Here is a 72,089-nt window from a genome sequence, read left to right as displayed (position 1 = left end):
AAGATGTTTTCCTCATGGGGACCAAAAATGTCCCCACAAGGACAAGGATTTTGGATATTGCCATCTTTGTGGGGACATTTTGTCCCCATAACGTAGGGATTACCAGCCCACACACACACACAAACACTCACCTAAAGGATTATTAGGAACACCATACTAATACTGTGTTTAACCCCCTTTCGCCTTCAGAACTGCCTTAATTCTATGTGGCATTGATTTAACAAGGTGCTGAAAGCATTCTTTAGAAATGTTGGCCCATATTTATAGGATAGCATCTTGCAGTTGATGGAGATTTGTGGGATGCACATCCAGGGTGCGAAGCTCCCGTTCCACCACATCCCAAAGAATGGGTTGAGATCTGGTGACTGTGGGGGCCATTTTAGTACAGTGAACTCATTGTCATGTTCAAGAAACTAATTTGAAATGATTCGAGCTTTGTGACATGGTGCATTATCCTGCTGGAAGTAGCCATCAGAGGATGGGTCCATGGTGGTCTTAAAGGGATGGACATGGTCAGAAACAATGCTCAAGTAGGCCATGGCATTTAAACGATGCCCAATTGGCACTAAGGGCCCTAAAGTGTGCCAAGAAAACATCCCCCACACCATTACACCACCACCACTCATTCTGTTTACGCCAAATTCTGACTCTACCATCTGAATGTCTCAACAGAAATCGAGACTCATAAGACCAGGCAACATTTTTCCAGTCTTCAACTGTCCAATTTTGGTGAGCTTGTGCAAATTGTAGCCTCTTTTTCCTTTTTGTAGTAGAGATGAGTGGTACCCGGTGGGGTCTTCTGCTGTTGTAGCCCATCCACCTCAGGGTTGTGCATGTTGCAGCTTCACAAATGCTTTGCTGCATACCTCGGTTGTAACGACTGGTTATTTCAGTCAAAGTTGCTCTTTTATCAGCTTGAATCAGTCGGCCCATTCTCCTCTGACCTCTATCATCAACAAGACATTTTCGCCCACAGGACTGCCACAAACTGTATGTTTTTTCCTTTTCACGCCATTCTTTGTAAACCCAAGAAATGGTTGTACGTGAAAATCCCAGTAACTGAGCAGATTGTGAAATACTCAGACCGGCCCGTCTGGCACCAACAACCATGCCACGCTCAAAATAGCTTAAATCACCTTTCTTTCCCATTCAGACATTCAGTTTGGAGTGCAGTGTATTGTCTTGACCAGGACCACACCCCTAAATGCATTGAAGCAACTGCCATGTATATATATATATATATATATATATTTATATATATATATATATATATATATATATATATATATATATATATATATATATATATATATATATATATATATATATATATAATTATAACGAGTACACACACATATATTATGTAAAAACAAACTTTTACTTTGGATGCAATTAATCACAATAAATTCTGTCCCCAGCCCTAATATATATGTATATTATATTATACATGAATGTCTGACAGCATTCATGTCATGTAGAGCAATAACAGATATACAAAAGTAACACAGGAAAGGAACTGCTGACTGTTGAAAGAATTTTATGTCAAGAGAGATAGTTTTGCAAACACTCAGGAGCAGGGAATATGCTCAATGTAAATTAGCAAGGAGGCGGAGTACAGAAAAACTTTAAGTATGAAGCGATTTGATTGCCCCGGGTCCCTTTGGCTGGTGGAGCTCCTGTTCACTGTCTCTCTTTCTCCATTAATCTCAGTCAGTCAGTTCTCAAACCTGATGGAAGGAGCCTAATACAACAGAAGCAGATCCAAACACAGGTAAGATGGAATGTATTGCACATTATTGTACTGAAATAATTGTATTACTATAATAATTGTATTAATTGTATGTATATATATGCTTGTATATATATATGCTTGATGCACTACCATTCAAAAGTTTGCATTCAGTAAGATTTGTTTTTTTTAAAGAAATTAATACTTTTATTAATCAAGGAAGTATTAAATTGATGAAAAGTGACACATTTATAATGTACAAGAATTGTATTTCAAAAACATTCTGTTCTTTTGAGCTTCCTATTCATCAAATAAAAATGTATCACCGTTTCTCCAAAAATACTAAGCAGCACAATTGTTTTCAACATTGATAATAATAAGAAATATTTCTTGAACAGCTAATCAGCATATAAAAATGATTTCTGAAGGATCATGTGACACTAAGACTGAAGTAATGATGCTGACAATTCTGCTTTGCCATCACAGCAATAAATTACATTTAATATTGCTGTTTTCACTGTATTTTTGATCAAACATTTGCAGCCTTGGTAAGCATAAGAGGTCTTTGCACCAACCATTGAATGGTAATGTAGATTTATTAACAATAAATTAGTAATTAGTGTAAGTGTATCGTTGAACTCAAATATAAAGTTTTATCATATTTTGATTTCTGAACAGAAGCTTTTTGTAAGATTTATCATAACTTAATATTTATATGAATTTTTTGGATGCTTCTGTGGTGAGTGTGTAAATAAGATAAAAAAAAAAATTTTTAACTGCCAGTTTTCAGTTGGCTAAGATTACGTTCGAGTTTAGTCAAAGACATACAGTCCCTGTGAGAGGAGGACAGTGTGGCTCTGTTGCTGCAGAACAGTCCCTCTGCTGATAGGGGTTTGAGGGCTTTTTCCAAAAATGTAGTCTTGAGCTCAACCAGGCTGCTGGCACATGTTAGCCTGAAATATATTTGAAGGCATGCAATTTATATTTACACATATTTGACCAGTAAATTAATAAAAGTGTGAATAAACATGAAACAGCATGCCAAGCAAACTAAAGGCACATTTTCTCTTTTTCAGGGAACACATCTATCATATTCCTAATGCTTGTAAGATAACTGAGGAAAATAAATATAAAAACATTGCAATTTTAATTTAGGCTTTATATGATCAGTCCTAATTTGTATGAAAGGGTGGCACCTTATTTAATTTAAGCATAAAATGTTAATCTCAATAGTTTTTCTCCTCATCCTAAGTCCTGTGTCTTCTCTTCAAGGCTCACATAGCGAGAGAAAAAATGACACAAGCAAATCAATCGGCCACACTATTAGCCATAATGTCCCAAAGCTAGTAACTACATCAACCACCAAAGTGAAAAACCCGACTCATGCTGCTTCTTCAAAAATTAGTAGTGCCAATCAGACTCTTCTATCCTCCCCGAAGCCTGTTGTTAATGGTCTCCAGAAACCTGTGCCTTCTCTTCAAGACACACTTACCGAGAAGAAAAATTCTACTACTAAAACAAAAGTGAACACTATTAATCTTAATGTTCAGAAACCAGTAACCACATTTTCAAACACCAAAATGAAAAACCAAACTCGATCTACTTCCTCAAAAACTAGCAGCATCAGTCAGACTCTTCCATCCACCACAAAGCCTGCTGTAGACGGTGTCCAGAAACCTGAGCCTGCTCTTCCAGGCAAACTTAACGAGAAGAAAGACACCAGTGGTCTTAATGTTCCAAAGCTAGTGACTACAGTATTGAAGACCAAAAGGAAAAACCAGACTCATCCTACTCCCAGTCATACTCCTCCATCTAATAAGATTAGTGTGGATGAAAGCTTGCTTAGCGAGAAGAAAAATTCCACTTTGAAGTCAACAGACCAAACTATTAATGTTAATGTGTCAAAGACAGTGACTATATTATTGAACACCAAAACAAAAAACCAGACTCAATCTACACCCTCAAAAATTAGCAATGTCAGTCAGCCTCAAGACATTCTACAGAAACATATACCTTCTCTTCAAGACCCACTTAGTGAGAATAAAAATTTTACTGTAAAGTCAATAACCCAAACAAAAAAACCAAAAGTTGTGACTATATTATCAAACACCAAAATATCCTCAACATCTAGTGAAGTGAATCAGACTATCCCATCCTTTAAAAAGCCTGATGTGGACACCATCCAGAAACCTGTGCAAAGTGTAGAGTCAACAGTCAACAATACAAAACTAAATGCTCAGAAACCAGAAACTACATTTTTAAAGACAAAAAAGAAAGACCAAACTCAACTTACTTCCACATCAACTAGTAGAGTGGATCAGACTCTCTCATCCTCTTCAAAGCATGATGTGGATGCCATCCAGAAACCCGTGCAGAGTGTACAGTCAACTGTTAACACTACAAAACTAAATGCTCAGAAACCAGGAACTGCATTATTAAAGACCAAAAAGAAAGACACAACTCAATCTACGTCCTCGCCAACTAGTAGAGTACATCCGACTCACTCATCCTCTTCAAAGCATAATGTGGATGCCGTCCAGAAACCTGTGCAAAGTGAAGACTCAACAGTCAACACTACAAAACTAAATGCTCAGAAACCAGGAACTACATTATTAAAGACCAAAATAAAAGACCAAACTCAATCTGCGTCCTCAGCAACTAGTAGAGTGAATCAGACTCTCTCATCCTCTTCAAAGCATGATGTGGACACCGTCCAGAAACCTGTCCAACACACAATTGGTGAGAAGAAAAATGTAACTACTAAATCAACCGTCAACACTATTAATCATAAAGCTCAGAAACAAGTAACTACAGTACTAAAGACCAAAGTGAAAAACACAATTCACTCCACTTCTGCAAAAAACAGTAGCATTGACCAGACTCTTACATCCTCTTCGAAGTCTGCTGTAGATGTTGCTGAGAAACCAGCTACATTTGGAGAGAAGAAAAATACTACTACCAAGTCAGTAACCCACACCAGTAATGTTAATGCTTTAAAGCCAGTATCCACCAAAATTACAAACCAAACTATTTCCACTTCCTCAAAGCTTAGTAGCATCAATAAAACTATCTCTTCCACACCAATGTCTGCTGTAGATGTCCAGAAATCTGGGCCTTCTCTTCAAGGCACACTTAACAAGAAGAAAAATTCCACTTCCAAGTCTACGGACCAAACTATTAGTCGTAATGTTCCCAAGCTAACTTCATTTTTACAAAATCAGACTCATACTTCTTCAAAACTCAACAGCGTCAATCAGACTAAGTCAATTTCCCAAACTATTAAAGTTAATTCATCAAAGCCAATAACTACATCATTAGACACCAAAACGAAAAACCAAACTCAAACTTCTTCTTCAAAAATTAGAAACGTCAGTCAGACTGTTACATTTACCGCCACGCCTGTAGTGGACGGTGTCCAGAAACCAACTAAAGACAAACCCGCAGAGAGTTCACCAGTTAAAGTAGTCATCACTGAGAGTTGCGTTCAACAGGGGTCTCAGACAGATACAGGTAACATAACCAAAGTACGTGAAACAGAGCTCATCTTGAATCTGGGATCTCCTCTGGTTATGACTCATCGCATCAACCTGGTACAAGGAGCCTGCATGGGAAGTTGTGAGACGCAGATGACCGCACTGAGGGACAGGGTTGAGTTTCTTGAGAAGGAGATGTCAGCGATTAAAAAAACGTGTAAGTGAAATGCTGTACTAACAAAAATCCTAACATTTTTAGTTAACCATTGCTATTCATTGAAACTAGATGAGCTGGATGAACACTCTACCATTTATCTTCAGGTGTAAAGTGCTCAGGAGAACAGTGCCCTAAAAACTGTAGTGGCCAGGGCAAGTGTGAAGGAGGAAAGTGTGTTTGTTTCCAGGGCTTCAGTGGCCCTGACTGCAGTGGAAAAACGTGCCCCTCTAACTGCAACAAAAATGGGAAGTGTGTGAAGGGAAAATGTATGTGCCAGACTGGTTATACAGGCCCAGACTGCAGTAAGGGTAAGTAAAGCATAAGAGTCATTTTAAACAGTACTGTTTAATGGAAACGTTCATTACAAAAATTATAGCTGGTCGTCATTTACTCATGCTCATGTCATTCCAATCCTGTACGTTTTTCTTTCATCCATATAGAACATAAAAGAAAAAAATTGCAGAATGTTTATTCTGCTTTCCAAACAATAAAAGTGAATGGTTACCAGTGTCACAGATATGTTTAGTATATCATTGTCTTTTAGTTTGGTCCTGTTCCTATTTGCCTGTGTTCCCTTTGCTTTTCATGTTTCTCACCCTGTGCATTTAAGCCCTTAGTTTCCTTTGGCCTCGGTCTTATTTGAGCATATGTGTTTGTTGTTATATTTCCTGTGTATTGTGTTTAACTGTTCTTGCTGATATTTCTATTATATCAACCACCAATATGTTACAACCAGGGGCTATCAAACTCCAAAAATACAAAGAGCACCAGAAATGTTAATGCGAGGAAAAGATAGAAATCTGCATGTAAGATGAAATACAAAGTTCTGTCATGCAACTGATGATGCAGGCTAATAGGTCCTTAACTCAACATGCTTGCAATCACATCATTCTCTATAGGGCACCGCTAATTGGTTCCTGCTGTAGCAGTAGCCAATGAGCTTGCATGCTCAACCTTCAAAAACTTTTTGAAGTATTTGCCTTAGCAGTGCAGTGTGCCTCCTGAAACCCTCCACCTTCCCCAGCTCCACCTGTATAGATCTGCTAGGGGTCATTCATGTATGAAATATTGTTGAGCAGCAGCAAGTCTTACTTGCTCAAAGCAGCATGCTGTGTATGTATTGACAGTAAAAAGTCCCGTACTTGCTCTGCAGCAGCAATAACAACGTAACAGTTATTTTAACATAAGCATTTTAACCACTTAGCCATTGGTAAAATTCGCCTGTTTTAGCCGGCTAGCTGTGTCTCACACTGAAGTCCCGTTGGAACACCGTTGTAGCAAGAAAAATAGTCTAGTGTAGCAGATCTATTCTGCCAAGACCAAATATATCAACATTGTCATACCATTACCATACCAAAAACACTCTGAGGGTTATTAATATTACAGAACTACTTTTATAAATGGTGCTTTTTATATCATTTTAGAGCTCAAATCATTTTAATTGTGGAGAAAAAACATGAACATGAACATGAACACAAAAACAAAAAAATCATACCTTGATATACTTGAGAGTGAGACATGATGATAGAATTTGAATTTAATTTTGGATATTTAAGAATGAATCTAGTCTCACTCTGAATGACTTTTGCTTTTCCTAGCTGTTGACAAAAATATCACAGTAACTGTTGAAACTGTGACTATGAAGATGCCCACTGCCAAGCCAGATGGAACATCTGTGAAGACAAAGCCTGACAAGACCATATTTGTAAAAAACCCAAAGAAAGACACCCCAGCCAACCCAACAGTGTCCCCAGATAAAGTCCAGTCCAATACCACAAAAATAGACAAGCATATTATTAAGACTGTTGGCCAGGTTCTGCTAAAGCATAAAGGTAAAAAACTTCATGAGCAAACAAAGGGTAAAACACCTGTCATACACTTGGATTCAGTCAAACAATCCCAAATGGACAAGAAAAATAATCCTAAAGATGAGCCTGTCTATCAGAATGTGACTCAAACATCAGTGAAGAAGGGTAATGAAACCTCCAAATATCTAGAGAACTTGATTAAAGGCACCAAAGGATCATCTAATGTAACTACACCCAGGACAAAGGTTACTACGAGAACTGCAGGGGATCAACCAGAAAGCAAGGCGAATGTTACACTGACTGAAAAAGACAAGAAGCTCTTTCATGGCAATGTAACAACAATGCTCCAAGCAGAGAGGAATTCTAATAAGCATGTGAATGGGTTAAGTATTGATTCCAAAATCCATATAAAGCATTTTAACAAAACTAGCAGCAGATTATCAGTCATTGGATCAGTGGAGGTTCATAATATCACTTCAACTGGGTTCATTTTATCTTGGGAAACTCCTCGAGACATGTTCAAGAACTTCACCGTAACAAGAAGGGAAATCAGAGCAGAAAATGAAGATTCAGCGAAAATTCAGGATGGAGCAGCAGCTGAAAATGTAACAGATGTCCAAAGGGCCAGTTCAAACAGAACTTCAGCTAAAGACCACAGTAACAAACTTGAGGGAAGGACTGTGAAAAAGTTCTCACAAGTTCTCGCTGGTACGGCACGGTCGTATCTTTTCAAAGGCCTTCAACCTCAAACGCGGTACTCGGTTTCCTTGTTTGGCTCTGGTCCTGGTGTACGATCCAAAATTCATCGCCTTACATTATCCACAGGTAGGTTTCCCATATTTCCTGCTTTGGTTCACTGCAATGAAGAGCATTTACTCTTCTGCGGTGTGCTGGTAGCACTTCCATGATACAGTAACTTTTAAATATTGACTTTGGCAAGACCCACTTAAACTATTTTAGTCATAAATATCAGGCATACGTTCAGTGACATCAGGAGTACAAAACAGCCTTAGATTTCTTTTGGCTGTCAACTTGACATAGAATTTCCTGTGCTAAAATTAATGATGTGTACTGTATTGGTGAATGGTGAAGAGTGAATGCTCCAATTGATTACTTGGATAATATGGCACATTTATGTAAGGATATAAATGTTTCAGAACTCTTACATTTGTGCTGACATTTGCAATGCATTACCTGAACTGCACTAACATTTGTGATTTTTGTGTTTTGTTTTTTTGACTGGGCTATATGAAATTTCACCCCTTTACCATCTTTTTTCCAGGCCCTGAGCCACCCACTGACCTGATGTTCAGCAATATAACCGAAACTTCAGTTTCAGTATCCTGGGGAAAACCTAAAAGCATAGTAGCAGAATTTAAAGTCACGTACACCAACATAGTGACTGGTACTGTAAAAGTTTTTGAGTTATCCTACTTTTCAGTTTCAACTATTAAGTGCTGTGTCCATCCTTATAGATATGCCACAATAAACTGAGATGTGATTTTACAATGCTTTTATGCTGCAGGCGAGAGTGTCTCCATGTCTGTTGACTCCCAACTGTCCCATGTTCTCCTGTCTAAACTCTCTGCTGGCTCCACTTATGATATTACTTTGAGCTCAGTCCTGGAGACCCTCGAGAGCGAGCCAATCACAGCCTCCGTCACTACAGGTGAGTACAAAGCTTATTTTTTTCTTTTTCTTTTAAGTTATGGTTAAACAATACTTATTTGAATATGTTCTTTGCATAGCATTAAGTGTAAATAATATTAGTTCAATTATATTTACACTTAGTGGTAGATACTATTTGCACCTCAGTGTATTGTAGTACATTATAAAACATTATGCAATCATAACATATTGAGTGTAAATGATTATATTTACTAAAATCATAAATGTATGCCATCTTACTTGTCCCTATCCCTAAAGCCTACCCACACACCTACTCCTAAACCCTGCCCGTTAAACACCTCATCCCCACTATTTTATACATTAGGCTCTTTATTTCCACTTTTTAAAATATTTTCTTGATTTATATTTTATATAAATGCTTCTCCGATCTGATATGTGATGGGAAAAGGGTAAAGAAAAAGTTTGGAAAAAGGCAGATTCAAACGTGGGTCAGTTGTCTCAAAAGTTAAAGCCATCTACCTTATGCTTCAAATTAATAAAATAGTTATTCTTAACATTCACAGCGCCTAAAATCCTAATTTATCATTTGTATCAACTGATGAGTGGAAAGGTGAATAGTTCCCACGCAACTATTACTAACACATTGTTCCACTTCATAGCTTATGATATACATTTTTATGCTAAGTAAATTGTAAAAAGTTTCTAATATAAGGATTACCCTCTTGATAAAACATCAGTAGCGATTCAAGAACAATCTTCTCATCTCTACTTGATTTTGCAGTCATTGATGACTTTATTAAATTTCTCTAAATCCCCAGTGCCAGACTCTCCTACTGAACTAAAGGTGGTGAACATCACAGACACTAAAGCTCTGCTAGTATGGAAACCTTCCCAAGCTAAAGTGGACAGCTATATCCTCAGTTATGGCACTACAAAATGTAAGTGCAGTCAAACTTATTAAATGGCTGGTTCCCTTCTCAACCATCATGACTTACTCAAGTTGTTTTGCTTTCTAGCTCCTAATGTGACGATTACAGTGACATTATCTGGCAGTACGGTGGAGCATCAGCTCAGAGGACTCCATAGATCTTCTTTATACATGGTGAAAATCACAAGTCAAGTCAACCGGCTCCAGAGTAGCCCCGTCTCCACAACCTTCACAACGGGAAGTGGTGCGTAAACGGTCATTATTCTGTTTTGACCAAATGACACAAAATCACTATTGAAGTAACATAACTGTAATTTTAAAAAAAAATTCTTGTTGTGGCAGATAATTACTGAATATATTTAATAACATATTGTATAAATACATTTTTAATGTAAAAAAAAAAAAAACATTCAAACAATTGTTTTAGGTGCTACAAGCAAATTTAGGTATCGCAATGATATAATGTACAGTATTAAAATTGGATTTTTATTTTAATATTTAACAGTGTTATTTAGGTGTGGGAGCTTTTAAAGATTATCTTTGGTGTCACCTAAAGCTCATTTAACTGAAATGTATTAAAAATAGCATGGACCAATATAAGTCATAGCCTAATCATGAAATAAATAAAAAAAATCTGTAATATCAAATGATATCGTTAATGTTCTTTTCTGCCAGTACATTATCATGGAATTTCATGGAAATTTCCATTGACCCTTAAAGGACAACTCCTTAGCTTTATTAAACATAGCAATACAAACAAAGAGTTGTTCAGAGCAAGTAGCATGGTCAACAAAAAGACACAGGGTCAATAAAGGTTAGGGTTGCCACCCGTCCCGTGAAATACGGAATCGTCCCGTATTTTCAGGAAAAATGACTTGTCCCGTATTTTACATAGGTCCACCCGCATTGTGTGAAGACACGTCCTATTCTGCCCCTAATTGGGTCGCTGCCATCGTTGGTTTGTTTGATTGGTTTGTTTCATGTTCACGGGCCGTGAATCACGGCCAATCAGAGTCAGAAGAGGAGGGGACCCCGCCTCGCAGGTTCTTTTCTATATGGGCAGAATCCATTTGAAACGATGGCGGAGGCAGGTCCAAATACCCTATATCAAAATAATTTTTTGATTGATAACGCTAGATTTCATATGCTGCCTATTAAGAAATGATGTTAATAATGTAGGCTACATTAATAAGAAGATGTAGGCTACATTAATAAGAAGAATTACTTTAATAAGAGATAAGATATATTTAATACATATTTAATCAAAATAGGACCTTTTAGGAATAAAATAAACAACTGTTTGTTATGCTTAACAAATTTAAATAATTGCATCGTCCAATAGGCTACTATAGCATTAACAATAGACTATATAAAAAAGGAATAATACATAAATATATTTACTTAACATACCAAAATTAAAAATGTTGTTAAGTGTTTAATTAAAATAAGAAATGATTGTAGATATTATATCATTTACAGTTATTTAGGTGTGGTTTCACTGTTTGGATGGTGTTACTGCAAACAATGATAAATATTTTAGTCAAAATCTTTGTTCACAACACTATAAAATTACTCGAGTTAACTTGCAATTTCTTCTCCTACTCCCCTCTAGGTTACAGCGGCTGAGTTTGTTTTTCATTGTCATAGCTCATACTGAGTGCATCTGTTCACACTGATTTCAATAGCAGATATCCTATTATAATGTCCATTGGTATCAATCTTAATATATATACAAATTATGAAAACACGTTTTAAGTTATGATATCCGACCACTGCACTGGCACACCATCGGGACTGGGGTCACGTGGCCCCGAGGGGTGTGGCCACCGCTGCGGCAGGTGTCCCTTATTTTTCTGTATTGAAGGTGGCAACCCTAATAAAGGTAGCGGCAGTCCTGATAGCAAACAATTCCAAATTCGTCATCCAAAAGTCGTGGTCAAAAACAGGCAGAGAAACATACACGTGAATAATAAAACGGTAGTGAAAACGCATGGTAGACTTCGCAACATGATCTACAAACAACAATCTTGTAATAGGTAGAAACAGGAAATGATGCGAGAGGAAACGGCAGTACTCGGTATTCAGGAGATGGCTCCCTCTGGCGGATGGAGGAATGAATGGCAGATGCAGATGTTGTACAGTTTTTTAAATGTATACTTTTAAGACACTACAAGTGCACATTCAATACAATTAAGCACATTTACATCTATGTAAAAAAAAATGCACAATTACAATATTAATATATTAAATATCAGCCAATTTTTTAAATCTGTAAATTTGCCTGATATCCTATAGTTTTACTCATTATACAGTCACAGTTAGATTGACAAACCTGTATAGACTAAAACATAACTGTGATTATGTATCAATAAACATCCTCCTGTCCACCACAGTAGCTAAAATTCCTCTACAGGATCTGCAATTTCTAGCTTTTATCCTCTTTTTCCATGCCTATATGATTTCCAGGGGTGAAGCTTCAGGTAGTGACTCCCGATGAGGTGACCTTTCACTCAGCTGTGATTTCATGGAGGGCTCCCCGTGTGGCTTTCAAAAGTTATAGGCTCACATACAAACTGAACGAGGAAGTCAAGGTGAATATATTCATAGCTCAATAGCACCTGAGGCAAATTTAGCAGCCTTTCCACAATGTCCACGGACCCTTGCTTTTGTATTAACAGGAGCTGATTTTAAATCCATCTGTGACACGCTATGAGCTGACTGGACTGGCAGCCTTCTCAAATTATACTGTGAAAATAGAGGGCGAAAGAGACGGACAGTACATCAGTTTTGTCTCCGCTGAGTTTCCCACCGGTGCGAAATTATGTTTCATAAGTAACTGCCTTACTTTCACCCTTGGTTGCGTTCTATCTTTTTAAATTTGATTTCCTTTCTTCTTCCCCTGTAGCCATGCTTCCGCACCCATACCCCACAGAATGCTCGGAGGTACAGATCAACGGGATGAAGGAGTCAGGAGAGGCTGAGATCTACCCTGAAGGGAAGGACGGAGAGCCAGTCTGGGTCTACTGCGACATGGAAACTGATGGAGGAGGCTGGACAGTAAGAAACAAATGCCTGGATTGATACTTCGAATACACTTACAGCTCTCTCCATGAAACTTTTTACTGAATGTAACATATTAAATATTTAGATCCATTTAAAAATAGCCAATAGATTTAGTTTAAGTCACAGCTCTGTAGTGCAGGTTTATGCGTGACCTGTCTGATTTCATGGACACAAACATTTTGTGACATGATATGCTGGTATACCTTTTTTGTGTTTTGGAAGTTCCATTTAATTTTGTGGATTTCATAATGGTGAATGCACTTTTCATTCACATTTTTATTATGATCGAGACAGCCCCTTTTATGAACAAAATATGTAACATATTCGTAGAATAAATATTTGATGAATGAATTTCATCCATGAAAGGTTTTTTCTTATCCAGAAAATTAAAGGGATAGCTCAAAAAAATGTGATTCTATCAACTCACCCTCCTGTCATTCCAAAACGATATGACTTCCTTTCATCCATGAAACAAAAGAAGATATTCGAAGAAATGTCTCAGTGTTTGATGGATGTCAATGTGCTCCAGTGTTATTTGGTTACCAACATTCTTCAAAATTCAATTTTCACTTTTGTATGGACTATCCCTTTAAAAGTTCATGGTCTAGCATAAACAGTAGATTACCTCAAAGTTCACATACAACACTAAAATTAGTTTGGAATTAATGAGTTAAAGACTTACACTTTTTTGAATGTAGTGTCATGTTATATTGCTTTATTCTGCTCATCTTGCTTTTCGCCATTATGTTTTATTTAACAATATGTTTTTTTAAATTTGAATAAGACTTTGTTTTGCAAATGCAGGTATTCCAGAGGAGGATTGATGGATCTACTGACTTCTTCAGGAGCTGGAGAGATTACAGCAAAGGCTTTGGTCTCCTGAGCGGGGAATTCTGGCTGGGTGAGATTGTATTATTTTTTCACAAATAATTATTTTCAATTTAAACAATACCTGAGGTATACCCCTAAAAAATATCAGTTAAGAATATTATTATTATTTTTTATTTGTACTTTGTATTTTTTTTTCCGTAAATTGTATTTCTTTTTTTTTAATTAAATTCCCATCTCTCCATAGGAAATGACATCCTTTACACTCTCACCAGTCTGTCACCAATGAGCTTGCGCATTGACCTGCGTTCAGGAAATGACACGGCCTTTGCTCATTATGCCAACTTCAGCGTTAACTCAGAGACGAATCACTATGCAATCGAGCTGTCTGGATACTCTGGTACTGCAGGTAAGAGAAAAGATCATGCTTTATATGTAAAAAAGGCTGATTTTGTAAGACTATATTCTGTATATGATAGCTATTCTCCCTCTTTGCAGGTGATTCCATGAAATATCACAACGGCCGTCCATTTTCAACAAAAGACAAAGACCCAGACACCCTGAGTATCCATTGTGCTAAGGCCTACATGGGAGGCTGGTGGTATAAAAACTGCTACAAGGCAAATCTCAACGGCATCTATGCCTCCTACTCAGACAACAAGGTATTGTACCAGCAAATGGTAAAATGTATGTATTCCTAAAGGATGATTTATACTTCTGCGTCGAACCTATGTTACACTGCAGGTCAGATGCTGAAGCACTGTATAAATCAGCCTTTTTTATAGGTTTAAAGTACAATGTTAAAGGGGTACTTCAGCGCTGGGAAGATGAATCTGTATTTAAACTGGGTCATCAATGCAGTAGAAATGTGAACTTATTTTTGAATTTGGTGTCTTCTAGACTGAGAAAAGACAGAAAATGTATTTTTGTCCCATGGGGATGAAAGACTACAATTCCCAGAATGCTTCGCTGCCCTGTGAGGCCATTCCCAACACCACCAACTTCATTAGTGACTGAGTTAGAGAAGACACTACAATTAAAAACTGAACGTGTCTGTTCAATATAATGAGTGTCACCGCGCGAGTATCACAGCCCTGAGCACTAACTGCACGAGTGATGAGAGCTGAGGTAATCGCGACTACATTCGCGGCATACATTCACACAGGAGTTCAGTCTGGCACGCGTTTCAGTTCATGCCTTTGCAAGCTTAACTTTCATAGAAATGAATTTGAGAAGTTAAAAGACTTACATTGCTCACAATAGCTCCGTTTAAATTATCCTGTCTGCAAGCTGAGCTCTCCCTGCCAGCTGAGTGTGATCTCCATCCCCCATGCGCAGATTCAAAACATGCGGAAATAGCTCCCTCTGCTGGCTGTAGTCTTTAGCCTCTGGGCAAACATTCCTCCTATGATGCAAAAATCGTCATTTTGCATCATAGGAGGAATTTTTCCAGAAATAAAATGCATAAATCTCTTGTCTCAGGGGGATATGAGGGGGGAAAGCACAATAATTTGTATATTCTCCAGGGTTTCTACTGATACAAAGCCATATGCTAATCGCTGAAGTAACCCTTTAAGAGTACCACACTATAATCAATTAAGGATACCGATTGGACTTGAGTCTGAAATTTTCTCTCATTGGTACAGGTTTCTGAGTCTTTTCTTCTTCTTTTCTTAGGGTGTGGTATGGATAGACTGGAAGGGCAAGGATGCATCCCTACCATTTACTGAGATGAAGCTTCGACCCTCCCATTTCAGTCAAACGATCCCAACAACCCCAACAACCCAAGGTTAAATGTGCAGAGGGAATAGTGAACATAGCGCAAATACACTGTACAAACTTCTACACACTGCTACTTCAAAATTGTATATAGGTTAACAAGATACACAAAACTGTAAAGAAATCTGATGGTAGCTCTGCATAGAAAATATCACAACCCCAAGCCAATCACAAAAACTTTTGTAAGTTACTATAAAGTTTTTCAAAATGTTGTGTAGACTTACAGTATGCATGTGTTGATGTACTTGTGTTAATGGAGGACCATTGTTGATATTATCATTTCCGCTATTGGAATAACTGCACTGTCTTGCTCTATTGGTACTTTAAAAAAAACATTGTTTTTATCTTTTTACGGTTTTGAATTCTCCTCTATGTATTTGTTTGACTTTTTATGTGCAACATATGTAGACAAAATCAATAAAACAGATTGTTAATGAGTCCTGGAGTTTTTTTTTTTTTGTATATTATTCTTAATATTTTGTTACATATTTATTCATTTTTATTATACTCAATAAATCTGCATATAATATAATATAATATAATATAATATAATATAATATAATATAATATAATATAATATAATATAATATAATATAATCCTTTTGATAAATTCTAAATACATTAATGCAGAATCAAAGCCAAATAACTTTATGGCAGTATTTGCATGTGAACATAAAGACTTTATGTTCATATCTGTATAATGCTTATATGCATAAGTGCACATGGACCCATCAGTGAATTATTATCTTTACAGGCATATCCTTTTCCAAATGTCAATGTTCTGCTAAACTGCCGGTTGAAGCAGACTGGTTTAACAGTCATTCCTGTGCAGGGCTGAAGGTTTAGATTGTGGTTTGGCTATAGACTTGATTCCGCCATACCTGACACTATACTTCTTTGATTGGTTTTTCAGGGTGGTTACTTTATTTCACTATATATTCCTGAGCTTATGCTGAATCACTGCTTTATTTGCAATGAATGGGGCCTTTCCATCCAATGCCTTGCGGCAATATATCACCATGGAGCTCGGCAGTAAAGTTTATACAATAGCAGGCACAGTAACATAGTGTTAGAGTCCATATATATATATATACTTCCTTTTTTTGACTAAATAGAAACTTTGTTGGTCATAAAACCAATGGGCACTTGGTATCCCGTTATACCATTCATCAAATCGTAATGTGGACGTTCATTCAACTTGCTTTGAGAGTAACACTGAGATGAAGGTCAAGAAAATATTTGCCTATCCTTGATGAGAGGATACATTGAGACACAACACTCAATCATGTGGATTGGAGCAGGGTTGGTGGAGGAAGATAATAAAAGGGGGGGAGTAAAAGAAAAGCTTTCAGAAAGTTTTCAGACTCAATAAAGAATCAACAGCATGTGTATCTCAGCGGTGAGTGTGGCGCTGTTGCTGTTCATTCTGTGGATGCTTGTGGTCCAACTCTGTAGACAGACTGACAGGCAAAGAGACGGAGACGCCAAAGCAAGCAACAAACCACAAGGTAGGAGGTTTGATTCAAATCAGAGCTGTGGAGGTGTAAGAATATTTCCAATGATAACCTGAATACCATCGAGCAGATTATGGGTGGGTGATATAAGCCAAATCTTATATCACGATATGAGTAATTCTATTTCACGATAATGATATATATCACAGTATTGCTACTTTTGCATTAAATAAGGTTTTTATGACATCAAAAAGAAAAAAATATATTACCATTGAAATTTATGTAATTCATAATTTTCAGTGGTAAATTTAATAATTCTTGTCACCATTTTTTATACCACAAAAGATGTACAGTATGCTAGCCTGAGTAAAAATAAATACAATTATTGAAGAAGCGATAAAGAAAGAACCAAGACACGAATTACAAGCATACAGGGAAAAAATACAAAAGAACAAAGACACAATTGAAATAGACCTACCTGAAACACTTAAAATGTATACATTTTATTCTGATTAAAGTTACAGAAGTGATTCATTCAAGAGCAATGAGAGATTTTTTTCTTTATTGTTGTTTGATTAACATTAACAATGACAGCAGGTAAATTTGAATGCTGTCACTTTAAGACCGACTGCACAGATCCATTATACTTGTGTTTACTTTCTCAATTGTTACGTTAACTTAAAACATATTTACCATGTTTATTTGCAAAGACGTAGTCAATGACACACAAGTATGTGTATTTAAAGGACAACTCCGGCGAATTTTTAAGTTTATCTTGATCGTTATATTTTTGTGAGTACAGTCTATAGGAAAAAAAAAAAAAACAGATTGGTCCTTGCAACACGTTAATGCCTAGAGCCCCCACTCAGCTAAAATGGCAGTTATGGGGGCATAAAAGTAAAGGGTGTCTTTGTGCCTCAGTCTTAACAGACACAAAATGCAATTAAAATGTCTGTCCAACATGAACAGGTCACTTACATGACAACAAGATGAGTTTAGCCACTTAGCCATTGTTTAAATTCATCTGTTTTAGCCGGCTAGCTGTGTCTCGCGCTGAAGTCCCATGGGAGCGATAAACTAATGTCTTGAATTATATGTTGTAACTCCAACCGTTCACTGAACTGAGACATGTTTTGCTGAGAGAACTGATGAGCTCACGAGCTGCTGATACTGAGCAACAAATGCCATGAAGGCAAACTCCTTCGAGTCGTGGAAAAATTATGCCATTGTGTTTAGAACTGTGACAAAGAGCACTTACCAGGATCCACTAAATGCTGGATTTTCAAAAGCATTTAGAAATCGCAGCTCCGTTGTTGCAGTAAAATTGCACAACATTCTTGAATGAATAATTAACTAAACATGAAACTGTGATTGGTTGCATTACATGCCAGTCAGATGGCCTTTGGGCAGACCTTAGCCAATGAAAGCTCCGATAGAGTCCAGACCATCTGAAGTGCTGCCTACGCGGGATTACCCCTGACCTGATGCATGACTTATGCCGCATTCAGGAAGGTCCTTCTGAAGTCGTGATTAGGAGCTCATCCCATTGCGCTCATGTGCAATTTTTACCTAAGAAACTCGCATTTACGATAACTCCGAGAGCACATGAATGCAGCATTATTGACGAACGTGGAAGCACAGAGGACAGAGCAAAACAAAACACTGGTCACGAATTAGAAGTCTGAAAAATAATTTTTAAAGAGAAATGTCAGAAGATTTCGATATAAGAGGAGGAGTTGAGTTCGTTTGTTCGCGAGAGGTGTCAAAGCTTACGCTACTCCTAAAGTAAAGTCAGTGCAGTGGTTATATGTACAGGTCCTTCTCAAAAAATTAGCATATGTGATAAAAGTTCATTATTAACTAATTAACTCTAAACACCTGCAAAAGATTCCTGAGGCTTTTAAAAACTCCCAGCCTGGTTCATTACTCAAAACCTCAATCATGGGTAAGACTGCCGACCTGACTGCTGTCCAGAAGGCCATCATTGACACCCTCAAGCGAGAGGGTAAGACACAGAAAGAAATTTCTGAACGAATAGGCTGTTCCCAGAGTGCTGTATCAAGGCACCTCAGTGGGAAGTCTGTGGGAAGGCAAAAGTGTGGCAAAAAAATGCTGCACAATAAGAAGAGGTGACCGGACCCTGAGGAAGATTGTGGAGAAGGACCGATTCTAGACCTTGGGGGACCTGCGGAGGCAGTGGACTGAGTCTGGAGTAGAAACATCCAGAGCCACCGTGCACAGGCGTGTGCAGGAAATGGGCTACAGGTGCCACATTCCCCAGGTCAAGCCACTTTTGGGCTACAGAGAAGCAGCAGTGGACTGTTGCTCAGTGGTCCAAAGTACTTTTTTCGGATGAAAGCAAATTTTGCATGTAATTCGGAAATTAAGGTGCCAGAGTCTGGAAGAAGACTGGGGAGAAGGAAATGCCAAAATGCCTGAAGTCCAGTGTCAAGTACCCACAGTCAGTGATGGTCTGGGTGCCATGTCAGCTGCCTTTATAACATCATAGGCTGTCGCCGGTCAATTGGATTGCAAAGGACTGTTAGCATGCACTCCCCTCGGCATGGAGGCGTGGGTATATCGTTCCCCGTAGCGTCAAGCTGACGCAGCGCGAGTTCCCTTTCGAAAGATTTTGGCACACAACTCATGAAAACCCAAAATTCCTATCTAAAAAAAATAGCATATTTCATCCGACCAATAAAAAAAAAACGTCTCCGGTTACGTCTGTAACCTTAGTTCCCTGAGAACAGGAAACGAGATGCTGCGTCGCTTTGCCATGCCTCGGGAACTGCCTGCTAACAGTCCTTTTAGACGAAGAGGCTGGTGTCATGTTTACAAGGCGCCCTTATATACTTCCTGGTCGCACCTTGATGACATCATAGGCTGTCGCCGGTCCGATAGTAGCTCAGACACCTGTCACGCTGGAGGCCTTCCCCGTAGTGTGAAGCTGACGCAGCGTCTCATTCCCTGTTCTCAGGGAACTAAGGTTACAGTCGTAACCGGAGACGTTTTTTTTTATTGGTCGGATGAAATATGCAAATTTTTTTAGATTTAATTTTTTTAAAACAATAAAAGACCTGAAATATTTCAGTTGGTGTGCAATGAATCTAAAATATATGAAAGTTTAATTTTTATCCTTACATTATGGAAAATAATGAACTTTTATCACATATGATAATTTTTGAGAAGGACCTGTATACATTTTTGGTATAAGTTGACTTAAAGGGTTAGTTCACCCAAAAATGAAAATTGTTTAATTAATTACTCACCTTCATGTCATTGGACACCCGTAAGACCTTCGTTCATCTTCAGAACACAAATGGAGTTATTTTTGTTGAAAGCTGATGGCTGAGAAAGGCTTCAAAAAGGCCTCCATTTGCATTCAGTATATTTCCACTCACAAGACCCATAAAGGCACTAAAAATATCGATACAAAGTCCATCTCACTACAATGGCAGTACAATAATGTTACAATGCGACGAAAATAGTTATTGTGCACAAAAAAAAAAAATATATATATATATATATATATATATATATAAAGTATAAATATATATATATTGATTTTTAGGGGTGTGCATTGGCACTGCCTTCACGATTCGATTCGATTACGATTCACCAGGTAACGATTCGATTCAATTCGATTCTACGATGCATTGTGATGCATCAAAATTCTACTGCACACAAAGCAAATTTTTCATCAGTCATGAGGCAATACAAGCAGATATTAAACAACAGATTGTATTGGCTGCTATGTGTCTCCTGTATCTTTGACATAAAAGTTATTAAATAAAATAAAATGTAATTAAATAAAATGCAATTAACCCTTAAATGCATGACTGTTTCACCAAACATTCTTACATATTCAGGTCGTTAGCGACCCAGATCTATATTTAACATGGATAGACCTCTACCTGTCGTGATAATATATAAAACTCCTGATTTTAGAGTAACAGCTACAGAAGAATAAAATAAAACCTATTTCGTTACCTTTTGGAGCTTGGAAGGATTCAGTTTGAGCAGATGTTTAATACCATCATCATATGACCTCGTCAGAGTTTACCATTAGATTCAGCATCTGCGTCATATTCGCGATCTCGAGCATATTCTCCAAACTCATTTTCAACGTCTTCAAAATCAATATTTTGATCACTGACAGCTTCTTGACCACATCCATCATCAAGAGACAGTGACACTAACATATGATTGTGTTTAGTACTTGCTCTCTGAAGTAAATCACTAACCCATTTCAAGTTTTGCAGATTATAATTATTGTTTCGTTTTCTGTCAGAGGTAACTATGAGTGAAACGTCACTTCATCATTGGGTATCAGACATTGCCACCTTGTGGAATAAAGGGGAATTGCACATAATCGATTATGGCACTTTGCCGCATCGATGCTGAATCGTTCATGCCCCGCATCGCGATGCATCGCCGAATCGATTATTGTTGACACCCCTATTGATTTTATCCACAAAGTTCTTGTCTTCCGTGTAGGTCTTGGACGTGAACTCACACGATAGCGGGACTCCTCCTCACTTCCGGGTCATGTGTCTGCATCATATTCTCGCGCATGCGTCGAGCTCACGTCAATAACTTGGTGGATAAAGTTGTTGATGTTTTTTTTTGTGTGCACAATAACTATTTTCGTCGCATTGTAACATTATTGTACCGCCACTAGTGAGATGGACTTTGTATCAATGTTTTTAGTGCCTTTATGAGTCTTGTGGAGGCCTTTCTGAAGCCTTTCTACGCCATCAGCTTTCAACAACAATATCTTCATTTGTGTTCTGAAGATGATTGAAGGTCTTACGGGTGTCCAACGACATGAGGGTTAGTAGTTAATGAAATAATTTTCATTTTTGGATGAACTAACCCTTTAAGTCGTAAGTCATAGGCCATCTGCCGGAAGCTATTAGTTTTTAAAGCTTTAAATGTGGATATTTTTCACACACAAACACATCGCTTCGCTTCAAAAGGCCAGAGCTCTGTCTGTGGAGATCTATGATGGACGGATGCACTTTTTTAGGCTTCAGGATATCATCCTCTATTCACTGTCATTATAAAGCTTGGAATATATTATTTAATATACCTCCGATTGTATTCGTCTGAAAGAAGAAAGTCATATACACCTGATGGCTTGAGAGTGAGTAAATCATATGGTAATTTTCATTATTCATATTTTGTCACATTTTCAATTTCCACCATCGCTTTGAAACAAACGATAAGCTTGCGTAGCACAGCAACGTCAAGGGAGTGTAACCATAGAGACAAATTTCTATCGGTTAATCATTTCTGTTGCCCACCCCTAAAGGAGATTGTGAAATTCGACAGATCTGCTCCATTTTAATATATATGTGTCTTTTCACTGACCTAGCTGCTGTGTCCAAACTCCTGCATTCCCTCTCTAAGCGCTTCCTTAGCCCACGTTCTCCCACTCTTCCTGGTCCATTCTCTCTCCCATTGCTGGGCAACATGCTGGATCTCGCTCAGGATCATCTGCCCATCCACTTGACTGCACTGGCACATCGTTATGGAAATATCTATCGGCTCAACTGTGGCAGCACAAGTAATCCATCTTTTTATTTTAGCTTGCTAGCAAAACTCATGAACTATGAACCACAACTCATGCAAATGTAGAATTACATAAATTTCTTCATTTCTTCACATCAAAATACATTTTTATTTTTCCATTTTTATTAATGGATGTAGCATATTTTCTTAATCATCTTTTTTAAAACTTTTTATCACTGATTTTTCAGGAAAATATTTTACATAGTATAAAAAGATTTTTAAAAAAAGAAGTATTAAAAGTATAACAAAAGAAAAATAGTATAAAAAAGGAAAATAACAAACAAACACAGAACAATTGATATGCATTTGAGGTAAGGTTTACAAATTCATAATTATTGATTATTGTTTATGTTTACATAACAATATTTAATTCATTTCTCCCAGTATGTTAGGAATAGATATTGGGATATATTACATTTTAAGGCAAAAAGAAAAGTAAATTCTCCAGTCTAATTTATTTATTTATTTATTTATTTATTTGTTTGTTTGTTTATTTATTTATTTATTTAATATATAGTTGTTAGATTAAAAAAACAATTATATGATGATGGTATATTTTAACCAAACTTTTCAAGAGAAGGGTTTTCACATTTTTATTGTTTTATGATGCCTTTTTAAAATTATTAAATTATATAATAGCCAAAACTGATATTTTTCAAAACTGATTATTTTATTTTATTTTATTATTTTATTTAATTTATTTTTTTTGCTGTTCCATAATAATCTTATAATTCTTTCTCCGTTTAATTATTTTTTTCTGATCAATAATGCCTGAGAAATATTCAGTTGAGTAAAAAATGTGTGGCAACTACAGTATGTCTCCCTTATGTTCTTAAAAATCTCTTCATGTCTTTTATTGTTTTTTGCAGCCATGGTGATATTAAACAATGCTGAGATCATCCGCGAGGCTCTCATTAAGAAATGGTCTGACTTTGCTGGGAGGCCTCATTCATATACAGGTAACTTAGTTGAATCAAATAGCCCAGCTGTAATGATTATCTTTTCAAAAAGACTGCCTATATATCATATCTCATGTTTGTTCTTGTGCCTCACTCTTAGCTAACATAGTGTCAGATGGAGGGCGGACCATTTCTTTAGGTGATTTCAGTGAGGAATGGAAGGCTCATAGGCGTGTGGCACATAGTGCCCTGCAGCGCTGCACCACTGATTCCCTGCACTCGGTCATAGAAAAGCAAGCAAACCATCTCTGTCAGGTATAGGGCAGATAGATACATACACTGCATATACACACACTGATACATACACACACTGCGTTTATGTTAATGTTTTATGCCCTTCCTTCACTAACTTCCCTCCGTCTTGTTCACTATTCGTTGCATCATGCATGAGTGCCCACTACAGGCGGAAAACTTGTGTAAATGGAACGCCCTGAGCTGGAATCAGCAATGGAGCTGATTTTGTTATTTTCAGTTTTTTCTTCTTATGAATGTATTTTACTCACTATTCTATAGGCCTCTATATGCTTGGGCTGTTGGAGAAAATATTTTAAAAAATTACACATATGGAAAGTAAAACAATACAATAACCCTGATAAGTGTCCGGAATGACGTCATCAGTTATATACTTTAGTTTTAAATGTCTGTGGAGGAGCTCTGAGCTCATATGTCATACCATCTGAAAGCTTAGAATGTCTACTTTATAGATATGCATCCCTTTGGCATTTGTTTTACACAAAGTAAATTATTTACACTAAATTATTCTGGGACCATTTTGGGGGATTTCCAGCCTACCCAAATTGAAAAGCTTCCCATAGCCACATACAATGGTCTAAATACACAATTTTGGTGTCATTTTGCAGGAAGCCGAAGTTACATAAAACACTGCTAAAAGGGATAAACATTTAAGTATATGTTGTCTGAGCTGTAACCCCCCCCCCAAAAAGAGGTCCATTTTTGAAAGTGTATAACAGTGGGAACCAATGTGCTAGAGCACACAGGACCTGATATATAATTTATATATATATATATATATATATATATATATATATATATATATATATATATATATATATATATATATATATATATATATATATATATATATCCATGAACAGGTCCATGAATTTATATATATATAAATTATATATCAGGTCCATTAATATATATATATATATATATATATATATATATATATATATATATATATATATATATATATATATTTCACGAGTTCCCACTTACATCAAATTAAATAGAGTAAAGATTATGCGTATTTGGCGTGCTGTCCAGGGGAGGGCTCCGGGCTCGGATTTTTGCCCGGACCCAGAGTATCCCCCCCCCCGTGGTAAAGATACTCTATAACTAGACTGTAATGTTTTATGGATTGTGATGGCATCTAATGAGGGTTTATTAAATTGAAGTGAGGAGATGGGGTGGTGGAGGGATGCCAAAATAAAAATGGTCAACGAGAGGAGGTAAATCTGTAGTATAAGTACACCTCCTATCGTTGATCAGATTGATTAGCTTACCATGCTCCACCTGTGTTTAATTAGGTTTAATTATCTGACGTGCTCCCCTTGTTAATTAGGTTTGATTAGCTGACGGCTCCGTTGTTTAATTATCTGTTAGTGCTCCTCCCGAAATTAGTTAATAAAACTTCACATAAAATCATTTATAACAAAAAAAATCCAGTTTCCAGGTCACATGTCAAGTATATCACTTTAATAATAGATAGCTTAAAATCAAGCAACTTTATCATTTTAAACATGAAAAACAGTCGGTGTCTAAGATAAACACATGTAATTTTGTAACGTTAGAATTTGAAAACATTTTTTTTACATGTTAAATAATTATAAAAACCACTTAGACTAATCCTTCCCCTTAAAGAAATCATTTTGTCTTTCTGAAACAGGTGTTGCGGGACTACAAAGGAAAAGCAGTGGATTTATCGGAAGATTTTACTGTGGCTGCGAGTAATGTCATCACAACACTAACCTTTGGCAAAACTGTAAATAATGTTTAAAAGTTATTCCGCACAATATACAATTTATGTCTGCAATTTCATGGTCTCACTCACAATGAAACCTCCTGCTGTCTCTCATTGTGACAGTATGATAAGAGTTCAGAAGAGCTGCAGAAGCTGCAGGACTGTCTGAATAAGATTGTGTCTCTTTGGGGTTCACCCTGGATCTCAGCACTGGACTCCTTCCCTCTGCTCAGGGTAACACATTAGCTGCTGGCAGAGCCGGCCCTAGACCTTTGGGGGCCCTAAGCAAAATTTGGTTGGAGGCCCTTGACCGTTTTAAGTAAGGCCTAAAGAAAAGCAATGACTACCTTATAACTATACTGTACATATATCTACTATGTTACTTTAAAATTTTGTAGTCTATTAAATTATGTTTTAATTATTCTATGTAGCCTACTGTGTGATAATTATCTTTTTTTTACGCTGCTGGTCCTGAGTACGTATTTCGTTCTTATGTGGTAACATGTACAGAACGTCAATAAAAGACCTTGAGTTCTTGAGTTAAGTTCCATGTTTGATGTCTAACAGGAAAATTATGATACCACTGAGCTGAATGGCAGTGCAGTGCAATGAACACACACGGATGAACTTGCTGAATAAAAAGACTGATAAAGTGATTTTCACTGACCATCAAAGAAACATTTTTAATTGACACCAGAGTTTAAAAGGCAAAAACAGCACACGATAACAAATTTTGCTGGACAAGAAATTGGTCAAGAAATTATTGCGATAAATGATAAGATTTTTCGTTCTAAACCCATTTTCATCTAAAATAATGATAATGGCATAATAATGCAGGTACACCTTTTTTAAAGATCAATAAACTTGTATCTCTAAAGACTCTGATACGGAAAACATTTTAAATATCCACAATAAATTAACAAAACAACCAAAAAACAAGAAAAGCAATGGACTCTCAGTCTGTTAACAAAAAAATACACTTGAATAAATACCAAAAGCAATAAATAAAATTGATGAAAACTGCTTTAGGTACACATTAGGGGTGGCACGGTTCACAAAAGCCACGGTTCGGTTCGTATCACGGCTTTAGGGTCACGGTTTTTAAGTTCTGTACGGTTGTTGTTGTTGTTTTTGCTTTTACTTGTTAACACTCCAGAAATTTACTTCAGCATAATATGATATATAGCTTACTTATCCACAATTCAGGATACCGTATTAACACAATTGTTATATCATGTAATCATGCACAAACTGAACTTGACTATCTCTGAGGAAAGCTAGGTGAGATTTTGATACAGCAAGAGAAAGACATTGATGACATGCTTTCATTTATTTGGCAAAAAAAGAGGAGAATGTGTATTGCTATCTCTACAGGAACTTATGTGCCTTTTTTAGACACAAATATTGAACTGAAGAATTAACTTGCATTTATCAAACGGCCAACTTCAGTGTAGCTTTAAGCCTTGTTTATACTTGACGCGTCCGCACGAGCGCGGCAAAAATTGCGTCAACGAGGAGTGCGCGAGACCCAATTTCGCTTGGCGGTGTGCACGTCAAATTTTGTAACTTTGCGTGCGGCTCCGCAACCGAAGAAGCTCGAGGCGAATCTGGCCGAGCATGACGTCTCATCACGCCTGCACCCAGTCTGCGCTTCGAGTATAATAAACACCTCCCCAAACAGATGAGGCGAGGTGCGTGCGCTCTCTAGGGGGCCCTCTGCAGGCCACGGGGCCCTTTGCAATTGCAAGGGTCGCTTAGTGGCTGGGCCGGCTCTGGCTGCTGGATTTAAGAACTGTTTTGACCCAAGATACATTTCATTTCCTTTTTGACATTATTTTCCTCCTAGAAATTTCCCAACCCCCCATTCTCTCGTCTCATGAAGGAGGTAGCCAGACGCGATGAACTGATAGGGAAACACATTGAGGAGTTTAAGGTAATAATGAAAGTTCAAATGATGAATGTTATGATCAAACGTTAACTAAAAAAATTCAGAATACTAATCGAGTGGTGTGTGTGTGTGCAGAGAAGCGACCATAAAAAAGACGACACGCTGACTTCTTCACTTCTGCAGTGCCTTGAACCACCACAAGGGGCAGCCAATCAAATTGTGAGCAATGGAACATTCCTGAACCAAAGTTTCCCAAACTGAAGACCTCAAAATATTGAAAAAATAATTTGTATATTTTGCTATTGAATAAAAACAGGGAAAATAAATTATTATATATTATTATAAATATATATATTATTATTTAATCTATAAAAGAGAAACTTAGTTGTTATAGTTGTAGTGATGTATAGCTTCTTTCGTTCTTATAATATGTTGAAAAGAATAAAGGAAACAATTTTTAATCTGTAAAGTGAATGAAATATCTTTTATTTAATCTATTCAACACACTACAGTAAAATATACAGTATTTTTCAAGCTGTTCCAACTATTGCACATTTAAATGTAAACAAACAGATAATTGGAGTTTGATCAGGAGTTTGGCATGAGGCGAAAAAGTTCACTATGAAGAATTCAATATTGTTATCCTATGAATCAATGCAAAATATTTGTTTTATCTATACATAGACTCTGACAGACACTCATGTGCACATGACCACGGTGGATCTGCTAATAGGAGGGACAGAAACTACTGCTGCCTTGCTCAACTGGACTGTGGCCTTCCTTTTACACAGGCCTGAGGTACCTATTGTTTTCTGTATTTAAATGTATTATATCTACAAGCAACCCTGGTCCTGGAGGGCCAATGTCCTGAAAGGGATAGTTCACCCAAAAATTTAAATGAACCATCCTTGGTGACATTCTTATTTTAGACGAATACATTATATTACAGTTATAGAAAAACATGTCCTGTCTAATCCAAGCTATATAATGGCAGTAAATGGGATCCCCAACATTTGAAGCCCCCCAAAAAAGGGCATCCATTCATTATAAAAGTAATCCACACACCTTGGTATATTAATAAAGGCCTTTTGAAGCAAAGCGATGCTTTTGTGTAAGAAATATATCCATTTCTTATGGATATATTTATATTGGATATATACCACTCTTATGGCCTACGTCTGTTACACTAACATACCTACTACCTGGGAGTTTCTAGTTATCCTGATGACCTTGATTATCTTGGTTCATGTGTATTTAACTTGGGTTGTAGCTAAACTCTGAACAGGACAGTGGTCATCCAGGAGCAGGATTGAAAAAAACCAGGGGCCACTTGGATAAGGGATTAAGCCAGGATATTTTAGTGATCCTGGCTTAATTTATCCACTAATATACATTTATCTTTCGTTATCCTTATCATTCTTGGTGTGAGTGTGCCTGCTGCACGATTATGACAAAAATCATAATGGTCGATTATTTCCCTGAAATTGTAATTGTGATTTATAAATTACGATTAGTTTTATGCCATTGTTTGAAGCGACTGCATGCCATATTGTTATATCAGAATAAACAAGATGACATTTTTTTTATTGATTTTTCTACTGCATGTATGCCTTAAAAGTCAAATATACTGTACAGTGGTTTGGTTTCTTTAAATAAAAAAAAGTAAAATGTGCATGGTATTATAAATGTTATACTAAAAATAAAAATAAAACAATGGAGGAAAAAACTAAAGATAAACTGTAGAAAAAACAAACAAACATATTAAGCACAGAATAATATATGAATAATATATGTAGAGTTTTTTGTGTAATTGCGATGACATTTTATTAAACGATTACATTATTGAGGCATCCGTAATTGTAATCACGATTACAAATTTGATGAATTGTGCAGGCCTACTTCAGAGTACATTTACACGACAGCGGTGTACCAAAGGCCCCTGATCTACAAGTCCATAAACAAACATTCAGCACAAAGTATTTATTCTCTCACTGTCTAGGTTCAGAATAAAGTGTACGAGGAGCTGTGCGGGGTGCTGGATGTGCGGTACCCTCAGTACAGCGACCGACACAGACTGCCGTATTTGTGCGCACTGATCAATGAGATGTTGAGACTGCGACCTGTAGCTCCCCTCGCCGTGCCTCACAGAGCCATACGGAACAGCAGGTGAGCATCGAGTGAAATCAGAGCAATATCTACCTACTGAAGAGAGAATGTGACAGTCTTTGTTTAAGTTTGTCAACTTATTGCACAATAATCATGCATGCCTACTTGAATTATGGAAGGAAGTATGGTGTATAATGCTCTACGCTATGCACCTAAAATATAACAACATAAACTGAATGCAGCTTATTTGTCCTCAGTTTAAAAGCAGCAGAATAGTTTAAAATCATTCATAGATAATAAAGAAAAACAAATGAAGGCACAATGAATGTGCAGTAAGCTTATCAGGTGAGAGGTAGGATGTTCAGCAGGAACACAGTGACATTTATTTTTCTCTTCTTTATTAAGATCACAATAACGCTACTTAAAAATGTTAAAAGAAATTTGCATTTATGTTCAACAGCAAATATTTTATCAAAATGTTTTAGTCTAAAGAAATTCTCTGTCTGAAAGCACTTATGTCTTTGAAGTTGAACATGATTTGCCTGCTACAACATTACAATATATAGAATGTGACAGAAATACATATAGCCCCTTTAATGTGGGGTCAGATTCTTGCAATTAATTTAATCCTCTGTTCAGTATTGCAGGCCATTTTATCCCCAAAAATACAATAATCATTCCTAATCTGTATGGTGCCCACCATGATCCAGATGTTTGGAACGATCCATACAGCTTTAAACCTGGTACAAAACCCCAAAGCTATCAGATTTCTCTCATTTCTATATGTACACACATAACGCAGTGCTCATTAACTGTGACAGTGAATCTGATTTATTTCAGAACGCTTTTTGGAAGGTGGTGGTGGGTCCCTTCGTGCCCTGATTCCTTTTGGAGGGGGAGCCCGACTGTGCCTGGGAGAGGCGGTAGCCAAAATGGAGATGTTTCTCTTCGCTGCTTATCTGCTGCGAGACTTTCAGTTCCTGCCTGCCAGTAAAGAGGAGCCACTACCTGACCTGCGAGGCGTCGCCAGTGTGGTTCTTAAAGTCAAACCATACACAGTTATAGCAAAACCAAGAGAACAGTAACTGATTATGAATAGAGTGCCGCGGGAATGAGGTCTTAAACCCAAAAACGATTTAGAATTTCCAGTTTAATCATCCCAATGTTTTTTGATGGGTTAACACAAGCTTATGATATTTTCCTATTTTATTCTACAAAATAAAACACCCCACTCAAGTTTTTTTTTTTTTAAAGCAGTTACGTGACTTGGACTATAGAGGTTGTCAGAGATATTAAACGCCATCATGCCGAATAGGAGTAATTGTCTACTCAGTAGTGAGCTTTCAGCCTTCTTGTGTTTATACTTGTGATCTTTATTAAACTATTCTATCTCTATTCCAACTTGTAGACTTTAGACAGTCGTTGGAAGCCTAATGATGGTGACGTTGTAGCCTTGTGACCATGATCTAGTTTGTTTATGTTCTAAAGCGTCTGGTGAATACATTTAGGCTTCAAAATTAATGTGTTAAACATGTAAGTATCATAAACTTTTGTTGGTCACGGAGCTTGTTATCCAAAAATCAATGGAAAAATGTCAAGTAGCACTTTATACTGAAAACATTTTTCTTGTCATAAATGTATAGAAATGTTATTAGTTGGCCTTATGACATTTAAATTGTTTAAATGATAACATATATTTGAATTTGTTATAAAATATTTTATCATTTATTTTAAAAACACCCTGTATGTTTTCTATGTATTTCATCATAATATTTTTGCAGTTTAATAAGGCAGTCCAATGATGACTACAATTTGTTGGGGTGTATATGATTTTGCCAAGTCTCAAGTAATAATAAATATCAGTGCAGTTGTAGTGATCTCAACATTGGTGCTGTTCCTCTCTCGTCCACTAGAGGGTAGAACACACACTCTACCCGCTAAGCGTAGAACTGAGCAGCACACACTTCCTGTGCTTGGTTCGCTCGAGTTGTTGATACACAGCGAGCACATGCTGCTGAACGCAATCTTTGACATTTTGCCTCATAACAGAATGACAACTACTGATTTAAATCTTAATTCAGTAGCTTGACGTTGTGCAATTTGCCATGTCTGTGTAACTTAAGTTTAAGTGTAACTTAAACTTACCACTTACCACTGTTTACCACTTAAGTTTAAGTTACACGCTGAAGAATGAACTACTTCATTTACTGCTGCTCAGGTAAGCTATGGCGTGACATTCATATTCGCTACAGTTTGCAGCATTAGTTTGTAGCTTATACTTATAAATAATGATTCGTTTTTATTATAGCTGTGTTTTACCTGTAAGTCTGTTGCTTTGTCCAATGAAATTATGTCTGGCAACAGTTAAAAATCTTGCCTTTCATCCTTTGTGTTTCATTCAGCGTTTGTAGTGTACAGTTAAAAGTGCACTCATTTCATGCATCTGTGCTTTATGTGTTCATAGGGCACTGATGGATGCTATAAAAATGTTTACCACAGTCATGTTATTTATGATTTTGTCTATCTCATCACTTCATGCTGCTTATAAGCTATTCAAGGTAAATGTCCATTCATTGTCTTGAAAATGCAGTGATTATACTATCAGTAAGATGCATGTGGTTACACTGTTATAAATGTTCTTTTTTTATTTGCAGGATCACAGAGCTTCATCATTGGGCTTCCTCCTGATCGGCTGCTCCTCTGTCCTTTCATTATTTTCTCCTAGTAACCAATTCATCATGTCACTCCAGAATGATCTAGAATGGGCAGGTGAATCACTTGGACCTGTGCTTACTACTTTTGATTTCCTGTGGCTTAGTGATGATCACATCACAGCCCGGATCCTTCTGATTGGCTCCACTTTTTTCGTAATGCTCTCTGATTGGCTATCGCCAGATGGGTTGGTTATTATGTCACGCTGCTTGGCCTTTTCCACTCTTTCCTGTTCGCTGACTGTGTGTGCTTTTGCTGAAAATGCAGTAGGGGCAGTAGGAAGTGTTGCCCTCAGTCTGCCTTTATTAGTTTGCCCAAGGAGCAGATCTGGATCTTTGGGTCCCCTTATGTTACCTACAGAAGGACTGCTCAGCTGGATCCTTAAAGTCATTATGGCATTAGGATGCTGGTCCACCAGGAAGGCCCTTAATAAATACCTGATTGATTTGAAAAGCTGGAACTGACTTTGGCAGCAAGTAATGTTTTCCAAAGATTTTCCAAACTGAGAACCGCAAAATGCTACTTTTTTTACTCTCAGGTTACTAACAGGCATATGAACTCTGTTTTACTAGTGCATCAAGGCCTTCTGTCTAAATAAGCTAAAATTATAGTGTATTATACTACATAAACTGAAGTTTGTTTACATGTAATTGTATAGAATTTGCTTATAACCTATTAAATCCATTACAGTGACACTGAGGGCTTCTAAAATCCTTGAACGATGAATAAATTGTTTAGTGTCATCAACAATGCAGTCCTTTGAAAGTAAAGAATGGGACTCTGTTTAGTCAGTGTTGCCATGTCCACTTATTATAAGAAACTTTGGTAAATGTGTGTGGTAGATTATTAAAATTATTAAAAATATTTTGTCTGAATGTCAAAAAATTTAACTTTATTCGTTTTTTTTTATTTTATATTCAGGATAGTTGCATATTAAAAATGTGTGTATGTAAAATATACATATATTTTACAAAAATGTAAAATATGCCACAATAGCAAATTTGCTTTAAGTTGCCTTGTTCAATCTGTTGGTCCCTGTCTTTGATTGTCAAGTGGAGCATTTTTTGTGTGGATGTGACTGGTTCACACATGCATTGTCCTGTTGAAGGAACAGACAATCATATAATGCTGACCAGATTTAATAAATGTTATTCTTAGAAAAAATCTAAAGACATATGGCTTCTACCATTTCAATATGAGGGTTCTATGAATTGAAAATGGGTTGCTTTTTTTTTTTTTTTTACAGTATGTGTACTTACAGTGTACTTACCTAAGAAATTACTGGGCAATATAAGGTAACTACCTGGGTTAATGTTTAGGGCTAGGTTTAGGGTAAGTACCTAGTTATTACCCACTTTTTGTAGCCTGACAAGCCAGACCCACATCAAGATGTTTGGTCTGGAAACCTGGTCATGCTTCTGTGTTTACTAGTAGCATGCAAGCACAACTCAGCTGTCATTATGTTAAGCCCCGCTCACCGACTCTATACACTATGTGAATGGCCTGACCAGAGTTTGGTTTTTACAGCTCAGACGTGTTTTGAGTTGCTAGATGACACTCGCTGCAGATAAGATTTGCTGCCGCTAGGGTGCGTCTAGATTTCTAGGCTACAGTTTTTGTAATTACTATAATAAGTACATCGTATGTACATGGGGAACAGGACTGTAGAATAAAGTGCTACCTGAAGGATGTGATACTAGTCCCAGATTAAACATTTTAAATGTAATTAAATTTAAAAGAAAGGAGTGACTAAACGATGCTCTCTTCTGGATCAGCTAGGACTTGGGCTGTCTGAGCTCTCTGGTAAAGGTGTCAAAAATCTAAAAAGTATCATAGCTGACACCTAGATTAACACTTTACAGTTGGTTTAATGACTGTAAGCCATTCTCTTCAAATGCTATTGAAGTTAGAAACGTGTATACCTATGTCGTATGTAACTTTAGAGATAGTGCCTAGATTTGCGAATATTGTCCAACGTTAAGCAATCTTTATGCCAGTCACATCAGATGTGCTCTGTTTCTGCTGTGTTCTTTGTTTGCAACTATTTTCACTGCTGAAATAGAACAAAAACAGTCAATCACTGTATGAATACATTTCCTATGTACATCGCACACACATCTCTGCTTTGTTGGTTATGATGAGAGTGCAGATTTCAGTGAGTGAGAGAGTGCTCTTAACAAAACTCCAGCGTATCAGCGTTGACTAATCTAAACACCTCTGATTATTAGACATTGGGTTCATAAGCTCAACAGCGTCCCATGTGATTTTTAGAATGAGCTACGCGATTATAACAGATGCCTTTTGAGAAGACTACAATAAACTTCAACCCGCCAAAGTAGCTAGTGGGAGTGACTGTGTTACAGCTGAAATCCACCCGCAAATGGGGTGAAATCTCTTTCATTTTCTGGGGTAATATAATGTAAAAGGATTTCAAATAGAGAACCTAGAAAATAGTAGGTAGTAACATAGTTGTAACATAGTTGATAATAGTAGGTAGTAACATAGTTGTAACATAGTTGATAATAGTAGGTTGTAACATAGTTGTAACATAGTTGATAATAGTAGGTAGTAACATAGTTGTAACATAGTTGATAATAGTAGGTTGTAACATAGTTGTAACATAGTAACATAGTTGAAGGCAAAGTTTCATTTTCAGATAATAAGGAAAAATTGAGAGATAGAAGGAACTTACAGATACTTCTGTACACCAAAAGCATGCTCCATTTGGGTTCTTCTGCCACCTCCACTGCCTCTTTTGCTGCTCCCATTGCTGTTGTAGGGAATCTGCAGGCACAGGTGGCACTTCCATCAGGGTCCTGCCAGTTAAAGGTGCTTCCTGTGGGGATTTGGCAGGAAAAGGTCTCCCTGTGCAGGAAAAAAACATGAAGCTTCTGCTGCAGCAGTTTCTGCCTCAGTAGCTCAGAAATATTCAGGTTTCTCCACTCTGGAGTCTTGTCAGGGACGGGTGCTCCATGTGCAGAACAGACAATTGCTCCCTGGAGAAAAGTGGCTTGAGGCTTCTGCTGCAGCAGCTCTTTCCTAAGTGCATTGGGGATATTTAGTTTTTGCCTCTCTTGGATCTTGTCAGGCATGATTGTGCCCTGAAGAGAAGAGGCTTGAGGCTTCTGCCACAGCAGCTCCTGGCTCAGGGATTTTTAGTTTTTGCCCCTCTAGGGTCTTGTCAAGCATGGTCACTCCACGAAGAGAAGTGGCTTGAGGCTTCTACTGCAGCAGCTCCTTTCTCAATGCCTCTGGTATATGTTTTTGCCTCTCTTGGGTCTTGTCAGGGTTACTCCCTGAAGAGGCTCAAGGCTTCTACTGCAGCAGCTCCTTCCTCAGCGCCTCATGGATATTTAGTTTTTGCCTCTCTTGTGTCTTGTCAGGCATGGTCACTCCTTGAAGAGAAGTGGATCGAGGCTTCTGCTGCAGCAGCTCCTGCCTTAGCGCCTTATGGATATTTAGTTTTTGCCTCTCTTGGGTCTTGTCAGGCATGGTCACTCCTTGAAGAGAAGTGGATTGAGGCTTCTGCTGCAGCAGCTCCTGCCTTAGCGCCTTATGGATATTTAGTTTTTGCCTCTCTTGGGTCTTGTCAGGCATGGTTGCTCCCTGAAGAGAAGAGGCTCAAGGCTTCGTTTGCAGCAGCTCTTTCCTCAGTGCCTTGGGTATATTTAGTTTTTTTGCCTCTCTTGGGTCTTGTCAGGCATGGTTGCTCCCTGAAGAGAAGAGGCTTGAGACGTCTGCTGCAGTAGCTCCTTCCGCAGTGCCTTACTGATACATAGTTTTTGCCTCTCTTGGGTCTTGTCAGGCATGGTTGCTCCCTGAAGAGAAGATGTTTGAGACTTCTGCTGCATCAGCTCCTTCCCCAGTGCCTTACTGATTGTAATACAGTTCGTAGATGGGAAGGAAGGAGGCGGGAACCGGCGAACGTTCAACAAACATTTATTTAAAGTAAAGAAACAAAATGAAAGTAAAACCGCGGACAGCCCCTCACGGACGACTGCCCGCAAACACACACAAAATAAAACGTAGGCAGCCCCTCACGGACGACTGCCCACAAACACATAAACAAAACTAAACATAAAATCCAGGCCTGGTCCTCTCTCGTCTTCCGCTGTCCTTGCTCCTCCTTATATGCTCCCGTCACATGGCCGCGAGACGAGACCGGTGTGCCACGCAGCTGGCACTCGTGAACGTTAATCACCGGCCCGCTCTCGCGGTCCCTCGCCCCGCTGCTTGCCACACCACATACCCCCATCGCCCCTCGCAGGCCGGGGGGCACTCCCGAGACGGCGCTCTACTCCCCCTCCCCCCCTCTCCCGGGGGGGCCGATCACGGCGGCCGCGGCACCTGGGGGTAAGGACAGAGAGGCGAGAGAAATGTAGACGGGAGCACGAGGAGCCCACGGAGCCCGCGGACGAGAGAGGGGAGAGAGGGGGAAAAAGAAAGAAGGGGAAAAAAAAAATTCTGGTCCGGTTCCCAGACACACTGCCGTTCGGCCCTCCGCCCGCCGAGAGGCTCTTCCTCGCGGTGCTGTGCGATGGCACTGGACGCCTGGTGGGCCGCTCGATCCTCCTCCGCCCCCTGGCGGCCGGCGGTGACTCCTCCTTTCGAGGGACCCGGCAGCGAGCCCCGCGCTCCCTGCTCCTCCCCTATCAGGCGGATGGCAGCAGGCTCCGGCCCCCGGCAAGCGCGGCGACTCCTCCGCTCCCTCTCGGACGGCAGCCACCCCACCTCGACCCAGGGGCACGGCAGCGAGGTCTCTGTCCCACCTTTCCCGCTCCAGCACCATCGCCTCGGGCAGCCCTCGCGGTCTTTCCTCATCCGCGCTGCCCGAACTCCTCAGCACCGCGATCCCCCTCAGCAGCGAGGGCTCTCCGACAGCGCGTCCCTCCTTCCTCCCGGGTTTCGCCACCAATGTAATACAGTTCGTAGATGGGAAGGAAGGAGGCGGGAACCGGCGAACGTTCAACAAACATTTATTTAAAGTAAAGAAACAAAATGAAAGTAAAACCGCGGACAGCCCCTCACGGACGACTGCCCGCAAACACACACAAAATAAAACGTAGGCAGCCCCTCACGGACGACTGCCCACAAACACATAAACAAAACTAAACATAAAATCCAGGCCTGGTCCTCTCTCGTCTTCCGCTGTCCTTGCTCCTCCTTATATGCTCCCGTCACATGGCCGCGAGACGAGACCGGTGTGCCACGCAGCTGGCACTCGTGAACGTTAATCACCGGCCCGCTCTCGCGGTCCCTCGCCCCGCTGCTTGCCACACCACACTGATATTTCGTTTTTGCCTCTCTTTGATCTTGTTGGCCACAGGTGCTCCTAAAAGAGAAGAGACACAGGATTTCTGCTGCAGCAGCTCCTGCATCAGAGGCTCAGAGATCTTTAGTTTAGATTCATGCTTCTAGGGCAGGCACAGGTGCCCTCTGTAGAATCTTGGCAGGCATAGGTGGCTTTCTCTGTCTTCCTCTGACTCCACTTTTGTCTCCACTGCTTAGTAGTCTTCAGTGCTGCATCTGAGAATGTGACGTCCCCCCATTCAGCCTTCTCAGACCTGGCAAGCAGAGGTGCTCCCTATGGTGTCTTCTGCATCCACTTCCTCCGCTGCTCCGTCACCTTAACTGTTGCATCAGAGGAGCATGAGTGTCATTTTGCTAACTTTCAAATTATTATAAACAGCCAGGAAAAACAATGCAAAAGCGGCACTGGACTAGTTTTAGACTATTGGCCATATTTCCTAACAGCTTGGACCAGCATAAACCCTCTTTTGGTGTTAAAAACTATACTTTCAGGATTTACTAAAGACATGCAGTGAAAAATTTGTGTTTTCACAGTTATTTTTGTGGCTGACCTTACTGCATTTGAAGGAGTTTCCCTTTCAGATGCAAAATTAATGGGAGGAGAGTAGTTAAATATTTTTTTTAAGAATAACTAAGCGCCTATAGACTAAACACGTAATACACATGCGCATGACATCACCATTTTTACAAATTTGTGTTTTTGTACAGTGCAATAACGTATTGTTTTCAAAAATCCCTTTTCAAAATTTCTTATTTTACAGGTCCCCAAAATGCTGTTGTTGTGTAAATGGCCCCTAATGTAGGAAATAGTGAATGAAGGTATAGGATTGAATGAAGGTATTCGGAACACAGCCACAGTGATTTCAGCAGATGTAGTGCGCCCTCTAGTGTTACATAATCTAAAATGCAACTAAATTGTATTGAATATTCTCCACAGTGTGTGGTGGCTGGAGAGCTGACTCAGACAAGCAATTGGATTTTACCATCAAAAGTTTTGTTGGGCTATTTCCCATTGTACATTATCAGCTAAACCGTGAAGTTTCATCCATGCATCCATCTAGAACAGTGGTCCCCATCCCTGTCCTTAAGTCCCAGTCTTCTGCTTACAGGCACAAAAGATCATCATCAGAACTTAAGATCTATGAGCTTGTGTTAAATCACAGTCTTGCTGTGGTGGAGCTATAGAAGGCACAAACACCTTTGGTTCTGCATGACTGGTTACCATAGGGTCCCTTTCTATGGTTGTCACTTTGAATATAGCAACATCAGAGTGCTTTGTTGAGCATCTGACTTCCTGTTCTCTCTCTCATCAATCTCCATCACTGCAGTGCACTACACATCTGCGCTGAGCGTTCTCAAACTGCTGAGGAGAGAGAGGAAGGGGGAGGAGAGAAATGGATAATGAGAGAGGAGGGGAAAAAGGAAGCCAGGAATAGCAGGTTGGACATATGTGCGGAGTCAAGAGCTAGTGTTGCCATCCAAAGCCCCGAAACACTGGTGAACAGGCTCAAGCAGACCTGCAGAATCATCATGTAGAGCTTCAGAGCAGAAGAATGGGAATGCAGTATCTGCAGTCGTGGAGGATCAACCTCGGGTGATGGTAAGACTCTGCAAAACAAAGGGAATAGAGTCATTCTATGGAGCTTGGCGACAATGGGAATGCCATCCGGACAGGATTTGTTGAGGTGGATTTGCTTCTGGAGCTGCTGTTTAGTAACACTTGTCTGATTGTATTGCAGTGTGGGAATAGCAGAGGGATGCTGTGAGGCCAAAGCATTTTTTCGTTGTAACATCCGCACACCAGGAAACATGTATGCCTTCTATTCTTTGCTGGTTTATATCTTCTACACCGTCTTCAAAAAGGAGGAGGAGGCAGCGCTCGAGGGGGCGTATGGAGAATCCCCGGAGGTATTTGTGGCCGCAGTGGACACACGCCGATAGACATGCTAATATATGCATTCCCTATTGTCTGCATACAATATATGCAAACAAGAAAAAAGGAATGATTTGACAAATAGTTTTAAAAATAATTTTACATTTCAAATAATAAAAAAATAAGTTTATAAAATAGATTTAAAATATATAATATTATAATCATTATAGAATATAGAGGTAATTTAATTCAGGTGAAAATTCGATTATGCACGCATGCAGAGTCACGTATCATCCTCAGCGGTGGCTTTAACACCTTCCAATAATCACATTCGTCTTCCTCTGTAACTGACAGGAGCCTGGCCATGTTTCCATGGAAACAGAGAGCAAGGGGAAGGGTGGCCACACCCCCAGATTGGGCAAAAGAGGTTGTGCAAGACTGAGTGATTCCAGTAAGAATGTTTTGTTGCATGATGTTCTAAAAACAGTGATGTGCTGCTCCACATAATCAGCATTCAACCACAGTCGCCTATTAAATCGCAGGCAGCAGCAGTGATAGTGACGGGACGTCTCTCAGTGATGCAGATGATGATTTTGATGAAGGACATGGATTACCTGCCAAAACACCATTAGCAGCTTTCCTGTCTTTCAAGCAAGAGACGGAAAAGAGAAGAGCCACTAATTCTCCAACAGAACCTAGTGAAAAGGTGAAGACCTTCAAACTACATTCACATTTGCCATGTTTCGTAGTAGTGGTGATTTGGTGGTAGTATTTCAACAGACCCATAGCTCTACAGTATGGTATGTCCTGAAATTTTGTTGATCCTGGAACAACATTCCTGCCCGAAAATTGAATCATACCATATCTCTACTCCTAAACCTAACCCTACAAGTAAGCTATCCCTAAAACCAGAGGAAAATGATAGATGAGTAACACAGATGTAGAAGCACCAAATTCTGGTTGTAAGCCTAAACTTGACATAAACTGTAAACTTGTCCCTCAAAGCTGATTGGTTGACTGGGATGTTGTTCCAGGATTAACAAAGATGTTGATCCAGGATCATGTTGCACTTGGTGAAATCATACTCTGCATACGGTATGTATTCAACTTTGGCACATATAATTCAAATATAGTTTGTTCTGTGATTATGAATGAGACCTCAATTTTTGTTATTACATTTCAAAATGAGTAAAACTGATCAAATGTCAGAAACAAAGATTTACATTGAAGCATTGACCCTAGTCAAACTTAAGGACCTTGTAAGACCTTAGTCAGGGTAGATGGCGTATTTCATTATTCATTAATTAAAATGAGGCTGAAAGGGATAGATGTAAAGTCTGTAGCTACTTACACCATAGTGAAGCCCATTGAACATACTGTACTGTACTGTACAGCCTCATTTTCATTAGTGAAAAATTCTATATTTGCTCTGTTCTTATTTGGTGTCCTTAATCACCAAGCACTGTTATTTTTATGTACATTTTATAATACAATATAGCATAATAAATATAATATTTCAGTGAAATTTGGATACTATCATAGTTTTCATTAAAGGGGTCCTATAATGTCCCATTTTACAAGATGTAAAATAAGTCTCTGTGTATGTTAACTTTAAAATACCCCACAGATCATTTTATAGCATGCTTTGCCATAAGTCATATCAGAATATACAGTATGCTGCATGAAGATAGAACATGTATAGTTCAGTTTAATTAAGGTTATAACTTATGTTGTCATCTTGCTTTTATGACATGCTATTGCATTTGTGTTACATATGTAATACATGTGAAAATATGGATGTGACAGCTTTAGCAGACTTCCAAATGTGCTCTAATACAACAACGCTTCCTCTCTTCTCAACAACTCTTCTCCCCCTTTGTTGCTGGTTTATGTAAATATTAGGGTTAGTGATGTCACTAACCCATGAATGAACTCATTGTAGTCCCTACCAGTTGTTTGTTTGTAGTCCTTAAAAAGTGATTTCTTTCAAAGAAAATATCTCCCCTTTGCTTAAAACTTTGAGCAGCCTAACTTTGCAGATATTGTGTATGCTCAAACAGCAACATTACAAACTAACTAAAGTTAAAAAAGTGAAATCATAATCAACCAGCCCTTTAATAATTTGAATTAAGTTTAATTTTTATTCTCTGTCTTCACTTTAATTTTAGTGAAAAGTATTTTTGTTTTGGCATTTTTAATAGTCTTAGTTTTTTATATATACCTTTTAGAGTTTTTATTCCTTTCATATTAGCTTTTGTTTTACACGCCACTCTAACATTGTGGCACAAATGTTGTTTGTAGAAGCTCCAGTCATGTTTTCTGAAAGAGTGTAGAAATGTAATTCAGCTTGTAAAAACAGTTTATAGGGGCACATTTATTTTTTAATAGTTGAGTAAAATATGAAATGTGTGTTTTCCAGGTGACAGAGTCTCCATTGCTGTCTGTGATGACACACCTCCTGAGCTTCCTGGAGCAATATTCCCACCTGCAACAACTACAACAGCAGGCTGATCAGTACCGTCTGCAGCTACGCCGACACCGAGCCCAGCACCGGCGGAAGATGAAAGCGCTGCGTGCGTCCTACCGCCAGCGCCTTAGAGACAAGAACAGTGTGATTAACAGTCTAGAGGAAGTGATCGCTCAGCAGCAGAGCCCATCACCTGAAAATGAGGGTGAGACCTTTTGAACCTAAATAAATAACATAATCTCAGTATACTCAATGAGTTTAAAGGTGCACGAATGTAGTATTTTTGCAGTAAAATATCCCAAAACCACTAGGCCAGTCAGTGTTATATATTTTCCAACTATTTGTAAATTGTGAGAAAATTGCTATTTTAACCAAGGAGCCGGGACATTTCAGCATAGCATTTGAGGGAGTCGCCTGTCAATTGCATCATATCTGTGTTACCCTCAGTTTCCGGTTTTATTTGGCAGAAACGCTTTACTCTTAGCAGTGTGAAGAAGTGTCACAGCAGACGCCGAGCGAATGCCAACATAAGTAATGTCAACATAATTTTAAACACACTTAAATGTATATAATATGATAAACAGAGCTGCATTACCTCATACTCATGACAGGAAAAAACGGAAATAGTGCAGGCGCCCGACGACTGTGTCCCGTCATAATAAAAGTCCTGCTGCTCGCGAAGCCGTGTGTTTGCCTAACAATCGCTCCAGCAGCCATGCTCAGCTCCACAACACTCGGTCCTGCTCTGCTTCATACTACAGTAACGTTAATAACCGCATTCATGAACGTGATTTCTGCCTGAGTCCTATTTTCCACCGGCTGTGAGGTGAACACCACATGTCCCAAGATGCTGCGCTCAAACTTGGCGTCATCAAGCTACGCCTTTGTTTTGAATAGGCTCCCTATAGCGGATGGAAAGTTACATAGTGCACCTTTAATATTAGATGTCTCCCTTTATGTACATTGACATTGATATCTTTAGAGGCTCTCTTTTCTGTTACACAGAACCTGAAACAGGTTCCTGGATCCACATCTTTGTTTTGATCCAATCAGCTTTGAGGGACAAGTTTACAGTTTATGTTGCAAGTTTAAGGCTTACAACCAGGGTTTGTTGCTTCTAAATCTGTGTTAGTCCATTATCATTTCCCTCAGATTTTAGTGATAACTTATGGGTAGGGTTAGGTTTAGGGGCAAGGATATGGTTAGTCTAAGGTGACCATATTTTAATTGCCAAAAACCAGGACACTCGACCCGGCAATGAGATACTCAAATGATACTTGAAGTTTACTCAAAGATGCCTTATTCATTTAAATACATTTAAAGTACGCCCCCTTTGTATGGATAAAAAAATGTATATTACAAAATACTATCTATAACCAAAATGTCTATGTCCTGGGAAAACAGGACGTTTGGTCACCCTAGGTTAGTCCAAATTTTCAGACAGGAATTTTGTTCCAGGATCAACAAAATTTGTATGCATCTGATACTATCCTTGCTGTTTGGTCTGTGTGAAAGATTCAGCCTTTAAGTAATGAAAATTATGTAATTAATGACTCACCCTAATGTCGTTCCACAACTGCAAGACCTCCGTTCATCTTCAGAACACAGTTTAAGATATAAGTCCGAGAGCTTTCTGTCTCTCCATTGAAAACATATGTACGGTATACTGTCCCTTTCCAGAAGGACCATAAAGGTAATAAAAACATCAAAGTAGTCCATATGTGACATTTGTGGGTTAGTTAGAATCTCTTGAAGCATCGAAAATACATTTTGGTCCCAAAATAACAAAAACTATGACTTTATTCAGCATTTTCTTCTCTTCTGGGTTTGTTTTCAATCCGCGTTCACGACTGCGAAGTCTCCCACAGACTATAAACGAAGCGAACGTGGATTGAAAACCAGGAAGTTAAGAAATGTCCTAATTTCTTAAAGGGATACTTCACTGCTTTTTCATATTAAACTATGTTATTCCCTTAACTAAGAAGAGTTGATACATACCTCTCTCATCTCAGTGCGTGCACTTAATCGCTCTGATGCGCGGTGACGATCTGATAGCATTTAGCTTAGCCCAGTTCATTCACTATGGTACCAAACAGAGATCAAGTTAGAAGCGACCAAACACCTCCACGTTTTACCTATTTAAATACAGTTACACGAATAGTTGAACGATCAAGTATGATGACATAAAATAAAAAGTGGCACTTTTCTAACTGGATTAAAAAGGAGAACTATAATGAATGGCGGAATAGCATTTCTGAGAGTACTTCGACTCGGCGCAGTAAAAAGTCCCTGCTGAAACATCCTCCCTCACAATCCCTATTGACAGAAATGAGAGCGGGAGGGTCTAAACAATGATTTGTTTAGACCAGTGGTTCCAACAGTGCACATTTTGCTTGTCTCCGCAATCAAACACACCTGATTCAGGTCATCAACTCAAAGTTACTCCAAAATCTGATGTGGGTGTGTCAGACAAAGGAGACATGCAAAATGTGCACTGTTGGTGGGCCTCCAGGAACGTGGTTGGGAACAACTGATTTAGAGCAATCTTTTCATTCATTCAATTAAATTACTTAGATTTTGTATTTAGAGCTATATTTTAAAGATCATTCTTAAGCAATGTATTTTGTATCAGTTTATCATATAGAGATTAACCTCCAGAGCTGATATTCACATATGGTAATAGGCTTTTTGTTTCCAAAACATGCTGTAAGCAGTAGACCAATCAGAACATCCTGGGCCATTTGACCAATCAGAGCAGAGTATGCTCTTGGAAAGCAGGGGTTAATAGAGACTGAATCTTCGGATGAACCAGACTCTTTGAGAAATGGGGTGATGTTCCATGCATATTATGAGAAAATAAAGGTGTTTTTGACCTTGGATGTATGTAGACCTATTGTAGGAACCCCACTAAAACAAAATTAGCTTAATAAGGACACTTTAAGTTAGAATATTTTGTGAATCTGGCCACAAGTGATGTCATTGTTTGTTTCTGGATTCTGAATTTTGTAGTTTGACGTCAATGAGGGGAAAGATAATGACCTGTTCACATCATGTGGATAGATTTAAATTGTACTTTAATTAAATGGGAAAGTGCCAAAAATAGAAGCTTGACGTTTTTAGAGAGGGCACCTGGCAGTGACCTCAGCGCTATGTACATTAGGGCATCTGGACTCTCTGGCAGTCTGTTTCTCCTCAGACATCACCAGGTGTTCTTCTGCCAACTGTTACAACAGCTTTGCTGTCAACCAGACTCACTGCGTGTGTTTAAAATGCACGTCTCTTGCACTAATTCAATGTCAGATACTTGGCTTTGTAGTGCCCATGCATGTGACTATTAATCACATCAGGATATCAGGATATAATGAGCTATTTTAAGCCCAGAGTTGTTTGAAAAAGGAGATATATACTACCTGGCAAAAACTATCTATTCCTCTTCATCTCTTGCACATTCAGAAAAAATTCAAACATCCCTACAAAAAACAATAAACAAAAAAAAAGAACTAGGCTTTTTTTTTTTATGTCACGATTATATAATGAAATATATGTGAAATTAATTTAAATGTTGTTTGCACAAATATTTTTTCCATCAAATGGATAGCTGTATACTTATAAGTTATAACTATCTACCAGCAAAACCTTTTGTCATAACACTCACGTGACATTTTCAATTGATCCATTAGCCACATGACATATATATACAGTATGAATCATGTTAATCAGGTGGCTAATTGACATAGGAATACATGTGTATGTTGCTCTTATCTTTTATTAGTATGCAGCAAAAATACCCATTTGCTCGGCTGGTACATCTACAGCACTTTAGGCACGTTTCTCTGTGGCTCACAGAGATGAATAAAACATTGTGAGAGCTGCTTCTCTTACAAATGCAAGTGCACTTACAAACTAGCACAGCTAAACTTCACGTGCACTGCTGCAAGACACTATATTAAATTCAGTGTATAGCGGAAGGGAATTCACCTTTAAACAACAAAAGCATAAAATTATTATACAGTGGATAGTGTTCTTATGTGAGGAAGAGAATGATGAAAAAGCACAGCTTCAGTATCGGTCAATTATACAGTTTAGTGTTCATTGTACAGAAATATTGACTACAAAATCATTCAGAATCAAATATCCCAACCAACATTTAATGGTGGAGCCAATTTGGGCTTGAGTTACATGGCATTCCATGTCGGCCCATATCTCAATTAGCCCATAGCTTATACCCATATTATGCCTACATTGGTCCCATCATAATATGTTGGCTGGAATTACAGAAAGTTGTGTAATATTTTCATTGTTTGTTCAAGCCTGTTCCTCCATCACGTTTGTGGTGGCATCCCTGTGTGTCTCTATTCATCCTTCCCACCAATCCACTTGCTCCTCCCGAGACTAACTGACGCCACCTGCCTCAGTAATTATTGTACAGCACAGGAAAAGACAGCAACTCTGACTCGGCATATCAATAATAAATGGCGGGAATCTAAATGAAATGTTGCAGAGCAGTTAGGCTGACAGGCACGTTGCACAAGTCTTTGAGTTCAAAACTCGGGTCTTGAGTCTTAAACTAACCCAGAGAGAAGTCGTATGTCAGACAAAGGAGACATGCAAAATGTGCACTGTTGGTGGGCCTCCAGGAACGTGGTTGGGAACAACTGATGTAGAGCAATCTTTCCATTCATTCAATTCAAGTACTTAGATTTTGTATTTAGAGCTATATTTTAAAGATCATTCTTAAGCAATGTATTTTGTATCAGTTTATCATAAACCTCCAGAGCTGATATTCAGATATGGTAATAGGCTTTTCGTTTCCAAAACATGCTGTAAGCAGTAGACCAATCAGAACATCCTGGGCCATCTGACCAATCAGAGCAGAGTATGCTCTTGGAAAGCAGGGGTTTAATAGAGACTGAATCTTCAAATTAACCAGACAAATTAACCGACATGAAATGTTGCAGAGCAGTTAGGCTGACAGGCACGTTGCACAAGTCTTTGAGTTCAAAACTCGGGTCTTGAGTCTTAAACTAACCCAGAGAGAAGTAGTATGGCTCAGAGGTTGCTAGATTGAGTTTTTAGTTATGTTTCTAACATTTCTTATAAGAAATAGAAATTGGAACCGATGAAGCCATATTGAAATAAAGTAAGATTATAGCACTATTGTAATAAATCCACTCGGAGGAGGCAGGTTTAACAAACCCATGTGCAGCTTTATTAACCAAACATACAATACAAAATAAACAAAGACTTGACTAAGCATGACATGACACTCACCAAACAGCGGTTACACCAATAAAGCCAGACAAGAGACAATGGGAACATGAGGGATATATATAATACGGACTAAAGACACACCTGCCCTGAACAAACTATAAAGTTAATGTGAATTGCGAAAGAATCAAATGAGAAATGTTTGAATTTTTATTAAAATCTTGAACTCTGAGCACAGTTTGTGAGATTGTTGATAGCGCCTCTGTATACTTTCAACTTCAACTTTTATAGCAATAAAACCGGTAACAACCGGCTGGGTGTACATTATCCCGCTTATTAAATGTTCTAAAGAAAGTCTCTAATAAAACATTTGGTGTCTAGAAGAAACTATTAAAAAAGGATGTTCATAAAGCACTTTAGACACAAGTGTCGGACGAGTGTTCTTCTCTGTGATAATTAAAAGTTGTTCCAAACCTGTATACATGTATTTTTTTCTGCTGAACACAGAATATGATAATTTGAAGAATGTTTGTAACCAAACAATCGTGGGGCGCTATTGAATTTCATAGTATTTTTTTCCATACTATGGAAGCCAATTAGGTCCATCAAGAGTTTCTTTTAAAATTCCATTTTAAACATTCATGCAATGTGTGTGTTTGTGTTCAGGTGAGTACATGCTTCCTGCTTCATCTCCGGTTGGCCTGCATAAGTTGGTTGAATCTCTTTGCGGGCTGCAGGGAGAGAGGAGTCAACTGAGAGGAGAGCTGCGATCACTTCATTCACAGCTTGAGCAGAGAGAACAAGATCGCCACACTAAAGTGCAGGCCTTCCAACAGCAGGTGCTCTTTCTGTCACTCCGTCTATTCATTCATACGCTCATTCAACCCACCACATTTATTCGTGCAATCAGTTATGTTTTGACATTCAGTGTTTTCACTGTCTCCCTTTTGCGATCCTAACAACATCTACTTTTTTTCAATCTGCATATTTCATCCATTCAGCCTCTCCATCAGTTCATTAGTTATAGTCTGACACAATTGATTTTCTCCCTGTAGATTGATGAGCTGAAGAGCTGTATTGAAGAAAGAGAAGACGAGCTGTCCAAACTCAGAGTTACATCGGTAAGCTTTTGGAAGAATATGTTCCAGTGCTCTGCATTAGAAACTGAGCACATTAAAACCAGGCCACACAGTCTCAAAATGATTCATGAGCAAGCTAATCTAGGCTGTTCTATCAGACACTTTTTTCCAGGCCAACTCTGACTTTTTTTCCTTTCCCCAGGGAGTAACAGACTCTGAAAAACGAGTTCTTTGCTTATCAGCAGAGAATGAGAGTTTAAAACACAGCCTCACAGTGACTCAGGGTCTTCTGCAGCAGCTGTCAGTCATCCCATCCCAGTCCAGCTCTGTGCTCATCAAGGTAAGAATGTCTTTTAATGCATAGGTATACAGCAAGGCCGTAACCATATCTTGAACATTGGGGGAGCCCAAATTTTATTTATTTTAAAAAGCATAAAGAAACAGAATAGTAGTAAAATTCTAAGTCTAATTATAGTTGGGAAATTAGTATTTGCATTAATTTGCGTCAGATATATAGTTAGTCTCGAGATTCTTCCCGTTAGTGAATAAATACATAGATCCGCTGAATTTGAAGTTATTTGGCCCGCCCCGCACCACTGTATATATTTTTACAACCCGCCCCGCACCCGCGACCATTAAATAGACATACGGGGTCCGCGGGTTATGAGACGACCCGCGCATTACTAGTTCAGGGCTATCAGGGTTGTCATGTCAACAAATGCACGCGCGATGGCATCCCCTGTTGTAGGATTACAGAGCTTACAACAGTAGTTGAGGACATTATTTTTTCCCAACTGTAGGGGGACCCCGAGAGCAAAAGTTACCCAGTGTTGCTTTAAACTGTTAGTTCACCCAAAAATTAATTACTTAATTACATTACAGGGAGTGCAGAATTATTAGGCAAATTAGTATTTTGACCACATCATCCTCGTTATGCATGTTGTCTTACTCCAAGCTGTATAGGCTGGAAAGCCTACTACCAATTAAGCATATTAGGTGATGTGCATCTCTGTAATGAGAAGGGGTGTGGTCTAATGACATCAACACCTTATATCAGGTGAGCATAATTATTAGGCAACTTCCTTTCCTTTGGCAAAATGGGTCAAAAGAAGGACTTGACAGGCTCAGAAAAGTCAAAAATAGTGAGATATATTGCAGAGGGATGCAGCAGTCTTAAAATAGCCAAGCTTCTAAAGCGTGATCATCGAACAATCAAGCGTTTCATTCAAAATAGTCACCAGGGTCGCAAGAAGCGTGTGGAAAAACCAAGGCGCAAAATAACTGCCCGTGAACTGAGAAAAGTCAAGCGTGCAGCTGCCAAGATGCCACTTGCCACCAGTTTGGCCATATTTCAGAGCTGCAACATCACTGGAGTGCCCAAAAGCACAAGGTGTGCAATACTCAGAGACATGGCCAAGGTAAGAAAGGCAGAAAGTCGACCACCACTGAACAAGACACACAAGCTGAAGCGTCAAGACTGGGCCAAGAAATATCTCAAGACTGATTTTTCTAAGGTTTTATGTACTGATGAAATGAGAGTGAGTCTTGATGGGCCAGATGGATGGGCCCGTGGCTGGATCGGTAAAGGGCAGAGAGCTCCAGTCCGACTCAGACGCCAGCAAGGTGGAGGTGCAGTACTGGTTTGGGCTGGTATCATCAAAGATGAGCTTGTGGGGCCTTTTCGGGTTGAGGATGGAGTCAAGCTCAACTCCCAGTCCTACTGCCAGTTTCTGGAAGACACCTTCTTCAAGCAGTGGTACAGGAAGATGTCTGCATCCTTTAAGAAAAACATGATTTTCATGCAGGACAATGCTCCATCACACGCGTCCAAGTACTCCACAGCGTGGCTGGCAAGAAAGGGTATAAAAGAAGAAAATCTAATGATATGGCCTCCTTGTTCACCTGATCTGAACCCCATTGAGAACCTGTGGTCCATCATCAAATGTGCGATTTACAAGGAGGGAAAACAGTACACCTCTCTGAACAGTGTCTGGGAGGCTGTGGTTGCTGCTGCACGCAATGTTGATGGTGAACAGGTCAAAACACTGACAGAATCCATGGATGGCAGGCTTTTGAGTGTCCTTGCAAAGAAAGGTGGCTATATTGGTCACTGATTTGTTTTTGTTTGGTTTTTGAATGTCAGAAATGTATATTTGTGAATGTTGAGATGTTATATTGGTTTCACTGGTAAAAATAAATAATTGAAATGGGTATAAATTTGTTTTTTGTTAAGTTGCCTAATAATTATGCACAGTAATAGTCACCTGCACAAACAGATATCCCCCTAAAATAGCTAAAACTAAAACTTCCAAAAATATTCAGCTTTGATATTAATGAGTAATTTGTGTTCATTGAGAACATGGTTGTTGTTCAATAATAAAATTAATCCTCAAAAATACAACTTGCCAAATAATTCTGCTCTCCCTGTAATTACTCCCCCCCCCATGTCGTTGGACACCTGTAAGACCTTCGTTCATCTTCAGAACACAAATAGATATTTTTGTTGAAAACTGATGGCTGAGAAAGGCTTCAGAAAGGCCTCCATTGGCATTCAGTACATTTCCACTCACAAGACCTATAAAGGCAATAAAGACCTCATTACAAAGTCCATCTCACTACAGTGGCTGTACAATAATTTTATAATGCGACAAAAATAGTTATTGTGCGCACAAAAATCAAAATAACGACTTTATCCACCAAGTTATTGACGTGAACTCGACGCATGACGCAGATCCGCCGTTCGGATACATGACCCAGAAGAGGAGGAGCGCCGCTATCGCGTGAGTTCACGTCCGTGACCTACACGGAAGACAATAACTTGGCGGATAAAGTGCACATATTTGTAAAATATGTTTTGTAGTATATGTTTTTTGTTGTACACATACATAAAATACATTTGTAGTAATATTTTTACAGAAAAAACTTTTTTGTTCTAAATGTAAATGTATTCAAAATGTATGATAACAAAATGCCTCATTCAGCCAATAAATAATTAGGATTTCTTGTCCAACAAATGATTAAATAGTAACTATGGTAACCATTTATAGTTTTATAGGGTGCTTGTGGTTGAGATTAACACTTGACACACAAACCCTTAAAGGGTTAGTTCACCCAAACATTAAAATTCTCTCATTAATTACTTTCCCTAATGTCGTTCGACACCAGTAAGACATCCGTTCATCTTCGAAAGACAAATGAAGATATTTTTTGTTGAAATCCGATGGCTCAGACAGGCCTTCATTGACACCAATGTCATTTCCTTGTAACATTTGTGTTCCGAAGATGAACGGAGGTCAGGTTTCGAACCACATGATGGAATGTAATTAATGACAGAATTTTCATTTTTGGGTTAACTAACCCTGTAAGAACGGTGTCAATAAATAAATATAAGAATACAAGCTCTTAACATCAGAATGGAACAAAAAACTAACAATAATGACAACACAAAAGTTTTTTTTTTAAGTCAGCAAACAACAAAACAATAATCCTATAATGGTGAAATCCATGCTGGGCTTACAAACCATCACTTTTCAGTTCTATTGTTATATTTGAAATTCAATGTTCAGACACCTGTGTTTGAGTGGTAATCCACATTTCCTAGTTTTTTTATTCAAAAGGTCCCGTAACTGGAATAAATGTAGTTGCTTCCTTTGCAGTAGCTGCGTTTCCATTACAGATGTTCGCAAAACGTTTTGCGATATTTTCTAAATGTCGATAAAAAAACTTAGTGTTAGTTAATAGTGTAATAATAAAATTCCATTGGGCATATTGTCAATTCGCAATTTCAATTTGCGCAATTTGAAGGGTAATGGAGTGTAACACATGGCTAGTATAACACATGGAATAACAAAGTGACTGCAAAAGTATAATTTTTTTTCTATTATTACTTTCTATTTGAAAGGTGAGGTGAGATTTTATATGGACATAGCCTGGACATCATTATTATGTGCATATGCAACGGGGTTGTATGAATTATATGAATTATTAGAATACTATTGTACCCTATAGGAAAATGAGAATTTGCGCAGTCGTGTTCTGCAGCTGGAAAGTTCACTGCAGCAGCGGGCAGAGCAGCTGTCACGTCTGGAGCACCAGAAGGAGCAGAGCGAATGGAGGAAGGCAGAAGAGCTCAGGAGACGAGAGGAGAGCGTGAGAGAGCTGCAGCTTGAACTAGACAAAGAACGCAACAAGGAGCCTGTGGTTAAAGTAAGAAAAACGCAACAATATGAATTAAAAACCTTAAAAAAGCCTGATTTTTAACAGATGCGTATTTTGTCCATTCCTGTACTCTCTAGAATGAGAATCAATAGTAATAAATCATTTTTCCGCGTCTTCTAGTATGTTACCCAAACCGTGGCGGTGGAGTCACCTTCAACCCTACGTCAACTATCTGAAGCCAAGCGGCAGAATGAACAGCTTTCTGAGAAGCTAGGCAACCAGAGAGATCGATGCCGACAGCTGGAGGAGAACATCAGACATTCAGATGAAGTCAGCTGCAATTTGCAACACAAGGTTTCTAAGCTTTATCCATTTTCCATTTGTTTTTATGATTGTACATACCATATAACTAGACACTAAATATCTCATCAGCCTCTGTTGCTGGGATCTCAGATACAAAACTCATGAATTATACAGTCAGAACACAACTGTAGTAAACCTCAGCTCTTCTAAAAAAGTAATTGCTCCACAGATTGCTGCATACGAGAGGGAGATTGGGACCCTGAGGGAGGAGCTGTTGAAAGAGATTGGACATCTTGAGGAAAAGAAGGAGGCAGCTGTAAAAGCGGCAGCCAACTGCTCTGAGGAGCATCTCCAGAGTCTGCAGGACCAATTTATAAGTGAGTTTACTGTATATATACACACTACAAATCTTAATAGAGGATTCATGCCTATTCTTTAAAAATTGTTTTGGTGATTTCATGTTTTCTGGTCCCTATAATCTTCCTTGTATTGAATGGCGCACTTGATGTTGTCTATAGCAGGGATGGGCAACGTCCGTCCTAGAGTGCCATCAATGTCCTATAGTACAGACTGTGCCATTTCGGCAATCCTATCAGATCATTACAAATCACACTCAACTTGCGTACAAAATGTATGTAGACTGTACAATGATGACACATTGAATCATAGGTTACGACGCAAGTTAGTATAGAACAATAAAACGTCATCACATGCGCTAGTGGTAAACAAATAAAGCAAGATCAGCATGAAAGAGAAGGAAGTGAAAGAGGAGAATAGATGGCTAGGTGAAAGATTGGCATGCTTAACTTGCAAATGGAGATTGAGGTAAGTAGTTTTAAGTTTTAACGGCATGCTTTGTCGGTCAATATGCCATGCCATGTTGCCTTTTTATTGGGTAGTCAGTAGACGTAGGCCATAGGAGCAAACACACTGTGAGGTGATCATGCAAAGTTTCTGACACTGTCAGAAAATTATCACAGTCTATCTTTGGTGGGAATATTACGACAACGGCAATCTTTAAACCTCTCTCGCTGTATGACATAGGACCATCGTTTAGGAGCAATGACCAAAGTGATTGCCACAATTGGTCATCTTTCATCTAGGACAACCTAAAATCATACAGTGTGTACTGGACATAATGCCAAAGCCACTTGAAGGCAAGCCTGCAACCTTAGCCAAAAAATTGCAGTGCATGCTAATGCTGCGGTATGCAGGGAAGGAGACAAGAGGCAGTTTTTTTAGTGGATGTCAATGGATGAGAGGCTTCATTACACTGAATAAACTGCTTTTTATAAGGAAATAGCTTATAATTTAATTAAATGAATCGACAGCCCATTGGCTAAATTTGTTTGTTTTGGATTGATCTATTTTTGGAGTTTACATCATAAAAAATTCTGTTTTATAAGAAAAGTCATAGACAATTGCACGACAGGTAGGATTCAGTTTACGACACTTCTCATTCATTTCTATGATATCCACAAACAGTGACTGACTGTCACACAACTCGTTATTCAGTGATATCAAGGCTGTAATGTGATTGGTTTTCAAGACACGTATTTTCCAATGATAGAACCACTGACCCGCGTATCTCCCAATAATAAGGGCATCTCTGCTAAGGCTACAGGCAGGTGAGTTTTTTTTAATCATTGCCCATCCCTGATCTATTATCTTTGCTAGACTTGAGAAGTCCTCAAGACTTATGGTTTAGGAGTGTGCTCACCAGCAGCCCTGTTGTTGACATTGTTAAATACGCTGCAATGCGTATGGCTCAGTTCATGTATCTATGTGTAACTTCCAGCCCTCCAGAAGCGTCTGAGTGCTCTCCCTCCCACGTTACGCTCTATGAAGACCGACTATGCCAGTCTGCGCAGTCAGGTCCGCAACTTTTCTGACTTCTATGGGACAGCTATCAAAGAAGCCAAGAAACAGGTAAGTAAATGACACGTAGTAAATGTATCTAATGCTACAATAACCTGTACTAAACTTCTAAGATTTAACAGTTTGATATAGTCACATAAATTGTTTTCTAATATTACAACATTATTCCCTAGATAATGGCAGCTATAAATGAGATGTCAGAGGCCAACAAAGACCTTTTGGAAAAATACAGAAAGGAGGTAGCGCTCCGGAGGAAGTACCACGAGCAGCTGGTTGAGCTTAAAGGTTGGCATTAATGACCATTTTTATAATTTCTGTCCATAAAATTCAAGCAAAATATTAAAAAAATATATATAAATATATTTATTTATTTATTTATTTATTATTTTTACCAGGTAATATCCGTGTGCTGTGCCGTGTAAAGCCAGTACTGAAGGAAGATCAACATGAGGAAGGCCAAGCAGTAGTTGTGACTACAGACCCCAATAATGAATCTGCACTCACAGTTTTAAGCAAGGGAAAGGGCAAAAACTTTGAGCTGGATAAAGTCTTTCACCCTCAGGCCACCCAAGAAGAGGTAAGCAGAGCAAAAGTCACATTCACATGAAAAACTAAAAGACTAAAACATCAGTAGTAGTAGCATTAGTAGTCTAATTGTATACTATTTTGTCTGAATAAATACAAAATAAAACATTAATAACTAAAATCAATCTTTTTAAATGCCACAGTACAAGTGAATTTAAGCATCACATTATTAAAAATGTAAAGCATTAATTTTAGGATTAGCTAAAGATTACAATCAAGTGTAATTAAAGTATTTGTTAATATTAAGTGAGCGTTAGATGAAATATGGTGAAAGCATACACAAGAAGATTTCAACACTAAAGTGTACCAATAAATCTCTAAAACCAGCCAATAACCCTACACTAATCAGGCACAGCATTATGACCACGGCACCTGTTAGTGGGTGGGATAAGTTAAGCAAGTTAACATTTTGTTATCAAAGTTGATGTGTTAGAAGCAGGAAAAATGAGCAAGCTTAAGGATTTGAGTGAGTTTGACAAGGGCCAAATTGTGATGGCTAGACGACTGGATCAAAACAGTTCCAAAACTGCAGCTCTTGTGGGGTGTTCCCTTTCTGCAGTGGTCAGTATCTATCAAAAGTTGTCCAAGGAAGGAACAGTGGTGAACCGGCGACAGGGTCATGGGCTCATTGATGCACGTGGGTATTGAAGGCTGGCCTGTGCCGTCCGATCAAACAGACGATTGTAGCTCAAATTGCATCCATGTGGATGTTACTTTGACACGTACCACCTACCTAAGCATTGTTGCAGACCATGTACACCCTTTCATGTAAAAAGTATTTCCTGGTGGCTGTTGCCTCTTTCAGCAGGATAATGTGCCCTGCCACAAGTCAAAAAGGGTTCAGGTATGGTTTGAGGAGCACAAGTTTGAGGTGTTGACTTGGCCACCTAATTCCCCAGATCTCAATCCAATCGAGCTTATGTTGGATGTGCTTAACAAACAAGTCTGATCCATGGAGGCGCCACCTCATGCCTTGACAGGTCAGGGCTGTTTTGGCAGCAAAAGGGGACCAACACAATATTTGGTCATAATGTTATGCCTGATCGGTGTATAAGGCATCCCTAGAGTATATCTTGCTTAAAGATGTAGTTCACCTAAAAATGAAATTCTGTCATCATTTACTCACCCTCAAGTTGACCCAAACCTGTGTGAATGTCTTCTGCTGAACACAAAGGAAGATATTTTGAAAAATGTTGGTAACCACACATTTGATGGTCCCCATAGTATTTTTTTAGTACCCCATCTAAAAAGTACCCCATCAATACCTCATAAAGTACCCCATCAGCTGTTTGGTTTCTTCAAAATATTGAATATTGTGTGTGCAGCAGAAGTAAGAAATTCATACAGGTTTGGAACAATTTGAGGGTGAGTAAATGATGATGGATTTTCATTTTTAGGTGAACTATCCCTTTAAATGATCAAGCATTTTAGTAATGCTTTTTATTTGTTTTATCTCTCAGGTGTTCCAGGAAATTGAGCCACTCATCACATCCTGTATAGATGGGTATCATGTTTGCATCTTTGCTTATGGCCAGACAGGATCTGGCAAGACCTATACTATGGAGGTAATATATAGGGATCTGTAACTATATACCCCTCATAACACATGGTTCCGGTTTCATACTTTTGACCAAGGTGATCTGTTTCCATTAATTATTCAATAAGACTGGCAGGTCTCATTAACCATCCGTGTCTGCTCAGGGTACTGTTGAGAACCCCGGCATCAACCAACGAGCCCTGAAACACCTGTTCAATGAGATTGAGGAAAGAAAAGACATGTGGACGTACACCGTCAGCGTCAGTTCAGTGGAAATTTACAACGAGGTCCTGAGGTATTCTATTTTACAATATGTAAAACAAATCTGTGGTGGGCTCCAACTACAACCTTTTTGAATTTTAAATAAATTGTTGCCTATTTAATTAAATAAAGTCAGAAGCATCTAAAGCTTTTCCACTGCATGGAAAATCCCCCACCTAATTGCTTCTTGTTGCCTGCATATTCACATTGAGTACAAATAGTGATGCAGATTAAAGGAAGTGTATGTAAGATTGTGGCCAAAACTGGTACTGCAGGTGTATCCACTCTCCCCCTCCCCCCTGACTCCAGGTTGTCAGATAGGCTGCAGGATCCAGCAGGAATGTTTGTAGCTGCAGCTGAGCTAACTAGAGAAGACCTGGCAACCCGGATGCCCAAAAAACAACTTTTAAATGACAATATCCTGGCCAGACTACTGATGTCAGTGATATAAGCATTTGAAATTAACATGATTTCTTAAAGCTGCAGTAGGGAGTTTTTAGAAAACGTTGACATAGCCTGAAAATTTAAACAAGCACAGCTCACAGGTCACTCCCCCTTGCTCTCTGCTTGCTAGACGAAACTCACGGCAGATTTGCTGCCGCTAGGGTGCGTCTAGATTTCTAGGCTAGTTACCTATTGCAGATTTAATGTCTAGTGGCATATCAGGACCATTTTATGATTAATTAAAATACATTTCTTACATACAGTTCCTTTAAGAATAGGCGATTTCCTAGGCAGAAATTGACTTGGGACTATATTATGGGGAAGCACAGGTGAAGCACTGCTACTTGGGCGCAGAGATATCACGCAACACATTGCGATTGCTCAACAGCCAGAGGACGTGAGGATGAGCCGTGATATCGCTGCGCCCAAGTAGCAGTGCTTCGCCTGTGCTTCCCCATAATATAGTCCCAAAAATAGAGCTTGTCGTGCAAGAAAAAAACTTCATTGGTTCTCACACTTAGAGCAAATGCATTTAAGCATGTTTTTTGTTGTTTTTTTTACAGTCTCTTTATGAACTTTTTGAAACATCAAAGTTTTGGTGTAATGGGGTGGTACACAAAAATCTCACCTGGTTTCATTTAATATCTTAATTTGTGTTTTGAAGATAAATTAGTCCTAGAATGACAGGAGGGTTGAGTAAATGATGATAATTGTCATTTTTAAATTGGTTGTTACAAGAGATCTACTCAGTAAGGATGGAGAGAAGCTTGACATCAAGATCAACCCTGATGGGACAGGTCAGCTCCATGTGCCAGGACTCAGGGTCATGGAGGTCAAAAACTTCCAGCATATCAAAAAAGTGAGTCGCAGGGTTTCATATGTCAAGATAATGCTTACTATACAAAACATATTCTCTCCAATAATCAGTTGTTTTCTGCAGATTTTGGCCATAGCTCGAAAGAACAGGATCACTTTTGGAACGCAGATGAATCAGCATAGCTCTCGATCACACGCGTTGCTCACTGTGACTGCGCTGGGCACAGACCTCGCCAGTGGAGCCAAAACCACCGGTCAGGCCCAATGACACTGGATCTTTAGATTGCTCTAGTTGTGAGTTCTCAAAAGTCATACAGTTTACTCAAAATCCCTGACCTCTCCTTTGCAGGTAAGCTGAATCTTGTGGATCTGGCTGGTTCTGAGAGGGTGTGGAAGTCTGGGGCAGAGGGGGAAAGACTGAAGGAAGCCCAGAATATCAACCGCTCACTGCTGGCTCTAGGAGATGTGATCCAAGCTCTTAAGGCCCACCAAACTCACATACCCTTCAGGAACTCACGACTCACCTACCTTCTGCAGGACTCGCTGGGAAAAGGCAACAAAACCGCCATGGTTGTTCAGGTATGATTTACCAAGATTCTTTAGCTGTCCTACTACCCCTTTTAAAAGGACAAATGTGAAACTCGGGATTAGCCCATGGTTAAAAAAAGAGACAATAACCTAGGGTTAAGTGCAGTGTGAAAAAAACGATTTGACAAAAAGGTGCCAGGGTAACTGACCAAAATATAAACAACAGTTATTTCTTTTTCATATAATGTCAATGGGGTTCAGACATTCTGCCATGCAAAAACTAATTTCAGGGAGGTAGCACGGCACCCACACAACAAATCCCCATTAAAAAAATGAAGTTTAACAATATCCATAAGTGGTCACCTTATAAATATTTAATAGACTCCTGGAACTTCTGTGGAAGCTGGAATATATGGGGCTGGGAAATCTGAAATAATTTATACCCCAACAATACAAAAACAAAAATAACAGTAAAAAAAAGAACGTTTTGCATCAAACGTTTATCATTTTTAGACGCAAGACATTAGCACAATGGTTATACACGTGCATGTATAGCGCGTTTACATAGAAAAACAATGGAAAAGTAGTGTTCTGTGTGAACACCCCTAACTCCGCAAACAATGTGTAAATATAGACAGTTGGGTAAATGAGTAGCTTATTTTTCATGTTACTAAATGCCTCAACTCTTATCTTACCATGAACCTTTTTAATTCAATAATCCAGCAATTAGTTTTCCTGGCTACATTCATATTCTAAACAAAACCTTGTACAAAAAAAATTGTGTATACTGAATGTACTAAAGAAATTTTACCTAGTTATTCCATGTGTTGTAAAATATCCCTCAAAGTCCTTGAATGGTCTATAGGTAGTCAATGGGAATGCCATTTGATAGATCATGGTGTTAAACAACCTCCTACATAATGTAAATTTTTAAATAAATCTAATGAAATCTAAAATCTTTTTTTTTAGGTTTCATCTCTTGAGAGCAACGTTGGAGAGACCCTGTGCTCGCTTAAGTTTGCTCAGCGAGTGTGCAAGGTGGAGCTGGGTCCTGCTGCACGAAAAATTGAGACGGGGGCACATAATGAAAAAAGTTAATGCATACAATCAACTCTCACAAGTAACCACAGGACCAAAAATGGCATTACGTGTAGATGGACAAGCCTTGCACTCTTCAGCCCGTGGCTGAGGCTTCCAATCCTACTCAAGGGCTACAGTTCTGGAAACATCTGTGATGCCACAATGGCTTTTCTCCATTAGATGATCTGCATGTCAAAGTCTCACCAACACCAGTATCAAGACAAAGCTCTCCCTCAAGTTCAAAATATCACCAAAGTTCTCCACAGTGGTGTGGATATTTCTGCAAAACTTGGGAGTCACAACTCGAAACCACAGAATCTTAATTCCATAGTGCTTTGAGGTTCATACTAATATTTACTCAAAAACATCAAAATTATTTGGTATAATATATAGGAAATAATGGCCAAATTGTGTTTGTTTGTTTGTTTATTTGTGTATGGTTGGAGTGGACTTCCATGATTATGTTATGTATGTAGAACCAGTCAATCTATCTTTTATTAGGTACAAAGGATGTGCCAAATTGTCCAAAATCAGCATTTACTGTCTTCTCTTCGTAGGTTGTAGCTTAGCATTTTAAGATCCAGTCTAATGAACAGAATTTCACATTTTCAACCATCTCAAACAGTGAATCATTAACTAGATAGGACGGAATTTAAGCCAGGCTTTGGAGAAGAAAACATCTGCTAAAGATAAGAACCAATGTAACTATACATCAAAACATTATAGGTAAAGGCATTATTTAGTGGTGAATATCTCATTTTTCTTTTTGAGAGTAATCCACACCGAATAAAGTGTTACTCTTAAATATAAATTTGTAATAAATGTACAACCGTACACCATATCAATAATATATATTTAAATGAATTATATACAAGTATTAACTTTCTGGGATGTTTAGGATAAGTTTACATTTGATGTGAAATGTCAGTTTCTTAGTTTTAGCCATGTTACAGTAAAAGGATAATGAACGCACTTTATTGTCAAAGAATTGTGCTGTCTATACAACTTGTCTTTTAATCAAAAATGTGTACTGTAGGTTTATCAGTTTGTTTGAGAAAATTGTCAGAGGGGGAAAAATTTGAAATTAGTACTGCAGTTTTAGCTGTAACATTCTCTTGAATTGTAGTATTAAGTATTCTCCTCTGTAACAAGTCTGATTTTGGAACCTCCCATTTAATACAATGATGAGATCGAGAAATACATGAAAATTCAGCATTCAGGAAAAAGACAGAGTCAATTTAGAAAAGTAAGAATTGTTTACTAATAAACAAAAAAGGGTAAAAAAAAAAAAAAAAAAGTTTTTTGAGTACTCCGCATGAAAAAACATGCATCTCATTCTTTCTATATCATTCTCTCTCACACAAACACTCACTTGTTATCACCTGATCTGGTTGTGTGTAAATTCATGCTGAGCTCAGCATAAGAAATTTGTTTTAAACACACACTGCCATGTAATGGGAAATAGGCCGGAAAGTTCTAGAAAATCCAATGTGTGGCACTGTCATTCAATCTGAGTCTCCTTCCTCCATGCCAACTGCTCCGACCGCTCCTGCCAGTTCTTCCTCGCTGCCCTTGAGCCGTTCCCCTGTGGAATCACACAGGCCCAGACATAAACAAGCTATGAACATGAGATTTAACTACGTGCTTCAAAAACAAGGGTGTGCTCTAGCTTTGATTGGTGATCCACAAAAAAATTGTTTTCTAGATAATACAGACTTCTCATTTTCATTGTGGCTTTGAAATACAAAACTAGAGAGTTGTAGGAATGTTACGTCTAGTCGGAGCCAGAGGAGCATATAGAGACAGCAAATCCATTTATGATGTCATTAAAGTCCCAGTGAACAGGAAGTAGCAATTGAGTTCTTCAGTGCTCTGACATATTTCCAAGTGAAACGGAATATTGACTAGGCTAGAGGTTAGGGTTTTACTTCAGCGCTCCTCCTCTCCATCTCTCACTCATAGCAGATGAAGTTGGAGGGGAGTGGTTAAGGATATTCAAACCCAAGCCATCAAACTGACATCATCGGAAAGGGAACGCCATTCCAGATTGGAAGTAACTTTCCAGATTTTGATTAAAGATTACAGCGACCAACAATTTTTCTGTGAAGACCTGTAATGTGCCCCCAAAAAAAGTAAATATGGTCAATTTTGATTTCATGAGGACTTAAAAGTCCCTGTAAAGGCAATCCTGAGATTTGTTTCTAAACACATAAAAAATGTTAGAAGTGCATTGCTGAAACAAGTTACAAGACTGAACTGTGTGGTACTGAATTGTGGAGTTAGACCGTTTAACAGTTTTTCACCATCGCTCTGTGCAGGATTTTTGTGGCAGGCCTAAAACGGTGGCTGGATGACGCAATGGAGCCACTAAGCATATGGCCCCTCCCCCAACACTATCACAACTAGAGCACATTCGCATCAGTTTGATCGCGAGTTACTGTAAGTACCGTTAGTTAGTTACTACAGCCTACAACTTACAAAAACAAGGATACCAAAAAGAGGGGGATTCATTTTGTGAACAGCTACCTTGATGGAGAGCTGAGGATCACTACCAACACTTGCGTCTGCAGTGACTTTACACCAGATAGTTGCACAAACTTTCATCGGAGACAACTGGGATTCACTGATTCGCTGCAGACTGGGGCCGAAACGACTTTCTTTTCCTCCCGTCCAGCCGACATTTGGTGCCTGGCCGAGCAGTACCTGAGTGTTGTCTTGAGTGTTTATGGCAACAAGATTTTCTACGAACGGACGTGGTTTCAGCACAGACAGCGGATAAGCCCCCTGCGTTTGAGGGCAGAGAATGCTGCTCATTTTTTTTCCAAGATGTTGTTAAGCTATTTTTTTTTTTTTACTTTTTTTTATCATTCAGAATTGGCTGGGTGGTTAATAACATGATTTTATGTGGGGTGACAATCTCAGAAAACATTTAATTTGGACTTTACAGCGGCTTTAAGAGACAACAAATCTCCAGGGCTTTTAAAGGGATACTTCACCACTTTTTCATATTAAACTATGTTATTCCCTTAACTAAAACGAGTTGATACATACCTCTCTCGTCTCAGTGCGTGCACTTAATCTCTCGGACGCGCGGTGACATTCTAATAGCATTTAGCTTAGCCCACTAAGCCCAGTTCATTCACTATGGAACCAAACAGAGATCAAGTTAGAAGCGACCAAACACCTCCACGTTTCCCCTATTTAAATACAGTTACACGAATAGTTGAACGATCAAGTGACAAAATAAAACGTGGCGCATTTCTAATCGGATTAAAAAGGACAACTATAATGTATGGCGGAATAGCACTTCTGAGAGTGCTTCAGCTCGGCGCAGTAAAAAGTCCCGGCCGAAACATCTTGCCTCACATCTCCCTATTGACAGAAATGAGAGAGTGAGGGGGAGCTGTGAGGAAAGATGTTTCAGCCGGGACTTTTTACTGCGTGGAGCCGAAGTACTCCCAGAAGTGCTATTCCGCCATACATCATAGTTCTCCTTTTTAATCCGATTAGAGAAGTGCCGCATTTTATTTTGTCACCATACTTGATCGTTCAACTATTTGTGTAACTGTATTTAAATAGGGGAAATGTGGAGGTGTTTGGTCGCTTCTAACTTGATCTCTGTTTGGTTCCATAGTGAATGAACTGGGCTTAGTGGGCTAAGCTAAATGCTATCAGAATGTCACCGCGAGAGAGCAATTAAGTGCACGCACTGAGACGAGAGAGGTATGTATCAACTTGTTTCAGTAAAGGGAATAAAATAGTTTAATATGAAAAAGCGGTGAAGTAACCCTTTAAATCCTGGCAGCAATTGGCCTTACATAAAGCCCTGGCAGAGCTCATTATTAAAAAGCTTTACATCTGATAAAAAGTGATGTAGAAATATTCAATGCTACATTTTTTCTTCTGACACCAAAGAAAGGCCCATTCACACCAAGAACAATAACGATAACTATATTAGCATCAACACCAAAGGACAACAACATTCTGTTTATTAGAAGCGCTTCTGTTATGTCATGTGTAACATTAAACCTGAAGGCATGCGTTGGTTTTCTCTAGCACTCGCGGAGGCTTCAGATAAATGTCCACAAAGATGAGCAGGGAGAGGGAGGATTTTGAAAGCTTACACAAAATGTTTCTGCTTTCTTACATGACATGTCAAACTAGTATAACAATTAAGCTTGCGTAGGCTTGTTATACTACCGGTTATGAGGGACAATAAGGTATGAAATTTTATATCGGACTAAAGGAGAAACATTATGAATGAATATTACTTTGGACTTGAACAGTTGGTTATCAACATCCTAATATGATTAAATAATGTATAGTTGTCAGTACACGACAAGCTTATTTTGCTGAGGTGTGCAGATTATTTTCAGACACGAGAAGAACGCTTATACCTGAACATCCAAGTATTTGACGAACGACAATACCTTAACGTGCTGACTTACGTGGACTAACTTTTATTTGAGAAAATCTGTTTATAATATTGGCTATTAGGTTTGACTTATTGGTCCTGTCTATTGTCTATAAGGGCTAATGTTGCTTTAGTGAACGCTCAAGTTTAATACACTGATCATAATGCAAGAAAAGCATTTGCATGTGATCTATTTTTAGCGGCATTCAGTTTGGCATTTGACGATGTTCTTTCAAATGGATCGCACATCCTTACTGAACAGACTTTCACTTTCAACACTACCGCGAGGTATCTGCGTGACGAGAGGTTAAGCTTGGTTTATACACGCTGCGTCCGGACTAGCGCAAAAATGAAGTCATCGCAGTCATGCGTGTTGAGAGCCCAAAACCCCTTTTCACTTGGCGGTGTGTAACTTTCCACACGGCTCCGCAACCAAAGATGTGTTTTACGAGTACTTGAGCACAGTATCGGACCGACCCCCAGTAGTGGTATCGGTGCGTCCATAATTTTTGACCTTGGATGCTACAATAACCTATTGTTGGATGCCTCCTAAACAAAGTCTTTAAAATTGCATAACAGGGACACTGAAAAAACTGTTCCTGTCTCAGTCATACTCACGTATAAGTTCAGCAATGGCTTTCTGTGTTCGCCTCTCTAGTTTCTCAAGCTTCTTGGCAACGTCCCTCTTTAGATCCCTATTACAAACACAAACCAGTCATTTTTTTTATTGACAGCATTAAATTAATACAAATTGTAATCAAATCAAATCACAGTGAATATGATGTATGATTGTGTTTTATAAATATCAATTGAAGGTTTGTACCAGTCTGGTTTTCTGGGGGCAAGATTGGCCAGATCCTGAGAACAAGTCACAAGAGATTAAAAATACATTCTTTTTAAAAATACAAACTTTTGAGAAGATGTGTTTTCATTCAGGAAACACTGATGCTGTTCATATGGCATCATGTTTCAAAAATGACTGAAAATCCACTCACCACTTCCTCAATCACAGGCTCTGGGTTTGCAGCTTCGAGTTGGTCCTTGACCTTGTCCTCCACTACAGGAATATGAAACAAGACTATTAAGACAATCCTGTAACCCAACACCTGATCACCTGCTGTAACATTATCACCCAGCATGACAATTACTGAAAGGTCAGCTTAATTAGCAGGTATAAAGATTTGAAAATATAATGTAAAGTCGCGTTCTCACCTGATGCAGGTTTTGCTTTGGGCACCTGTCTCTCCTTCAGCTCCTCGTCCTCCGGTGTGTAATTTCTCAGTTTCAGCTCTCTGCAAACATAATTGCAAAACAATGCAATTTACTCAGTTATGAGTGTTGTCACTGCCTTAATTATAAGTTAACCTATTATAAATTCAAGATGATATTACAAAAGACCATCACAGGACACCCCAGTAACCAGCAGGTGGCAGTGCAGATAAACATTTAATTAGGACAGTAGGCAGCTGGTGCTGTTTGAGTGCTGAATCCAGCCTGTGGCGGCATCCAGAGAGTACATTCACTCACCATGTGTACAAAGGCTCTCTTCATCTTTGTAGAACGAGCTAATTAGCATGTAGCACCTGACCGTGTCTTGGGACCACAGCTGACAGGGGTTGAAACCAGCCCAATTATGCCATCACTCTATTAACATCCTTGCAAAATGTGCTGCTAGATCTCCAGGGAAGCATATAGGTTCTTCACACTGCGATCAACAGAACATCAAGGTTTGTTTTAAACTGTCCTATAGGAGACTGATCAATTATTTTCATCACATTGCTCACTCGTTGGTCTCTTGAGATGTGTGCCCATTTTGTTCTCAGAAAAGGGGCTACAGCAGGCCAACATTCATCACCACCTTATGAATTTAATAATTATAAAAATTTATTTTTACATTGAGAAGTTAAAAATTAATTAAAGCCATGTCATTTTTCCATCCGCTAGAGGTCACCTATTCAAAACAAAGGCGTAGTTTGATTACGCCAAGTCTGCAGTCTCCCTCTCATTTACTGAAGCTTAAAAGCGGGGTGTGTGACGTCATGATTGACAGCTGAGACTGACGGCTTCTCTGAGTGAAGTTGTCACTGAGGCACTAATGGACTTTTTTCGAAATTTTTGGGAGCAGATTGGAGCTTTAGCTTTAATTTCTACATTTCCTGTTTATTTCACACCAACATAATTAATTGTTCTGCATCTGCGAGAGTGTGGGCGGGCTTTTGATATCGCGACTGTACTTCCTGCTCTACTTCCTGCGCTCTACTGCGCAACTCCGGTCCTGAAATCGCTACTGCGCAGACTCGGTCCCAAGATGTCCGCGCCGTGCAGGCCGCCTAAAAGCTTTAAATCTGCCAAGCGGAAACGGATGATGTCGAGTCGTCCATATTTTTTTACAGTCTATGTCTTCACCTCACAGCCGGTGGAGAAAAATAAATAAAAATAATATTCGGGCTAGGACTCGAGAAGGAATCATGTTCATGGATGCGGTTATTAACGTTACTGTAGTGTGAAGCAGAGCAGGACCGAGTGTTGTGGAGCTGAGCAAGGCCGCTGGAGCGATTGTTAAGCAAACACACGCCTCGCAAGAAAGCAGGACTTTTATTATGACGGGACACAGTCGCGGGCGCCATTTCTGCTTTTCCAGTAATGAGTTCGAACTCAGCCCCATCCACAACATTTAAGCTTGGGCAGTTCGGTCTGGACTTGATCCATAGAGGAAAAATTCATTATTTAAAAGGTTTTGAATTTTTTTTATTTCATATAATTTTTGAAATTGGTTACACCACGTGACATTTTTAGAGTAATCAAACTTATTTTTATTTTTATTTTAAACAACCAATAAAAAATAAAACCACAAATAAAGTAAAATATGAACAAACAATAATTGTGTTACCACATAAACACATCAAAATAAAATAACCTGTCCGAAAAGGAGCAGGATGAACCAAAAAGCTTGTTATTTACCCACCCCTATTCAAAATTCCCTCATATAATATAACAAACTTTTCTTGAAAATTATATGAAAATTCAAACCCCCAAAATTTCAAAACCACATAAAACCAAAATTAATACAAAAATAAATTTTCTAAGAACCTGGCGTGTGCTTTTAAACACTCGTATGTCATTATTAGCCACGTTTCCATCCAAAGTTGCGGATTTAACTTATGCATACAAAATTACATTTCCGTACATCATAAATTACTTGCGTCTCAGAGCAGGCAGGGAAAGCATATGCTTTTTATGTGCATTTCTAGAACTTATGCACAACTTGGCATCTCCATCCATTGTTTTTTTTTAAATACAATCTCTCAAAATTTGCATTAAAAACAGGAGAACCAAAACATAGCTATTGACTACAGCAGGTCCACATTCATCACCATCCGATGTAAATGAGAGCCAGTATTGAGTCAAGTGTCACTGAATGATGTAATGTTCACTTTATTTGTCCTATGATGAGCATTATTTTGATGAGAATTATTTTCAGATTTTTTTTTTGGGGGGGGGACGTGAAGTCAAACATGTTTTAACAAAGGGGGAAAAAAGCCTCATTAAAAAAATATTTCAAGGAAAATTCTTTATTATTTCTGGGAAAATAAAATATTTTTAAGTGTTTATTTGTAAAATGTTTGTCCTCCATATCAAAGTCATGTGGTGTGACCAACATTAAGAAAATGAAAAACCATAGAGAGGACCATTGAAGACCTTCATGACAGTGTCATGGCCAATAAGAATGTATTAAGGCAAAGTTCATTCAAATTATAACGTCATGTGGTACGAGTACAATTGTTTTCACCTTGAAAAATATGCTTTAAAGTTTTTTTTTAAAGTAAAAAAAAAAAAAAAAGTGACATTCAATCACTGCTTGATCTAAATTTATTTTCAGTAGAGTCAACCCATGTAATTAGATGGGCAGGGAACAAACAGATTGTTAAAGTCAGCTGTGTCACCACTCCTTTTCAATTGTCTTGGGTGTAGGGTTGTCAAAATAAAGCGTAATGAAACGGAAACAACATGTCATCCAACACAAAGCACTGTGACCGCTACCTTAATAATACTCAAATTTCATAGCCAAACCCTATCAAGGCCCTGGAAAGCTGCACAAAATGTTATGACCCCAAACAAGAGTTTTGAAGCATGTTGGAAAAACACTCAAAACACCAGACTAAAACAAAGAGCTGGGAACGCCTCCCTGTCCTCAGTTTTCCTGAAAAAACTTCCTGACCACCTGCTGGAACAATACAGGACCACTGGCTTTCCTCATCTACAGTAGAACAGGCAAACAATCCAACAATTTTGGAATGTCAACAGCCGTTTGTCAACTCTAAGTGAGCATTTTGAGCATCCTGAAGTCCTAAATAACTCGTGGCCAGTGGTTTGGATGCATTGGGTAGAACAGTATCCTGTTTTCTAATTTAATCACATACAGAAAGATGGGATTAATTCTCAAGGGAAAAGCTCTTGTGTTCTTGAATCGCTCAGAGGGACGGGGCTGAATTGAGGGCCTTGACAGTTTGGTGGAAGGTCTCTCGTTTCTCAGAGCGAGGGGGCCAACATTGGGCTTCCTACACTCTAAAATAGGCAGCAGTGGGACATTAAATCCTGGTTGCTGACAAAAGTAATTTACAAAGCACAGAAATAACAAATGCGATGTTGTGAGATGGGCTGCTACTTTGCTTGGGAAAATGGGAAAAGCCAATTTGGACATTTAATATTTCTCCTACTGCTCAACCTGTGACAAAATATTGTCTGGCTAAGGTGAAAGGTTGAGCTTCATTCAAACATACTTACTGGATACATGTATCCACTGAATAAAAGTATTACTTTCTTAAAGTAGAAAATAAATACAAGTTAAATTCTTTTGTCAGTTTTTATCATAAAAACAGATCATAAAATATTTCCCTCTACAAGCCCAAACACAAGCCCAAAACCTGAAAGACAATACAAACTGTCATTTTGTTTTTGTAAAGAAATGTGATTATTTGTCAGGAATTGTAGCATTGGAAGTGTCACAGTAACACAAAGTGTGGTGGGTAGCAAATTACACCTCACTGCTTCCAAGCCGTGTTGCCATTTTAATAATGCATGTTTAAGGAGACACACCTTAGAACATTCTTTCCCATATCAGCTACATAAAAAATAAAACTCCTCTAAACAAAGTAAAAGCCTTATACCCTACAAAAATGTAGATATATTAAGTCATTAGGTTAATTCTGTCATCATTTACTTACCCTAACATTGTTCCAAAACTTTCTTCTAAGGAACACAAACTATTTTACAAAATATCTCAGGGTTTTCGTTCATACAATTGGATTTAAAACTGTTTGGGTGCCACAGAAGAAAGTCATACGGGTTTGAAACGACATGAGAGAGAGTGAATAATGACAGAATTCTCTTTTTTCCTGTACTAAGCTAGACACTGTCCAGATATTGGGTGATGAGTGTTCAGTTTGCAAACTGTTAATGCCAAACACCTCTTGAGCTCAGGAGGGGAGCACAAGGGTTCTGTGAATCTCAAAGTAAACAACGGAAAAAGGCAGAGAGCTCTAGGCCTTGGCTTGAGCCTGAAATAGAGCTTAGAACAAGAGAGACCTTTACCTCGCAGCCATTCTTAAGATCATGTAAACAGAGTACAGCTTTGTTATTTATTGTCCATTTACAACAGGCAGTCTATTCAACCAAGTCATATTTGTTTCTAAATGGTGTAACTGAGAATTTACTTTAGTCTTTGTGGTATTCTTTGGTAGAAGTGACACCAGACTTTATGTGCACGTTTACCTGTGTCTTTCCTCTGTCTCAGAGGCCTCCGGAGCTCTTTTGCTTGCAGGCTCTCCATCCTCAGGTCCCTGTCCCTGTAGTTAAATAAAATAACTGGTTGTGAACACGAATTAAAAATCCAAATGTCTTTGATCCAAAACTATTAAAGTCTGATGAACACTGACATACAATAAAACACATGAAAACTCTGATGCACAATGAATCAAAGGCACTAATTTACTGTATGCATTTAAGAAACGAAAAAGGGATACAAGAAATTCATAGTTCATAGGTATTATTATTTGTGACATGTTGATTACCACTGATAACAAGTTTCTTGTTTGTTTGTTTGTTTGTTTGTTTAAGACAAAACTTGCAGTGACATGAAGCACTGAATCTAGTTATAGGAGTGAATTTAGGGTGATTGGGACACTTTGTGCCATTGATTACCATTCAAGTATAAACTACAATATCAACTGAGGCGGAAATGCAAATATTATTTAGAGCAAAACGTCTTTGGATTAAAAAAATGCATTATAAGACGGGGAAAAGATATCAAAATTACTCAATCTTCTTGATAACTGATGCTATATTACTCATAAAACAGTAAAATGTTTAACTGTTTTGCTAACATGCTAACTACTACAGCAAGTTAACGTTAGCCAGTGAGCACGCTTTTTTACCCCATGTATTAAAGAAAAAAACATTTATTAAGCCACTCACTTGAAGCTGTCGGTCTCGTAGAGCTTTTAATCGTTCTTTCCGTTTCAAAGCTTGCTCTTGTAAAGAACCCGTAGGCTTCTCCATGGTGAAATTAAAGCATGGGTACAGGATCGATGAATCTGTAATGGATTATGAGGTCTGAGACTGTTCCAGGCTGCTACAGGAGCACCGAAAACAGGGATTTTGTATAAACTGCCAGTAAATAATATGTAAATTATATAATACACTTCCTAATATGAAAACATAATGATAATATGATTAAATGTTAGATCCTAAAATAATCCTGTACAAGTAATACATGACTAAAATGGGTGTATTTCCATAATGATAATTATTAGAATTTAGTAGGGAGGGATGCATTGATAAAATTTTAGCTAACATTAATAAGCTAAAAATGTCTTGTTATGACTGATAACTGATAAATGGATGATTTACAAAAAAAATCCATAAAATAAAATCTATAGTTTTAAATGCTGCTTAAACTGCATATAGACTTCAAAACATTGTAGCAGTAAGTAACTATGTAAGATGGACAACTAATATGCTATGGTCTGTTCAAATAAGAAAGTACAACAAAGTAACTAAGAAAAATTGAACAAAACATTTTAATACATGAACACACTGCTCTATTCATAAAATGAAAAAGAAAAGAAAATCATAACTCATCGAAATAGAAAAATGGCCTACACAAGTTCTCCAAACAGGAAAAACAAACACACTCCGAACGTGACATGGTGTGGAATGTAGGGCATTGCCATGACAATACAGCTGCCTCAAGGTCCATCCTCTTCCCAGTGACCATGCTGGCCAAACAGTCACAAAGATGACCCCCTCCTTGATTACTAAAATGAGTAAAAAATGTTAAATATTGTATTTCTTGTTTAAGGTTAATGGGCTAATAGTGTGGTAAATATTTGCTTTGTTGGTTTCTCTTGTCAAAGCACAATCAAAAGCATATTGTTGCTCCAGTACAGCAGCAAACACAGCAGACCCTTCAGAACTCAATAATTATGTTATATATAATGCTGGTGTTACTGCATATGCATTTGGGCAAAAATAAATATGCTAGATAAAAATTGGCAAGACACTCTCCAACAACACTGGCATTTGCATCAGGTTTGCATAGGTTCCAATGGCCATAGTATGGATGACAATCTTGAATGATTTTGACTGTAAAATAATGGCATTTTACTTTTAAAAGATTGGGTTATGAAAAAAAAAAAAACATTGTTTTGCAATAAAAACAGCAACAGTATGTTACAACTTCACGAGCCACGCCAGGCCAAATGCATGGAAAAAACTGGAAAATAATATATATATATATATATATATATATATATATATATATATATATATATATATATATATATATATATATATATATATATATATATATATATATATATATATATATATATATATAAGCCTGATCAAGATGTTTGGTCTGGAAACTCACCATTGACAGGGCTCAATCCGAGGGGCGGATAAACGGTTGTATTTCAAACTCCCTCTGCACGGTGTGCACGCAATTGGATAGCGC

General features: G+C 38.5%; 4 protein-coding genes and 1 long non-coding RNA gene across 5 annotated transcripts in view; 4 read left to right on the top strand and 1 right to left on the bottom strand.

Annotated features, from left to right (window-relative positions):
- The window catches only part of tnxba (tenascin XBa), an 18,951-nt gene extending 3,135 nt beyond the window's left edge, over positions 1–15,816 (top strand). Inside the window, exons 2-15 of the mRNA XM_067449865.1 lie at positions 3,002–5,419; positions 5,524–5,727; positions 7,018–8,052; positions 8,510–8,632; positions 8,753–8,896; positions 9,675–9,794; positions 9,873–10,028; positions 12,251–12,375; positions 12,463–12,595; positions 12,690–12,841; positions 13,652–13,748; positions 13,923–14,084; positions 14,174–14,337; positions 15,353–15,816. Coding sequence (XP_067305966.1) covers positions 3,002–5,419; positions 5,524–5,727; positions 7,018–8,052; positions 8,510–8,632; positions 8,753–8,896; positions 9,675–9,794; positions 9,873–10,028; positions 12,251–12,375; positions 12,463–12,595; positions 12,690–12,841; positions 13,652–13,748; positions 13,923–14,084; positions 14,174–14,337; positions 15,353–15,469 — 5,150 coding nt within the window. The 3' untranslated portion in view covers positions 15,470–15,816. The remainder of the gene's footprint in view (positions 1–3,001; positions 5,420–5,523; positions 5,728–7,017; positions 8,053–8,509; positions 8,633–8,752; positions 8,897–9,674; positions 9,795–9,872; positions 10,029–12,250; positions 12,376–12,462; positions 12,596–12,689; positions 12,842–13,651; positions 13,749–13,922; positions 14,085–14,173; positions 14,338–15,352) is intronic.
- A 6,102-nt stretch (positions 15,817–21,918) lies between these two features.
- Positions 21,919–30,643, top strand: cyp21a2 (cytochrome P450, family 21, subfamily A, polypeptide 2). Its single transcript, XM_067449739.1, has 12 exons — positions 21,919–22,054; positions 22,286–22,477; positions 23,352–23,441; positions 23,542–23,696; positions 25,354–25,449; positions 25,552–25,662; positions 27,275–27,361; positions 27,452–27,535; positions 28,001–28,114; positions 29,316–29,482; positions 30,062–30,165; positions 30,263–30,643. Exons 2-12 carry the CDS (start codon positions 22,384–22,386, stop codon positions 30,505–30,507), a joined length of 1,347 nt encoding a protein of 448 aa, XP_067305840.1. The 5' UTR covers positions 21,919–22,054; positions 22,286–22,383; the 3' UTR covers positions 30,508–30,643.
- Positions 30,644–31,357: 714 nt separating this feature from the next.
- LOC137083790 (uncharacterized) lies at positions 31,358–33,261 on the top strand. The gene is made up of 3 exons (XR_010906604.1): positions 31,358–31,640; positions 31,887–31,980; positions 32,077–33,261. It is a non-coding gene; the product is annotated as an uncharacterized lncRNA (long non-coding RNA).
- Positions 33,262–38,764: 5,503 nt separating this feature from the next.
- Positions 38,765–60,929, top strand: si:ch211-257p13.3 (kinesin-like protein KIFC3). The gene is made up of 20 exons (XM_067449036.1): positions 38,765–39,044; positions 39,184–39,352; positions 39,672–39,768; positions 39,860–40,023; positions 41,737–41,989; positions 47,659–47,831; positions 48,048–48,113; positions 48,274–48,411; positions 52,080–52,277; positions 52,410–52,583; positions 52,762–52,909; positions 54,331–54,461; positions 54,584–54,695; positions 54,806–54,987; positions 56,456–56,560; positions 56,697–56,827; positions 57,976–58,096; positions 58,178–58,307; positions 58,403–58,632; positions 59,551–60,929. The coding sequence occupies exons 2-20, from the start codon at positions 39,254–39,256 to the stop codon at positions 59,677–59,679; spliced, it is 2,781 nt and encodes a 926-aa protein (XP_067305137.1). The 5' UTR covers positions 38,765–39,044; positions 39,184–39,253; the 3' UTR covers positions 59,680–60,929.
- Positions 60,930–60,993: 64 nt separating this feature from the next.
- Positions 60,994–71,386, bottom strand: ccdc12 (coiled-coil domain containing 12). The gene is made up of 8 exons (XM_067449037.1): positions 71,237–71,386; positions 70,550–70,668; positions 69,848–69,921; positions 65,288–65,367; positions 65,071–65,132; positions 64,899–64,933; positions 64,694–64,770; positions 60,994–61,246 (listed from the first exon to the last, which is right to left on the bottom strand). Exons 1-8 carry the CDS (start codon positions 71,349–71,351, stop codon positions 61,167–61,169), a joined length of 642 nt encoding a protein of 213 aa, XP_067305138.1. The 5' UTR covers positions 71,352–71,386; the 3' UTR covers positions 60,994–61,166.
- Positions 71,387–72,089: the final 703 nt, after the last annotated feature.

This window comes from Pseudorasbora parva, chromosome 7 (genome assembly GCF_024679245.1).
Source record: "Pseudorasbora parva isolate DD20220531a chromosome 7, ASM2467924v1, whole genome shotgun sequence".
Taxonomy (NCBI): Eukaryota; Metazoa; Chordata; class Actinopteri; order Cypriniformes; family Gobionidae; genus Pseudorasbora; species Pseudorasbora parva.
Note: the sequence above shows the minus strand (reverse complement) of the source record. Positions and strands in the feature narration are given on the sequence as shown.

Bases quoted from the DNA above. Each gene is read 5' to 3' on its own strand.
- cyp21a2 (XM_067449739.1), top strand. From the start codon at position 22,384: ATGCTGGATCTCGCTCAGGATCATCTGCCCATCCACTTGACTGCACTG. The intron at 25,663-27,274 runs GTAACACATTAG...TTTTCCTCCTAG, and splicing joins ACTCCTTCCCTCTGCTCAGG to AAATTTCCCAACCCCCCATT. The intron at 27,362-27,451 runs GTAATAATGAAA...GTGTGTGTGCAG, and splicing joins AACACATTGAGGAGTTTAAG to AGAAGCGACCATAAAAAAGA.
- si:ch211-257p13.3 (XM_067449036.1), top strand. From the start codon at position 39,254: ATGTATGCCTTCTATTCTTTGCTGGTTTATATCTTCTACACCGTCTTC. The intron at 39,353-39,671 runs GTATTTGTGGCC...TGTAACTGACAG, and splicing joins CGTATGGAGAATCCCCGGAG to GAGCCTGGCCATGTTTCCAT. The intron at 47,832-48,047 runs GTGCTCTTTCTG...TTCTCCCTGTAG, and splicing joins TGCAGGCCTTCCAACAGCAG to ATTGATGAGCTGAAGAGCTG.
- ccdc12 (XM_067449037.1), bottom strand. From the start codon at position 71,351: ATGGTCACTGGGAAGAGGATGGACCTTGAGGCAGCTGTATTGTCATGG. The intron at 70,669-71,236 runs GTAGGCCATTTT...AATCCATTACAG, and splicing joins TTCCTGTTTGGAGAACTTGT to ATTCATCGATCCTGTACCCA. The intron at 64,771-64,898 runs GTACAAACCTTC...TGTTTGTAATAG, and splicing joins GCCCCCAGAAAACCAGACTG to GGATCTAAAGAGGGACGTTG.